This window comes from Stylophora pistillata, chromosome 9 (genome assembly GCF_964205215.1).
Source record: "Stylophora pistillata chromosome 9, jaStyPist1.2, whole genome shotgun sequence".
NCBI lineage: Eukaryota > Metazoa > Cnidaria > Anthozoa > Scleractinia > Pocilloporidae > Stylophora > Stylophora pistillata.
Window position 1 is genome coordinate 12691812 of NC_142527.1, and position 70154 is coordinate 12761965.

Consider the following 70154-nt stretch of genomic DNA (forward strand, 5'->3'; position numbering starts at 1 on the left):
TGAGAGCATACTAGTTGCTTAAACAGATGTCAATAATAGGTCTTGTAGACAACATAAGACCATTTCTGACTGGCTTTTATCGAAACTGGTGATAACTAAAATGCAAATTCTGTTGATTTTCTCAGTTGACACAAATCACGAGAGCAATGGTACTGCCAAACTCAATGGAGGATCAGATACAAAGAAAAAGAAGAAAAAACACAAGGAGCATCACCATCATCATCATAACCGTGAAGAGGAAAAGAATTTTAATGATCAAGATTATACCATTCGATTAAATCCCAAGGAAAAAACTCGTCTCTCACATCTGATTCACACAGAGGTTGATGCCAATGGAGGAGCATCAGTGCTGCATGTTTATACCGATGAAATTGCTGGGTTAAGAGAAGAAAAGCTTCAGAAGTTTGTCAAACTGTTTTTTCGTGAAGTCTTTGCTGAAAAAAGTGAAGGTGTGGCAAAAAATGTAATGGGCATTGTTCACAATGCTGCAGGATATCTACCTGAACTTGTGAAATACTTTGGAGTAAATCATCCAAATTTGACAGTCAAGGTTTCATCTTTATATAAAAAATCAGACCTTGAGACTTTGAAGATGGAGGAATTCATGCAAAGAGTTGAATCTTCCTATGATTGTGGGACTTACCGATCAGGCCCCCTTCTGCAGTTCAGCTTAGTTGGGACTGTTCAGGAGGAGAGTGGAGGGTATTTCCCACAGTTTTTGGACTTACTTGAACAATGTCTCTTTCTGAAGGAGACCATGCCATGGGGAAGTTTCTCTGCACTTACTTTACCTGAGCGAAACAAAAGCAATGATGGCCCTATTATGTGGGTCCGCCCAGGAGAGCAGGTTGTTCCCACAGCAGAATCAAGATCACCATACAAGAAACGGAGGTATGTTGTGCACATTTATTTACATTGTATGGATTATGTTGTAAATGCATATGGATGAAGCTAAGAAAAATACCAGGCATTCTAGAATTTGAGTCATTCTGCCACTCAAGAAGCTAGAGTTGCCCTCGGCTATCGCCTCGGGCAACTCTTACACTTCTTTCGTGCTCTCCAAACTTCCCGCGTGCTCCATAACTCGATAGTGCACGCTAAAGCATGAACCAATTGTTAAGTAGCAATGTTACTGTGCAATACTTTGCTCCATCATAAGAAACATGTAGGACTAGTAACTGCCTAGGGTTTTACAAACTGCTAGCTATTAACTCTTTCACTCTCAAAGTGCTATTGGCAGGTCCACTTACTGTTGGTATTGGATCAGTTAATAATCCCCTTATTGATATTTTTATTTATTTTCCTCACTTGTGTGCTTGATGTTATGTTATTATAAAGAGAAATTTTTTCTTGGTCCCCCGTGGGGTGAGAGGGTTAAGAAATGGTGATAATTTAACATGGTGGTCAACAAGTACTCAAATGAAGACTTTGTTTCACCTGCAATTACTTTGTTGTGCCATAGGTCTTAATTTATATCTTGTTGTTAGCTGGTATTGTGAAGTACTGGAATACTGGCCAGCGCACTTTTTCCTATAGAGGGGCCAACACATGGAATAACTTGCATAAAGAACTTAGGCAAAATGCCTCATTGGCATCTTTCAAGCACGCTCTGCAAGACACACTGTTGAGGCAGACATTTCCTTTATAAGCTCTAGAACTTGGTGGAATACTATCTTAAATTCTGACCATGAGTTTTATTGTTATTTATGTTTTTATGAGTTGTAAAAAGTTTGTAAATAGTTTCTGAAAAACCTCACAAGGATGTTACTATTAAAGATGATGATGATATTGCATCTTGGATATCTTCAAGATTAATGTTTTTAACATAATGTCATTCATGTTTTCCTATCATTACCACTTATTCTGTCATCATTTCTTAATCTACCTTACTTGTGTATACGTCGACCTTTTATGACCAAATGATCAGCCCAAAAGATCAGCCCAAAAGATCAGCCCAAAAGATCACCCTCAAGTTATACACAAGTCTTATTACACAACTCGGGCAGTCAGAGGGCCAATAACTAAAATCAACCAATCAAAATGCTCTATTGCCGGTCAATATTATCTCAGTATTGGACCCGGCACTGTCCCGAATGATACTGCACTTGTGTCCCTTTGAACTTAAGTCGTATAATAAATCTTTTATTAACCAAGCTTGCTCGGGACCGTACTGGAAGAATATCGGCCCTCGGTCGTTTTTGTACGGACCCTGCTGTGCTCGGTCTGTACTGTCAAGACCTCGGGTCAATATTCTCCCAGTACAGCCCTCGCACTTGGTTAATAAGATATATATATACAAAGACCTGACACGAGCAATACAATTAGCATTACAATTGCTTGAAGTCCATTAGGAAAACCAAGTTCACAAAAGTAGTTCAAATTATGTTCAAGTTTCATCAGTTTTCAGCACATTCTTCAATCAACAAAAAAAGTTTGAAATGATGAATTTCAAGTGACTTTAACACAAAACCACTGGAGCTGAATTCTATTGTGTCTTCTCATCTGTGGATCAGACATTTTTCTTACAGCTTCGCTGCTGTTTATAGGGCTGAACTTTTGTTTCAAATGATTACAGTAGCTTAGTGACTTGGCAAATGCTGTTGTCTTGTACGGTATTGTTTGTTACGCGTGTGGACCACGATGGCCGTGTTTCATCTAGCTATCCTTCAAAGCTCTTTGGTGTTCCTTTGGTCTACTAAATCTCCTCTCAAACTCAACGTTTAGATTAAGGGTCAGTTAAATGCAAGAAGATTTCATTTTCAATGCAATTTACAAAATATAGTAAAGTACTTCTCTAGTAAATGGCAGTGCTCATGTATGCTCAAATCGTGCTGATATAAACAAGTGCTAATAAACTCCACAGCACAGGCTTACATTTTGCTTTGCAGTCTTTAATTTGCTGTGTTTTCAATACATTCTCATTAACTTTTGGGAAAATTCTATTGGTGAATTTTACTTCTTTAATTAGAAATGGTTAAAAATCTGATTTTTGACCTTGGAAATGTGGGGTCAACTTATGTGTGAGTTTGACTTACACACGAGTAAATACAGTATTTGTCCCCCTGGCATAAGCCCCACGGTTTCTGGAGGCCCCCTTTCCATATTAAAATATTGTTTTTTGTTCATTTGGTGATATCAACCATCTTTCTGTTTATGAATGTCAAAAAAAAATTGCATTGTATTGTATTTTATTGTATAAATTATTGAATGACTTCAGCTGTGAAGTTGAAAGGTCAATAATTATTTTTTTGTCACGTGATAATAGCCAAACTTGGCAATTGATTGCCATATGATTATTTAGTACCCAGCAAAATCAACTTTTTAATCTTTTGTTTTCAAGAATTGGTGTAAATGAACTCCAAAACCTGCAGTACCTTCCCAGAGTTTCTGAACCCAGGGAGATTCTGGCTGAAGATAGAACACGCTGTCATGCTGATCATGTTGGACATGGCTTTGACAGGCAGACAACTGCGGCAGTTGGGGTCTTGAAAGCTGTCCATGTTGGAGAAATGTAAGAAACCAGTTCTGTGTATAAAATTGCCAATTCACTTTTCTTTAGAAAATGAACCCTATGCAAGTAGAGTTCTACATCACAAGGTTTTTAGCAGTTGTCCACCTTAATGACAACACTTTAGTGGATATCAGAATGGAAAAAAATATTAATTTTTGATGATGATGATGATGTGTTAAGAGCTTAATACAGGAGCCTCTCTGCTTTTACCCACTGTAAGTAAAAAAATAGAAATTTTGAAGTTGTCGTCTTTCAGAGTTGACTCCTATACTCATCCTTCAGGTGCAACATTACACATAAATGAATGAAAGCTTGGTGAATTATTCCCACATTTTAACACAACCTCTTAAAAAGTGTTGAGCTACCTTCCTAACAATTTCTTTTTTACTTGCTTTCCAGTCCAGCCTCTAACAGAGACTGCAAAGATGTGATCTGTTTTAGTGCTGAAAACTTTAATTTCCTGACACAGAAATTGCAGTTGGATCTTCATGAACCTCCAGTGCAACAAGTAAGAGTACACTGTTAGAAAGTAGTATTCCACTCTACTTGCACATGTATAACTCAATCTGTTAAATGGCTCCTGCTTTATTTGATCTACATCTACTTAAATTGCGTATCATAATATTTTAATAATGTTGTGATATAGTAAAGCCTAGGTAAGTAAGTCTAAGTTTATTTAAAGAGGATGTACACATAACAGCTTACACTGACAAACCAGTGGCCCTCAAAACTAAGGATTAGTAAGTAATACATGCAAATCTAGAATTCAAAATTGGAACTAGCCTAACAAAGTAACTAATAAAAAGAGATATAATAAAACATATTGCCTAAGTGTTACAGGCAACTAAGTTTTTGTCTTTGGCTGACAGTATTGAATAATTTTGCTTTGAATTCATGAAAAACTTAAAGAGCAGCGCAGCCTAGATTTTTTGAGACAAGATACCTCAAGAACTTTTTATTTCTCAAAAGTACACAACTTGAATTTATTAAATTGTTATGATGTTATCAGGGCTCAACACTAACTTTTCAACTTACTAGCCAAACTGGCTAGCAGAAATCAAAAATCGCAAGCCAAAACTGATTTCTACTTGTCTGTGGCTAGTTGGCGAACCGTTAAAGTCAAACCCTAATTATTATTCTTGTCATCGGGATCCAGATCATCCATCAACTAAGGACATCTAGTCTGAAATAATTATTTAAACCTAGAAAAACACAAAACTGCAGCACATACATATTATGTTTATTGTGATAAAGTTTACTGGATATGGACGAAAGCATTCATGTGGATATTCTTAAAAAACTATCCATTACCTAGTTTGAACTATCAACACTGGTCCCCAATTTCCACCTGAATTACCCAGAGCCTAAATAGAGATTTCTTGAATTACATGTATGGGTCATTCTTTGCATTTATTTCTTGTTTCATGGACTCTGATTGCTATCTTTGTGCTGTCTTCTTTTAGTGTGTTAGCTGGGTAGATGATGCAAAACTAAATCAACTGAGAAGAGATGGTGTAAAATATGCTGCATTCCGGCTGAGGGATAACGACATCTACTTCATTCCTCGCAACATCATTCATCAGTTCAGAACAGTTACTGCTTGTACGAGCATAGCCTGGCATCTGAGATACAAGAATTACTATCCAGAATTAAAGGAATCAGAAAAGCCAATGGAGTAGTAAAGAAAGAACATGGGCACAGGTGAACATGTTAAGGAATTTTTTTCTAGCACAAGCAGAAATCTGAACTTGTTGCTCCTTAATTCTGTTTGCTTGAACATGTAGATATATACAGTGCTGTACTGCAATATGTGATTCCCTTTTCAAAGCCTGTAAGACTTTTCGCAGACCTCGACATTCCACCATCACAATGGATTTTGAAAATATTTCACTATAAGGACATGAATACCTGTAGATTCCCCTACTGACATTCAGAGCTGGTCTCTGTGATGTCTACCTCATGAGAAGTTTACACGTCTTCAAAGTATGGTAGTATGCAGTTTAGAAATTGAAGTGCACTCATGTTTATGACAAGTGTTGTCTGACCCCTCACAGTTCCAGTTGTACAGAGTATGCACGCTGGTTTTCACCAATGACGGAGTCAGACTCAGAGTTGTAGTCAGAGGTGCAGAGTGATTATGTTATAGTGTAAGTAAGGTAAACTGACAGAGCTGGGTGCAAAATGCCAATGCTCCTAATGACATGGTTATTTAGGAGCTAGTGAAAACTAGATTGTTTGAGTCATAAGCACTTGGAGGGCCCAAGAACTGGCATGGTGATTATTTTATCAACCGAGTTGATAACTTTAATTGACTGCTGTAAAGGGTCTGTAAAGCCAGCATTGCATCCCCAAGTCCTTGTTTGTTCACTCTGATGAAGGTTTAACACTCCAAACATCAGCTTTACAAACTCTTTATGGAGGGTAATTTAAACAAACAACTCAGTTGATAAAATCAAATTATCCTGTAACACACACACCCCCCCTAAAAGAAAAACACACACACACACACACACACACACACACACACACACGCGCACACGCACACACACACACGCCTTCAAGCCATACAACTCGGAGTTGACCTGTCAGTTGTAGATATCAACATTCAGCTTTGTGAATGGTTACTTAAGTTAGGTCATCATAACAAGTGCTATACCATAGTTTCTCTACCTTAATTTTGATTTGGAAAATTTTTTAGAATATCCTTTATGGATTGAATGCTAGCTGATTAAGGCTTTTGACATACAATGATTGAACATTAAAAGAAAGTAGGTACTTATAGAGCTCCTTCAAAAATCATGATTCACTACATTTCATTCTTCAACTTAACTGATTAATTACATATATTTTAAAGACTCTTATAGGAAAATTAGAAGAGTTGCATGTGCTCAAACTAGAGTTTTTCTCTTCTGTTTTGTACAATGTGGTAAATGATAAATCCGTTGTAGGGGTGACCATACGTTTTTACAAAATGTGTTGATATGATTTCTTTCAAGTAAATTTAGAGCCTGTATAGTTCATTACAAGTAATTTTCCTACAATCTAGGGACAGTCAAACCAAGGCTGACTTTTTAAAGTGTTCATTGTAGTAAAGAATTCTGTTCTACACTTTTATTGACTTATCCAAAACTATTTGGTTGATTTTACTATGACAATCTATATTGTGCAGATGTTTAATCCATGTTTATGGTTTTTTTTTTTTCTTTGAATTATGTTGGACATGGTTCTAGCTTTGGAAATGTTATCATTATCACTTCCATGAGTGACCAAGACACAACTTATCCTTACAATGTCAATACAATATCAAGCAGACAAGTAGTGAGGGTGAAGACAAATGTGAACTAGGGGTTTAGTAGTTGGTCCAATACAAATTCGACAAACTCGCATTACAAGGATTGTATGAGAGACAGTAAGAAGAGTTACTTGGAAGATCTGGGAAGTAGAATTGTTAAGGATTGGAAAAATATTTTTCACTTCTATATGATTATTAAATAATTTATGGATAAACATTTTAAAAATCAAAATGTAAAATGAAATGTGATTTGCATGCATGCTCCCTATTGGTTCATTTTAAACAAGTATGCACACAGTATACTGCAGTGCTAATACTGTGAGAGCCTTTTCACAGGCTAAAATAATTATGCATACTGACTTTGAGAACTAAAAAAGAGTTTATGAATTAATTTTTTGCCATGCATGATTCATTATTATATTATATCAACCTTTAAATTCTCTTCTAGTGGTGAAAGCTGTAACAATTTTTGTAAGTTATAAAATGACTTTGGAATAAGTTATGCAATAAGTGAAAACTGTAGTTGCAACTGTTCAGGAAAAACTCCTTACGGGAGAGAAGAAATTATTTTGAAATCGGAGACTTTCTGCAAATGGGAACGTTTGTGTTTTACTAGGGGTTAAAATAGTTGGCATGTGTAAATGTTCCTATGCTTTAGTTCTCTTTGCACTATGTTTGGTTCCCTTGCAATGTCGTGAGAACCATTGCAAGGCACTAAACGAAATGGTACATGTTGTATTAATAGCTTTCTACAAATGAATAAAGGCTGATAGTTTCGAAAGAAACTGTTCGGGGCTGCGTCGGTGGGAGTAACGAAATAATTTGGATATATCAACAAAGTTGAAATGGTAAATTGGCCACCGTAACGATTACAAAAGCTGACGTTTCGAGCGTTAGCCCTTCGTCGGAGCGATTAGAGGAATTGTGGGTCGTGTGTGCTTGTAAAGGCAGAAAATAGAGCTACGTTATTGGTGGGAACATGGCAACGAGAAAAAGAGTTTTTCTCGTTGCCATGTTCCCATAAATAACGTAGCTCTATTTTCTGCCTTTAAAAGCACACAACCCACAATTCCTCTATTCGCTCCGACGAAGGGCTAACGCTCGAAACGTCAGCTTTTGTAATAGTTACGGTGGCCAATTTACCATTTCAACTTTGTTGGTATATCCAAATTATTTAATAGCTTTCTGTCTTGTTTGTAGAGAACATGAAGATGCATAATGTTTTGCATTAGGGGATATTTTAACACAAAAATTTCACAATCGATCCAAGGACGCGAGTAGTTTTCAAAGCATTTGCTTAATTCTGTAGTGTGTGCGGTTGCGAAATCTTGATTAATAATAATGCCCGATTACTGAGCTTACATAAAGATTATCCAAAGTGTTTGTAAATCATAACCGAAAAATTTATTGCTATAATATTTGAGAGATAAAATATTCTTAATTACCATGTATTTAATAATAATTATCAAGCAAGGAGAAGGTACGTTTGTCATAATTATGGTTAGTTTTGCTACCAAGGAGATTGATGGCGTGACATCTCCTTATACATGTTTGCAAAGTGAACAGCTACTAGATGTTTACCTCGCTCACTTCAAAACAAAACGATAGAACTGTGTCAAGAAGTCGACAAGTATTTATTGATAGGTTGAAAAAGTCGTTAACTTATTATCATTGTAAATAGTGTTTTTATCCTTATTAAAACTCATTCAATGCTAATAGAGCACCGTTTGTCTTTCTATATTATAAGTTACACTGGTCAGTTCTAGGTCATAGACGACGTCAAGATGTGATAATAACATCATTGGCACACTCGGCTGAACCTTGTGTGGCACTTTTTTATTTTTGTCACATTTTGACGCTATCTATGAACTTGTGAACAGAAGCAAGGCAATATGGAATCTACTCTTTGAGCGTCGGGCGGGGCGATAGGAGTGTTGTTTAGATACTTTGAAATTCGTCTCCGAGCAGCGTACCTCAAGTAAAGTTAAGGGTTGGGGATTTTTTTTTCCTCAATGCCTTATAACTGAGTGAATTGGTTTCTGTCGTATTTTAGAATGACTGAACTGAGCTTTTTTATAGATTGATTACGCAGACAATTTCCGAACTTTTGGCTCGGGAGGGTTTAACATATCAAGTCTGGTTTACATACAGAAAGGTGAAGCTTTATTAAACTGATTCGAGAAAGGTTGTCGGGAAAAAGCGTAAAAGAACACGCTACCGAAAGGCATTGTGGGTAGTTTTCAGGTAACAGTTTCTTGACCTCAGGAATTCAGGGAAATCTGAGAAAATGTTACTGTAGGGACGAGTCATGGCGGGTTTGGTGAGTTCATTTATTTATTTCACTCATTAAAATTCATTGATTTTCAGATACCCAGATTACCTTTCGAGACTGTCTCGTGTCCTTTTGCGCTTTTTTCCGTCAACCTCTCTCTCTAAATAGCTGAAAACAACACACAAACCAAAATTCCTCTTTTCGCTCTGACGAAGGGCTAACGCTCGAAACGTTAGCTTTAGAAACTCCTAACAGCGGCCAATTTACATAATGGACTTCATATATTCATTGTATAATGGACTTCATATATTCATTGGATAATCTCAGTTGATAAAAGCAATTATCTCGTTTCCATTTTAGCTGCAAGTTTCGTATGAATTCCGCCCACTCAAAGTATTGACCTTTTTCATTACTATTTATCACAACAACGACAACCATCAAAAACGTTGATATCCGCTTTTAATTTCTATCATTGTCTCAAATGAAAATATAGGAATTCGTTATGTTTACACTAAACCAACAGTTACAATTAAAAAACTCTTGCCATTTTTCTCTTAACTTCCAATTATAAATAAGCTGGTTAAAATCTAAAATTATCCAGTACGTGATACATCTCGCGTTCTCTTCTCGTCTGGGGAGAGAATTCAGAACGTTTTGTGCTTGGTCTGAAATGAAATGAGAAGGAAAGATATCAGACGGCGCTGTAAATAGTTTGTAAACTGAACAGATAAGCACTTTACAAGATGGTCAAAGAAGTGTTTCCATTTTATTTTACTTTAGTATGCGGAACAAGAGTCAAGTTCTTGTCTTTCAATGTCAGCTTCCGTTGTTGGAAAAAAATAAACAACAACAAAACAATTAGTAGAGGTTCATTTTTCAGGCGAGACCTGGACCTGAAAGAGGAGGAGGATACGTGTTGTGAATTAGAATCGTCTAAAGTTATCTAACCAAAGCGATTTTGGAGAGAATCCATGAGGAAGAGCTTCAGGCGGAAAATAGCCTGCGATATTAACGCTGGATGACGCCAGTTTCTTTGCCTGCTAGAAGATTCGAGACAAGTCGGAGAGATGTTTGCCGAGGGTCTGACAATAAAAATGTTTGCAGACCTCTCCCTGGCTCGCATTGCTCAACGCCTTCTTATTTTCCCGCGGGCAAAGGAACACTCGTCTCGAAGCGCTAATAATGAAGGCGTGCTCTTAGGCTGGGCGGAAGTAGTGTTTACCCCCAGGGAGTCGTTTACCCCTAGGGTAAACGAGGTGAAGGGGAAGGCTGTAGATTTAGGCCAAGTAACAATCCCTTGTAATTCATTGTTTAATTTAAGCTCACTTTATTTTGAGGTGCCCAAGGGGATCCTGAAAAAACCATTATCCTATGTCACGAGTTTTCTTACTTGTATTTTTATGTTTCCTTTCTCAATAATAGCATACAAATGATCGATACATCTAGCATTGATCCCAGGGAGACCGACTCCACTGAGTCTGATAAGTCCCTTATTGGGATTCAGTCTTACTCGGCCTGCTCCCAGGCTCTTATTTCGTTTGAATTGACAATTCAAATTTCCGTAAATGAACAATCTACCGGCAGAAAATCAAGGCAATTTACCGACACGTTGTGTGCCAATGTACTTCAAGCGCATACGCCAAAAACAGTCAAGTTTAAAATGTTCCTTTTCCTTTCACCTTTACTCTTGTCTATTTGCACCCATAAAGCTCGACTCGTAGACAAATCTGATTGTACCACTCATCTGGGACGATCCGTACATATCGACCACTTAACGGTGTTCGAAGGGCGTTGTACTGCACGGAGTTTGCGTCCCAATTTCCCCTCAAGATCTGTTGAAAAAGTCAATATATGATCATGAGGCCATAAAAATTAAAATGCCTGACAAAAGTCTTCGCACTTTTTAATTCTTTTAGAATTTTGCTTATAACTCTCGTTTATCTCACTCTCCTCCTTCCCCCCACCCACCCCACCCCTCCTCCATTTCGAAGTTACCTTGTTCTGGTGTTAGTGTAAAAAAATAGTAATCACTAATGGAGAGGAGCGGGTGGTGCAATTTCAGAAACTTATTAGACACGAATATCAATATTTCTGTTGATTATGTTGAGTGAATAGTTGTCGACCACCTTCCAAGGGGAGGCATGCCAACTACTTTTGGTACTCATTGTGGTGTTATATGACTGTAATGTCCTGCTTGAGAGGTTGAATACTGAATGTTTAGCTATCTATCCTGCTGCTAAGATGTAGCACGAACGGAAAAGCTTTTGGTAAAAAATCTCAAGTTCGATTTACGACTCGGCCTCATTTCAAAGTCTAATGGGTACAAAGTTTTTTAATTGAGTGCCACAAAATCTAAAATAACGTTATCAGAAGGACAAATCAAGGCGAAGAATATGACACAAGAGAACCAATCACAGACCTCAACATAGCAATACCAAACTAATCCTGGGTTTCTTTTCACATCAAAACGAAATCTCTATTTAGAATCCGAAGAGTTTCGCACACCTTCAAGAAATCGTGGCTTAAGGGGTGTTTGAGCAATCAAATTGGCAGTCAACAAGACCATAAGTGCTCAGTAAATAAACGTGTTTTGTTAAGAAGCATAGTCTATTTATATAATCAGTGTAATATTACTCAACTGACTCCTCAATCTTTCACATTTTATATGATGCACCGCTGACCTGTGCGCTTGAGACCCAGCGGCGGCCATCGTCACTACGTTGAACTCTGTACCCTTTTACCCAGGCTTTCGAGAAAAGACTTGTCATGCCTTGTGTTGCAACTGCTGTTATCTTGTGTCTTGAACCTAAGTCAATCTGTAAAGTGGATCAGTTCCAAAATATGGAGAACAGCAATTACTGCAATAACAATGTCAAATGACAAAAAGTTCGCCGCCTTTTCAAATCACAAAGCTCGCGAAGAAAACTCGTGAATATATCTTCCCGGGTCTTACATTGGGCAGCCACAGCAAAGAGAGAGATGTGGCTTTGCCATTAAGATTATTTTGAAAAGGCAGGTTGGAAAATTCAAGAGTTTTCGCATGGTGTACAGACATGAATCCCACACTGCTGGTAAGCACAACAAATTTGTAATCCGTGAATCTTACATTTTACACTGCAGTTCACAAGTAATGCAGTATTTAACACATTGACTGAGATCTAAGCCTTTCAAACGGGGGCCTCGATTTAAGTTGATGCACGTAAGTGAGACCAGTGCGCGTGAACGGCAATCCACGCGCGAAAAGGCCTTCCAGTGCGCCTGGTCTCTCTTGTGGAGTTGCCGGTACTCTCACCAACTGCTTACTAATGACGAGGGTTAAAAGAAGTTGTACCTCCCTGTTTTAGCTAAAAGTTTGACAGATTATCCAAAATGCATTGCACGAGCGCAATATCCCCAGATGATTTCTTCATGAAGGGGAGTAAGTGTCTTCCCAGATTATAGCTTTGTATTTTCTGATGTTCAGGTTCTTAGGTGCTACTTGCGAGCCGGGGGAGGGGGGATGTCAAAATGCTTTAAAGTTAGACTCCACAGGTGAAACATTTTGCTGTTAAACTGATGGAAGGTTTTAGTAGCATTATGATAAAACAATTTTTTTCCTCACATCTAAAACAGTACTTTATTCGCATTTATTCCGAAAAATTTAGAATTAAAAGACGATTTTTCCTAAATCACCAGCAGATGACAGCCTTTTTTCTTTTTGCTAAGCAGAATAAAGATGATGATAATTTACCTGTAAATATTCTCCACTTCTGCTTCGAGCAGCGCACCAGGCACCATTCCCCTTGAATCCCGCAGTCAGATGTAACCGCGCCTGGTGTGGCTCATGGTATCTCTTGTAGGAGCTTGCGCGCAATTGTGAGTCGCGTATTTGACCTTTCTCAATACCCACAGCGACAAAACAGCCTGAGAATAAAGCAATTTATTAGAAAACAGAGTGTTTTTTGGCTTATTTTTTTAACATAGGTTTGTCTTTTATCATGTGCCAACTACAAATCCTGATTTCTAATTAGTACTCGAGCGAGTAAAATAGGCTAGTCCCTGCAGCTACCCCTCCCCTCCCCCACAAAAAGAAAAAAATTGCTTGAAACCGGCTCGCACAGTTTACGAAGTCACAAATACAACAACAGGAAGTCTTGCACACCGTTAGAATAGAAACAGCCCAATTAACAAATGGTAAACACCACAGCGTACACTATTGAGTTATGGATGTGCGCGGGAGGTTGCTAAGCGCAAGAGAAGCTAAGAGTCGCGCGAGATGATAGCAGAGAGCGACTCTAGCTTCTTGAGTGCTTAGCAAACCTCCCAAGTGTATCCATAACTCAATAGTGTACACTGTGGTGTTTACCATTTGTTTTATAACATAACATTGATATATTGTAGCAAAAGAGTTCTTTTTTACAAAACAAGCGCGTGCGGAAATATTGTCTTTGCATTTGCTCACGTCAGCAGCGTACACCCGTGGGCAACCGGGGGACGCTAAATTGACCAATCAGAACGCGCGCCTCACTTTGATTATGTTATAAAATAGTTTCGTGAATTGATTTTGAACCAAACAGAAATCATTTGATTTGCTTCCGTTAGCTCAGTGAAGATTCCTTTCATCTAGCAAGCTTCTTTGGTAGAGATGAGAGGATCTTCACCTGTTTTTTCTTCTTTTTTCTTTTGTGACCAGTAATCAACCATCGTAACATCTCACTTGGTCAATAACATATATTTATTACAAGACTCGGGCAGTCAGAAGGCCAATAACTAAAATCAACCAATCAAAATGCTCTATTGCCGGTCAATATTCTCTAAATATTGGACCGGGCACTGTCCCGAATGGTCCCGAATGACACCGCTCTTGTGTCCCTTTGAACTTTAGTCGTATAATAAATCTCTTATTAACCAAGCTTGCTCGGGACCGCACTGGAAGAATATCAGCCCTCGGTCTTTTTTGTACGGACCTCGCTGCGCTCGGTCCATACTGTCAAGACCTCGGGCCGATATTCTCCCAGTACGGCCCTCGCGCTTGGTTAATAAGATATATATACATTTACTTATATATACATATATTTTTGAGAATATTTGGTTTCCTAGTATCTGTGCGAGTCCAGTATCTTTAATTTAGAACAAAAAGTTTTTGACGTTCTTAAGTTTCCTCCGATCATATTTCAACTTACTTAAAGCCTTTATGTTAAATTCCTAGAGGAGTAACGATTGCAAGCATATGAAGCATAGAAAACCCTACCCTTATTACTGCCACAGTTATACAGCTGATTAAGCTGTTGTTTATCCACAACTGATAGACCTCTCTGTTGACCCAAAACTACGTGGGCTCCAGCGCGCGACTCAATAGTGTTCTTCCCATTGCGGCTCCAGCTTCTCCGTGGTACGTGCATGACTGACGTGACGTCATATGGTGCTCCTAAGCGATCCGCTTGGCCATGGCTGTACTTTCTGAAGTTACGTTCGAAACCTGTTGCAAATTTTACTTTGGAATCAAAACCACAAAAACTCAACCTCATTCATTGATTGTTGAACGTTAGGCGTCTACCACGTGAAATAATAAATAGTAAGGTTTGTTCTCAAGACCAGAACAGTGGAATAACCAGGAAAATGTCGTTAAATACAATAATTTACTTCGAGCTCAAAGCAACAAGACCGAGATGGCCGCTACAGGACAAAAAGAGCACCGAAGCCCGTGGTCCTTAGCGGCAAAACTACAAAGGACGGGAAAACGAGTGGTATTTAAAAAAATCTTTCTTTAACAAGGTCGAACAGTGCTTTACAATAGCATTTCCATTTACTGGATTACAAACTAGTCCCACTGTTATCGGCTCATGCACTGCTTCGACCCATGGCAGCCAGATTACCCTGACAACTACCTGAATTCAATGTGTGGAGCGCTTTTCGATTAAATGTCATGAAACCAAAACCAAAGTAATCACTGCAGCAAATCAGAGCAAAGAAAAACATTACAACGAGCCAATGAGAACCTCGGGTGAAAACAAGTAAAAACAAGCAAATTGCCTGAAGCGCGGGAAAACACTTGTGACTAAGTCGTGATTGGTTTAATTCTTAAATCTGGTTGATTGAGTAAAAGGTCGTAGATTTTCTGGGCCAATCACGGAGCGAAGTAAAACAAAACCAAAGCAATTCCGGATTACTAGAGCTTGACCCAGTCTCGTTTCCAAGGTCTATCTTCTTTTCCACTCCATTGAGGAAAGAAGAGAGAGCCTGAGAACGAGTTGAAGCTTACCAGGTCTGATGTTCTTTGAATACACAATAACGTAAGCATCTCTGTCAGGTCTTGAGTTTGTATGAAAGAAGCCCACAGTATGCATCAACTCGTGTAGCACAATCCCTTCTTGCTCACAGCCAAATCCGATGGAAACTACCTGTCCCTTTGTATCCATTGTTCGACCGATGCAGGAATAGCAACTGTTAAGGAAACAACAAACAAACAAACCAGGGTCAAGCTGTAATGAACAATAAAAAAGAACTTTGATTACGTAGTCGCCTTCGTTCTAATTTAAAGTAGCTGGAGTTCTGTTTTGTTTCATTATCGAGTTTATCCCCGTATTTTTCGTATGATATCGTTCACAGTTTGAATCGCTTACGTAGCTAGTAGTTCCTGTTTGAGTTGGTTTACAATGATATCCTCGTTAAAGAACGCCCCCCCCCCCCCCTTAGTATTTCGCAGTTGGAATTAGAAGATCGAAGGAGTCACATCGGGGTGTTTTACCGAAGTTTTGTCTGTTCGAGTTACTCAACGTTGGAGTTTTTTTTCCCCCTTTAAGACAGGATCAGATGTAAGTTACAGTCCATTGTATTCCGTTTCGTTTTCCTTTCGATTTCGCTTCTTTTGTAATGAGTCTTAGCGCTTTTCTTTATCTTGTGCATTGTAATTTTCTCCTTTTAGTTTCCATCGCACGTGCCCAATATTCTAACGAGTCGATGATCAGATTAAATGCTGTTGAATCAACTTGAGTTGTCTATTTTTGCCCTGTAGTTGGCACTTCCCGAACTCCAGTGCACCACACCCCTCCCCCGCTGCACTGGGTACGCGACACAAGCCTTGTGTACAAACTTAGCTACTAGTCTTGTATGCCTTAACTGGCCTAAGTATTCTAATAGACGGCAAAGAAACAAGAAAGGGTAGTAAGACGTCAAAGACCAGAGGTCAGGTTGCTTGGTAAGATTCAAAATGGCAGTGTCAGTGGTCGAATGTGAAGACAATTTTAAAAGGTTAAATTATCTCTTAAAATCTCAAAACTCGGTAATTTACATAATTTTACGTGTACTCTTCTAAACAATTAGATTTGTTTCTTGGAACCTACTTCCTCTTACTTTCTCAGGAATATGTTTCTCTGTGAACTCACCCGGCTCCTCGTATAAACCTGACAAAGTAACGTTCGTTTGTCCTGAGTTTGAAACTGATACATGAAAGGCTTTCCATTTTCCTCATGGCCTTGCTTATGGCTAGCCTGGCCAAAGCAGCTATTAGAACAAAAAGGAAGAAATAAAAGTCTAAATTTATGTCTTGACATCGGAAACAATGTTATTGCTAAGGATAAAATGGGCCATTGTCGAAAGCGGTGATGTCCCACGGGTTGCACAAAGAAGACAAGAGATTGGATTTCTTAACACAAGCACGGATACGAACACCACCAGAGCTGTTGCACAAAAAATACCTTACACAAAGCGAGGTAGCCAAACTGCATTGACACGCGGTTTCATTCGAGTTCGATCCGTTTCCTGTCTTTCAACATTCCAAAACCTAAACGCGTGCCATGTGAGACTGAGTGACGTATTATTCACAAAGTTACGAGTTTCGAAATTGTGGTATATAGCTTTTGATATGGAAACATAGCGAGTTAAACAAGACAATCGTGCTAATTTTATCAAAGGTACCAAGGCGGAATAGCTAAAATCTAGCCTGGCTCGGTACTTTTACTGAAATGAACAATGAAAAAATTGAAAAATTTTCCAACTCCGAGCAGGGTCTCCTGGATGTCAATAGGGGTTTAGCCGGAAAGGGAGACTGACCCGACTTGGGCAATGTTTACAACGAAATGCTTGCAAAGATCTACTTAGCGTAATCACCACATGGCTACCCTTTGTAATAATTCAGCCCGAATATGAAGACATGCATTGTAGGAGAAGTGTACGTACTCAATCCTGAGTCCATTACATACGGGACAATCCCTCTGGGCCACAAGTAAATTTTCTTGTTGACGGAAGCGCGACTAGTACCTCCCTCCTGTATGATATCCCCCTCCAACAAGTCTGAAAGAATACCAATGAAAACTTAACCACAAAACGATTACTTCATCCCATCCTTTTAAGTCCCTGAAGAACATAACACCCGATACCCATGCTACAACCCCGGTCTTCTGGAGTGCAACGTTCGATCGAAGCGCTAAAAAAATAAACTTTTGATTGTCAGTATTATTAAATGTAATAATACTTCCTTGGGCACAGACGCAAGTCTTACAAATCGATTGCTTTGTTATTGTCGTTGTAGTTGTAGCCCGGAGCCAATAAAAACGTAGAAACTCACTTATTTAGACCATTTCCTGCCCGGAACTCTGGTAGAAACGATCAAAAAGGTACTGCAGCTATTAATATCACGCTCTCTTACAGACCACAACACTCTTTATTATATTTCTCAGTTAATACGTGCGCTTTGATTGGTCGATTTAGCGGGCCGTTTTTCACTGTCAGGCCCGCTAGATTCAACAGTTTGTTTGAATTAAAACGTTCCATCTCTGTTGGAACCCAGATTTGAAACAAATGTCTATAATAACTTCGTTTTCCTTGTTCAGACTTGGTTTTTTTTGTCCGCTCAGATTTATGGCCGTAAAACCGAGTGGAAAAAACTCGATCCGTAACTCACAGTTCGGACTGAGAAAACGAGGTTACTAAGAGATATTTACGCATGGAAGAATTTTGAAACGGGACCACCGTCAATTTTCCTCATTCGGCGGCTAAACTATACATTTTTTCTTTAAGTATTTTTATTTTTAAATTATATTTCAAGTCAACTGTGGACAAATAATGACAACTGTCGGGAAATATATTCTTCAGTGTGACGAACCGTTGTCAAATGGTCGATTCCCAACGCTTTGAAGGAGTTAAACTGCACATGTGCGAAAAATTTACATGAAACAAAAATATCAGCAGTTCAACACTGCACAGATAATGTGAATGAAACTGAAACTGAAGTACAGGCGACTCAGGATTGTTTCATATTGCTCCCATGTTAGAAATAAATCAAAAGAAGTTATTTTTGCAGAACTGTTTTATTTTTCGCCAATAGTTACTAAAGATATTCCTATTGAGAAAACAAAGCAAATGCGCTTGAAATGGAACTGTGATGTTCCAAATTGAAAGGGTTTCCTATAGCGTCTTTGGTTCGATTTGACTAAATGCGGTCTTCACGGACAATTAGAAGGTATTAACTAATGAAAAGCTATCCAGAATTACACCCTCTTTAGCTTTGATAATATTTATCAATGTTTTAATCATAATCAAGACCTATCTCAGTGGTAGAAGGTGTTGTCAGATGGTTTCAAATTCACACCTCTGAGTATTCTACACGTAAGGTATTTCATACCCGGTCTGGACGTCCACAGTGTGTTTGTTGCAGAATCATTCGAGGGTCTTGCTCTTGGGTCCGACATTGAGTTTGTCGAACATGGGATGGATAATGAAATAACCACTGCAAAGGAGGTCAGTGCCTTCAACGGAAGGTATTCACAAACCATGTTTGAAATCAATCGGACAATGTTTTCAACGTTTCAGCATTAACAAGCTTGTTTTGCCAGATATAAATGATACATCAACCGTAAACGGTTTTATACGGTTTCGTACTTCGTTAATTCCTGTCGGCGTTTATTTTGCTTTTAAAAAAAGTGTTGGTGTTTTGCCTCAGCTGATTAAACGACGCTCAGTGTCTTGGCACATTGGAAGGCGAAGTTGTCAAGACGATGTATAATCAGCTTTTCATGTGAGGAAAATCCAGAGCAGAGGAAAAAATCTACATATACAAGTAATCAATTAATCTTGGGGTCACAAGGAGAAAATACTGTAAAATATCGCTCATTCAGTTAAAACACAGAGAAACAACGGCGACGATATAAAAGTAATTTATTGAATTCAGAATTTTATCACCGATCATTTTTTAGGATTTTATTTCGTGTAAGGACTTTGATAGTCTTCAATATCAAATTGACAGAGTGACATTTTAATGATTTGAACAATTGACGGGTAGTAATTTAATCTGAGCTATCAAAGCAGGTTCCCTGCAAGAATAAAATCTGTGAACATACAGAAGTGATTATGTAAATATTCAGCTTGGCTGGATTAAGAAAAAAGGGCACGAAGAGGGCGAGGTGAATCACTGAGCCCCATCACTTTCCTCTTTGGCCATTGGTCGCCCGGGCTACTTTGTAAATCTCCTTTTATGCATTCTTGTGAGGTCATATTTAAGAATTGCGAGCTTCTCAATATTTCCTTGTGTAAATATTTCTTCTAACACTGTACCCCACTACTAACTATATTCTCCTTCTCAAGTCAAAAGCACAGGTAACTATTGAACACTATTCGACTAATTCTCAGATCCTCGCCCCCAGGCCTTCATGCATACCACGCTGCAAACCGAAGGCGGTTTTTCACACAGGCGCAGATGGGCCCTGTGCAGATCAAGAGGGACTGAAGGACGCGTCATCCTCCTTTCTCCGTAAAAGACCCGGTGTTGAATTTCTGTAGACTCCGTATCTCAGCTCTGGCCGGTTATTTTCTTCGTCATCCGAAGCATTTGAATCCCTTTCATTCTGCAAAATAATTACCAAAAATCATAACATTAATCATTTTAGCCTGCGTAATCTAAGTTTTCGACTGAGTGTCGTAAAACCAAAACCAAAAGAATTACAACAGCCAGAGAGAAGAAGAAAGGAAATATCTTTAAGAGCCAATGAGAGCTCAAAGTGAAAACAAGCAAACTGCCTAAAGCGCGGGAAAACGCAGGCGACCAAGTCGCGATTGGTTTTAGCTTTGTAACTGATTGGTCAAGAGAGAGCGGTGCGAGTTTTCTGGGCCAATCACAAAGCGAAGTAAAGTAAAAAAAATAATAATAATAATCCCGGATTACTTTCGACACTCAGTTTCTCTAAAAAAATTGCTTTATCTTCCGTGCACAACTGGTTTAACCATGTCATAAGACCGAATGAGTCTCAGCTTGGGCTGGAGAACATACTAAAACATTAGCTTCAACTTATCGACGATATTCATCAGTTCCGATGAGCGAACTGCTTTGCTTTTGTTCATGTTGTAGTCTGATACTTTGCTATCTTTGACTTGTCAGTATTCATCGAAAAAAGTGCAAAACTGTTGTAATGATACAGTTTTTGTCTGCGTTAAAAAGTTTTAGAATGAAGAGAAAGAAATAAACATCAAATAAAACCCAAAATATTCCAGGCTACTCCAAGAATTTGAGACAAAATTACCTGGAATAAAAAGAATCGCTTTTTTTTTTCAAATTTCCGGTTAAGGAAATTGTAAAATCAACACATACGTTTTGTTCTATTGTATGTTTCGTCCATTTCGCAGAAAAGGGAACCCCTTTAAACCTTGCAAGAGGGAGATTTCGTGGTCGTTGTAGTTGTTGTGAAAAAGTGTTGCCTTATACAAGCAAAACTAAACGTAACATTTAATGATACTCGCTCTTCCTCTGTTTTTCCACCAGTTGTAAACAACAACAGTTACACCCACAACGCTTGCTACAATCAAACCACTAAGTGCAACTGAAATTAAAATGCTTGAGTTGAACCCGTCGCAAAGCAAAGAACGAATGCCTTTGTACAGTGATGGCAAAGATCAATAAAATCTAATATTGATTGAGATATTTTCAACGACGTTAAAAGAATAAGTTGCCTTCGACTTCGTCTCACATGTACTTCTACCTAATGTTTTCCCTTGATTCGTTTTTTACGTAATCATTACGTGTAATACCGCCTCCCGGTTAGCTCCCGGCGAGCTTACCGCCTCCCGGTTACCTCAATAGGATAGAACGCTGGACTGTTCTGGGGGAGGTCGCGGGCTCGAGCCCCGGCCGGACCAACACTCAGGGGCTTAAAATAATTGAGAAGAATTTGCTACCTTTCTATAAAATCAAGAAATGGTTAGATATTCTAGTCTTCTCGGATAGGGACGAATAAATGGAGGTCCCGTCTCCTGCAGTGTTAGGGGCAGGAGACGTTAATTTCCCACGCACGAGATTACTGTGTGATGGATGTCCTCCCCTGGGGTGGGATGGGTGGGTTTGTAGGAGCTTAAACCTCGTAGGGGACCCATGTCCTATTGTTTCTGCTCCAGTACTTGGTACAAATCCTTAAATAAAATAAAAAAATTAAAAATAATACTCTACTATGAAGTAACAGAGTTTGAGATAGATCCTTGGTCATTACTGCCAACGCTCTTCATACGTTGTTCGGAGAAGATTAAGTCGAAACGGCGGGAAAATGAGAGCGCAGGCTTGTAAGCCGCGATAAATTTGTGCAAAGGAATGGGAACGGACAATATTTCCATAGTAACACTATCGAGGAAAAATAGCGGCATCTTTAAAATTCCCATTGCTCGTTTTCATATCGCGGGAATAAGTCCAAAGCAAACCATACAAGGTGCCGTTTTCAGGAAAGTTTCTGTCCAACCTCCTCCGTCACACATCTCATTCAACAAAACAAGTATTTTGGCAACTGTTGTCGCTTCAGCGCTTCTTGTCGTTGCCTCCTCAGTGGGCAAACCCCCTAGAGAATGAGTTTATTGTCTCGGTGCAAAAACTCGCGTCAGCTTATGTTTGTTGAAGAAGAATCGAGGCCCAGAGCGCTCAAATGGTCCCCTGTTCTCAGGTCGCAAATACGGTCTGATCAGTTTGCCTATAAGGACGGACACAACACGATCATGGCCCACCAGCACTTTTAGTCAAAGTGGCTGGACAAGGACGCTGCATTCGTTACGGTGTTCTCCTTCAATTCAAGGAAAGCCTCGACTCAGTTTCACATGAGATAGTATGTAACAAGCTGAAGTCGCATGCTATTAATCCGCATAACAATGACTGGATGATAAGCTTTCTCGGTGACCGAAAGCAAAGAGTTGTTGCAGATGGATTATCAACTAATCTTGTTGATATCAATAAATGGTGCCACAGGGACTGTCCTGGGACCAGTCTTGTTCTCTATTTTGGTTAACGATATTACAGCCGCGTATCCAACCAAATCCTTCTTTTAAAGTAGTATGCTGATGACATTGAGCCAAGTGTTCCTACTAGATCCATTGGTTTTGATTCATCCTAAGGCAAAGTCCAAAACACCCAAAGTTGGTCTGCTGAAAATCGAATGACCGTAAACCTTAAAATGATATGGGAAATGGTGGTTCGTGATAAGACCATCAAACCACTCCCTGAACCAATCTGTAGGATTGACGAAAGGAAGGAAGAACTCACATCACCATTGGGTGTTACTTTCAGCGAGCATCTGTGTAACGTACGCACCGGTAACATCACTCAATGGCTATCCCAACCATATACGTTTATTTCTCGACCAGTGGTTTCTATAACAAAATCAAATTACACTAAGTCTAACTACGGAAAATAAACGGCATAAACAAAATAATAAACGATATAAACGCGGCGAAATGAAAACATAAAACACACCTGACGGTTTGGATCATGAAATAACGCGAGACGCAGCTTAAAGACAAACAACACCAAACTACGTAACATAAAGAAGCTTTACGCGCGAACACTACAATATATATGTTGACAGGAGGGGACTGAACCCCACCACGTAAACGGACCGCTGGCCCCAAATTCTTTGTAACAATATGTGTAATTGGAACACACATCTCGAATACATGATTAGTAAGGCAAGCTCCAGATTAGGATCCAAGAACAAATGAGATGACAGGGTGAAGAACAGAAACCGAAACAGCACAGATCACATCTATGATATCTCAGTAAAAGTTGAAGATTTTTAATGACAAAAAAAAAACACTACTCCATAAATCACAGAGACCTGAAAAGCGAAGGATCCTTTGAAATCCTTTGACAGTAGCACGTGATTTTCAGTTTTTTGCTTAATTTCGTCGATGTGCCTGTCATTGAGCATCGTCCAAGAAAGGAAATACAAAGTTACTCCTGGTAGCTGGCAATGCGGGATTGAGTTGGTTTTGCTTTACTCCGCTCTGTGATTGGTCCAAAAAAAACTCACGCCTCTCACTCGACCAATCAGATGCAAAATGAAAACCGATCACGATGTGGTCATCCGCGTTTTCCCGCGCTTTGGGCAGTGTGCTTGTTTTACTTTGGGTTCCTATTTGTTCTTAAGGGTGTTATCCTTTCTTCTGATTGGACATAACTTTGATTGACACTCAATCGAAAAGTGCTCTATCATAACGTTTTCTTTTACCTTTTTTACCTGGTTTTATCTTTTGGTTGAAAACGAGAAAGATTGGTTCTTGTTTTCTTGCTTAAAATAGATTAATGAATAAATGAATGAATACAAATTTCAGCCATAAGAATGATAATATTTATACGGGGATCTCCATGGAGCCTTTATTATGGTCATGGCTTGCTAACGGTTAATGTTTTTGCCATTTTACGGCTTATGTTTAATTTATTTCTGTTTCTGTTAATAGAAAGCTTGAAAACTAATTTCAGTCATTCACTAGCTCGCTTTTGCCTCAAGAGCCAAGAAACAAAGGTAATAGACCACTTTCATAAATTGCTGCCAGATTAATATTCTTTTGTTTAAATTTAAATTAGCCCTTCTGGCCTCGTTCTCCAGTGCAAAATTCAAAAGAATACATTATCTCAAGCGAGGCCAGAAGGGCTAATTTAAATTTAAACAAAAATATATTAATCCAGCAGCCATTTATGAAAGTCGTCTATTCTAGCTGCTTTTGGTTCGACAAAGAGTAATTTTGTGTTTTCGTGCATTGGCCACAAGACACTTTTTTAAGTCTAATAAGATACTTAAAGTATTTGAAAGTTTCTAAGTTACGCATTATAGAAAGCAGAAAGTTTAAACCTTTTTTTTATTCAACAACTCTCGATTAAAATCTGTCACTTTTTACGGCCAACGGCTAATCCCATAGAGACGCTCTTGCACGGCTTTCTATACCTATTTAGTATCCATATACGAAGCATAATGGTCTAACTTGAGTTAAGGGTTATCTGATGGGAACTACGTACGAATGCGCAGTAATCGTCATCTTTGTCAGGAAATGAATAATTAACTGGGAACGCAGTGGCATTTCGGGAATCTGTGAACTGGCGTCCAAAGTTTAAGAGTCGTGTGTATTTGTAGCACTTAAATTTGGTTTCATTTACATTATTACCACTAAATAACAAAAAAGCAATGAGCAATAGACAAACAAAAAAAACAAAAAAAAGGGATTTGTAATTATACGTGGTATATAATTGCATTTCCTTTCATATTCGCTTTTTAGCGATTCGGTACACGTAATTCATCGCGCATTCATAACTCTTGACGGTTATCACGACTTCTAAAAAATAGAGGAGAGATTCACTTAATTGAGTCACGTTTGTCGAAACACTATTGAAAAAACTATTCACAAATCTACAAGTGTACTGGGAAGGATTTAAAGGGAAAACCGTGTGGGAAGTTATAAGATGATCAGTTTTATTCAGTTTTCTCTATCGCACTCACCTAGTTTGCTTTGATTTCATAATTCTACGATTTAGGATCATCATGCGGCTCTTCAGTGACACTCTTTTTTATTACGCTGCACCGTCATTAAACCAGTCATTAAAGATAACTGTTTTGAAATGTCCAAGCTTTCGAACCGGTTAATGATTAACTGGCATCGGCATCGTTCTCATCTTTCATGGTCTCCAAAGTTTTCTTGAGACTTCTAACAAACTTAACAATAATAATTGGTGATCAAGAAAAGGAAAACAAACAAGAACAAAACAATGAGAAGGAAAGAGGACAAAGGAACAATGAATGGCGTGTAGCGCTTATCCAATTCATCGATAGCCTAAGTTTTTAATTTTCTTCGACTGCTCATTTTAACGAGGAATTTTAATGACGCTACCACTCTTTCTTTAATACATTTGGCCAAAGTTGTTACATATGAATTTTTCACCGGTTGGTTAGCTCTCTGAACAGGATTCCGTGTTTAACCACACGTTACGCAGATTTGCCACAAATGCGTAATGTATTTGACACAAGTCACAAAGCGGGTTATATTTTGCGACAATACCACGTTTATTGACCAAATCCGCTGCTGAAAACAGCTGCGATCAAAATTTGTCTAGAACCATTTGCAACCTCTCTGCTTCCTTAATCGAAGAAGTAGTCGCGAAGTGAAGACACTTGCCTGTCCTTTGAGATAGTGTTTATGAACACAAAGTTACTCTATGTATTTCACGCCCTAAGGATTTTAAACTAAACCAAAAAATCAACACCTGTACCAGTGTAACGAATTCGAGGGACAGGACTGAGGGAAACACGACCCACTGAAGATCAAGCACTGAAATTTTTAAACAGTTGCTTTTTCAGCTTGATTCCTTTACTACCAAACCAGTTTTTACCTGAAATAAGAATTTTTAATATTTTTCTCGACGTCGTTTCAAATTGGGTTTTTACAGGTGGGTGGATGGAAACGTAGAAGAAAGGAGGGTCACGTATAGTAAGAAGATTTCACGAAACAACAAGGAACCGGTAGCTATCATAGGGGCAATTCACAGTTATGACGGAAATTGAAATAGTTGTTCAAGTATATTCTACTTGAAAACCATTAAATGTCCATTTCGTCTACGTGTTTGTTAATATCGATCCGTGTACTCGTGTATTTACCTCAAATTTATGTGCATGACACTTATCCGCCCGTAATGACGCCCTTCTCGTCTTTTAAATCACCATGACAACCAAAACAATCAGAGCCCATAAGCTTGACGCATGAGAAACCCATTAAATAACAACCCCATATATCATTGTTCTGTCACATGACCGATATAAACGTAAATGATACCCTTCATAATAGAGCTTGTTTTGGTCGAACTTTCCGTAAATGAACGACGCCCAGTTCTTCGCGTGATCCGCAAGCCTAAAAACTCGCCGGCATTGTGCAAGCTTTGCGCATTCATCAAGCATATCCTAGCAATCAATTTTGCCTTTCAACGGTTTCAACAGAGCATTAGCAGAGTGTGCCATGAAAATCATAGAAGCGAGACTGGTATTGTTAAGTGCTTGTCCACCCATATCAGACAAGCTCGTTGAATCATGAAGCTTCTCTGCCAAATGCTTCGTCATAAGAAGGAAAAAAAGCAACTCGACTCAAACTTCCGCTGTTTATGCACAATCAATAAAAACATTGCGATATTCACTTTTTTTTCTTTTCTTTTGTTTCTCTGCTTCTCGATAAAGGCTTGGTTCATCTTTGTCGTAAAGACAAAGTTCTCGGTTACGAGGGTTAGCAGTTAGCAGTTGACGCTACGAGGTTGGGTAGCAAAGCGTGAATCCTTACTACAAATAAATCCTTCAGCGAGCTTAATTCGCTTCATGTTTGTTTATATAAGGGTCTATATACCGGGTAATTTGTACAATTTAAGGCGCAGTGAAGGATCACAACCGCCTCACGCATCCGTCAAGGGCCGCGGTCTTAAAAGTAACCAGTTAACTGCAAAACTCTTGAATTTAACAAAGTTTATCAAGTCCAACATTTTAAATTTTAAGTCTCGACCCCTTTCAGAACCAGACAAACAATACAACATTTTGGATAAGCGTTAGACATAGCTCTCCACTTTCAAAAGGTGGTCTTCATCGAGGCTTTAAAGGAAGTTTGTTTATGGCGACTAGAAATTAAACTCTAGAATTTAAGCTAGTTCAATATACTTTCATAAACAACTTAAACGATGTTTTTTACAAGGATCAGTATCTAAGGTCTTGTGCGCTCCGAGTTACTGTTGAAGGGTAAAATTCACTCACTCGAATCGCCTACTCATAAGTCTACCTTTGTGCCGACTTGCATTTCAGCAGATTACAACAAGTTCTATCGGCGTGCACTTGACAATAAATGGTTTTCCTTATCCTTTTGAAGCAAAACAAGAAATGCATTTTATTAGCAAATCATTTGGAAGGAAATTACCTAAATTTATCACTGAGCAACACTTCAAACTCATCGTCAATCAATGTACCTAGTGTAGCCATATTGCTGAGGTTTTCAGAGAGCTGTTAAGGAATTTTGGGAAAAAAAAAAAACAATCTATTCAAACTATAGGAAACCATCAAAGCTCTTTTATTCTTACAAACAAGAAGGACTGCACGTTGCCAAAATAAAAATTATCCATCACATTAATAGCTGAAGCAATTAAAATGCTATCGGCTGGCATTTACCTCACGCTGACAATAGCTGGGGCGAGCTTAACATGTACTAAGAGGAAATTAATGTGTAACAAACAAACTACCCTCGAGTAGTGAATTTGCGGAATGTACCCAGAAGCAGATATAATCGAAAACAACGCGCTCATTCCTACACTCATACGGAACGCGTCGGCTTTTTGTTAATTCTTTGCAGATCGATCGACCAATGAGAAGCCTGTTAGTCAATTGAAAAGCCATTTCGACTTGGTGGTAATATTGAGGCATCTCGTAGTTTGATTCAGCGTTGGAAATCAGGCGTAAACATGCTTTAAAGAAGTGAACAATGTGCTGCATTTCGGTATTTATTTTAAGCTTAGCAAAATCAATCTGCAGATGCTAGTAAGCCTGAAACACCTTGCGTTTATTGTGAAGGAAAGAGAAAACACTCAGTGAATGCTAAAAGCAAGGAATGCTCACCATCGGCGAGATGTTTCGTCTTTTGTTCCGGAAAACAACAGTGGTCACAACTACGTCAATAGCATAGAGAAAACGTTATTCAACTTTCATAAAAATAGATTGCAAAAGTCATTCGACGCATGCACGTAACCTCCTCGAACTTAACTAAACTTGAAAATCTCAACTTGTCTTTTAAAGAATTCACTAATAAAAAATAACGAGCTGGTAATTCTAGTGACTGATACTGCCCGTCAGAATTGACCTTAGCAGAAGTTGCCGTGGTCGAAGCCCATGCATTTGACGCCGAATCGCTCGAGGCTAAAAAACATTAGTATAGTATATTACGAACTGGTTAATCAGCCATCTAATATACATAACAAAGGACGGCCACTCTAGGGCTCCTATTTATTGGCAAACCCTTTACAAACTTCTTATATCTTTGTCAAGAATATTATTTGCGGGAGCCAACCGACTCGAGCACATTCGCTTAGAAGGTAAAGTACCCTGCTATTTTTTCTGCCCTTTTTAATATAGCTTGCTATGTTCGCTTTCTCTCAGCGTACTTAAACAATTAGAGAGATATGTTAAGATTTTTTATCGGTGTGATGCCTGATTTGTTTCTTTATACGCTGTGAAGGAATTTTGTGCTTTCGACATGCTTAGTTTCGAAAACTTTTCAGTTATAGGAGAGAAATTAGCGCTGACTGCGTTCTTTTCAACGATTTGTCTCGCATGTCTTGCTGCTATGTCAAGCTTGACTATAGTTGTGATAAGTCTCTCGCAAACAAACAATTTCGTCCACAAATCTTTTCTGACGCCTGGCCACGAGCGCTTGTTTATTGCGTAAATATTGAGGAAGACAGCTTTGGAATAAAGCTTTCGCGTCTGATGCGACAAAGATACACACACACACAGCCGAACCGTCGTTCCGTATCGAGAAGCGATATTCGATGAACTGAAATACCACTTGGTGAGTTGTGGTAAAACGGAGTCAGTCGATTTTGTTGTACATTTCTGGTTCATTGGTTTAACACGGATTCATTCGAGTGAGGTGTGAAGTTGGGATAGGGATAAGCCAGTGAGCTGTGATGAACGAATAAATACATCGTAATTCGATTATTGCAACAAAAAACAAGGAACGTTAAAGAAAATGGGGGAGCCCAAAGCTGGTTAGGTCGATGAAACTTAGACAGCCACGAGTATTTTTTTGATGTACCGCTCCAAGAAACCCAGTCATCAGAATCTCAAGGGAAGAGATTAGATAACTAGAAATGGAGCTAAACCTCACGGAATTTTTCGTGCGGGCGACTTTGCTCTTTCTGTCTATGAAAGTTGGTCTAAGATTCAACTTAAACAGTTGATTGCAGGTAACGGCAAGCGTTATCTTCTCGCGAATAAGTAGGAAACAAACCGAGTTGATTTTTCACAGAGAAAACGCCTTTACACTATTTGATTTTTATTGCCACACATCACTGCTCTGGGAAATTGAAGCATGCAACAGCCATGTCACCTCTCACTGCTGATTTCGATGCGTAAAATGAGCACAGTCGCGCGCGATAGGTACCCGTAAAAGATCGTAAAGATGAACCGCAAGTCAGTCAAGTTGAAAATACAAACTAAGGAAGTGTGTTACAAACGAACCGCCAGTCTGATCTTTCAGTGGAATGTGGTGAAGTTGAACTACAATGAGGAAACTAAACCCTGAACAGACCTAAAACTGCCGCTCCTCGCCTTTCCTCGCCTTTCTAAAGACTAAGAACGCGATAGAAAATTTAATCAAGAAGAACTTGAAATAACTAATTTATTCTAGAGCTTTCCGAGGGAGTTGCTTGGTGATGCAATCACTCTGTCTTGAATGAACCACAATTAAACTTTGATTGTTAAAGAGCAGTTGCAGGATTACGAGTCGAAATTGATTTCAATATGGGTGTCTTTCCGTTACCTGAAGTATGGGGAAGATGAAGAGATAATTCCAGAGGAGAGATATAGAACGTGAGAAACATTTGAACATGTCTTCATTCACATCATGGCGGAGATTATCCGCAAATCTGTTCTATATCGCGCAACTTGACCAAACGCCTATTGTTTTTCCTCCTGTTTTTTTTCCCCTTTTTTAAACTTCTAACAAGTTTTGTATGTCACTTCCTTTAATATTCGCATCATCAGAGCAACAGAGTTTGCTTCAAAACCTGATAAAGGAGTAATTTCATAAAACAATCGAAAAAAAATTCAAATGAACTGAATGATTTTGTTTCAGTTGGGGACATTTTGTTCAGAAGGATTTCACGATACTTCAAATTTGTGTTTTATCTCTAAACATCTCGCAAATAGATCGTTATAAGAAGCAATGCTCTCTTGATTTCGTGTTCTCCGCCGATCATTCTTGCGTGCAAAAGCCACTTGCGCGGTTTCCGTTCCAATGAAGGACCTCTTTAAACTCGCTTTCCATTTCAAAGGTCAAACCCCTTTCCGCTAAAGATCAATGAATCACAAATTTCCCTTACTTAGAAGCATTTTTTATCAAGATTTTACTCCACTGCAGCTGGAAGATTTCTTAATCTGTGAAACCATTTGAATCTGGCCTTAGGGCTTAATCACTTACTAACGATTGGTTTTAAAATTCCAATACTTTATGCAAATTGTGAAAAAGTGGCAAAGTCACGTCTTTGAAATTTCAACCAAATTGGTAAGAAACTATTAAAATCTTTGAGGAAGAATTAAGTAAAGCCAATCCGATTGTACGTTAGAGAAAACAGGTGTAGAATATGAATATTTTGGAGTCTGATGTTTAATATTACTATGTTAGCGGTCAAAATCAACAGCCCATTAAATCTCACATTCAGTTACATAAGGATTAATGGAAACTATCGTATTCCACAGTCTAGACATGTGTTCATCTGGGGGCGAGCAGCCATGTTATCGTGTTCGCCATAATAAAACTTCAATAGCAAAACTATAAAATACAGGGCATTGATCCTTCGCTTCTGCAAGCAAAAGGGAAAATGCCAATGTGATGACGTCATACATTCAACGAAAATTCGCGCCATGCTGTTTGAAGGAAATCGAACTAAACAACTGTGTAATCGTGATTCGATATTTATGTCGCATCGACAATACATAACTCGGCCACTTGTGGAGTGAAATGCCTGTAAATAGTCTAGAACGTGTTAATATCTGCGTTGTAATCGCACTTAATTATTATGCACAACACTCATCGAAAAAAAAGAGATCGTCGCCTGAAGCCATTATTTCGTTTCTCAAAAATATCTCTCTAACGAAGTCATTACTAAAGGCCAACCGCTTCCTTCCGCATGGTTCTCGAAGAGGCTACATTCCGTCTGTGATGAACCAGGAGGCTCTAAAGATATCAAGTGACATTTGTTGCCTTGTTAACAACTTAACAGCTCCTTAAAAATTCACCTCACGCCCCATCTCGTTATAAATATTCATAGCTGCATCATATGCACATTTTAAAATTAGAAGTCAAAAGGTCTTATTACGCTTTGGTTACTGGGCCAAGATGAAAAACAATTCAATAAAAGTGCCTATATCACACCGTGATATGCCAGAAGTATCCTGTACAGTCAGCATTGCAAATGAAAACAACTCTGCGTTGTAACGTGAGGTGGGATGAAATTTTGCATCGTCCACTGACTTTAATCTGGCAATGAATCGGCAAAAGTGGACAAATTATTTATTACGCGAAAAGCAAATAAGCGAAACGCAACAATCGGTGTTAAGTAGCTTCTAGAGCCCGTCAGTCGCCTAAGACATTTTCCGCCGGTAAATAACAAAAGATTTTTCGTCAAAGAGATGCAAATGCATTGCCCAGCTTCAATGTAAAAAAAAAAATTGAAATAAGAAGCTTTGTGGGACGTTATTAAAACATCTAATACACAAAGAGATGATTTCAATAGAGCTCTAGAGAATAAGAATTCCACAACTGTTGTTTTCAGTTTGTTTAGTATTAAGTTTCGTTCGGTATTAACTTTGCTTCCGTTTTTAGCTTTATCTGTTGTAGTTAAGGCAGTACTCTGATACGGTAGAGTGAATTTTAGGTTTATAGCTAAAAAATCAGTCACACTTTGCTGCATTTAACACCCCTCGTCTTTCTCCTCGAATGTGGATTCCTTCACAGCAAGAAAAGGCGCTATTGTAAAAAATCAGTGACAACCGCGCAACCTAATTATGCTAGCGTATTACGAACAATCTCGACGCACCAACAAACAGGAAATACGCATGCTATTTCGTTCGTAGCAAACGATCAGCTTGAAATAACACCGCACTATTTAAGGCTAGAACTAGTCCCGCAATCTGTGCGGAAAAAAACCCAACTTTAGTCGTAGACCACTGCGACTCAACCTTGAAATCCCCCGGGATGTAGTTGGCTGGGAAGAGGTAATGTATTTTATTGAGCTTTTGATGAGTGACAGAATTGTCGTTATGTAATTGTATTGTGGTAACCTAAATTGGGTTAACAGAACAATACCTTTCTCAACGGACCAATCAAAAATTTCGCTGGGAGAAATCTGTCAATCAGTTTCGAGTCGGGTTCGTTGCAATATTCTGTACCTAAGGAATTGATAGGTGCGTTCTATTTGTAAGTTTCACGTCCGAAAGCACGAGGGCGGTAGGTACAAGGCGATGCGGGATTGAACCTTTGTGCTGTCTGGTTTACGCTTTGCCCGAAACGCTCCAGTGATCTGCAGCAGAAATCTGATAGTATTTGTGCTCTTTATTTGATTTTCACAGGTTTTCGCTTACGCGGCCGGTGACAGTGTTTAGTAACGCCTGAGTGAGCTCGAAGCGCCTGAGTGATTTTTGGAAAGGAAAAATACACACGGATCGACGGGTCGCCCGGAATGGCTCACACCACGAAGCAAGGTAGTTAATAAGTGTTGTAGTCAGTAGCAAAGCAAACCCGAACATACAACCTGAGCGCATTTTTACTGCTTCGTAGGACACGGAGGGGTTAACCAACTCGGAGGGTTGTTCGTTAATGGAAGGCCACTACCTGATGTTGTTCGACAGAGAATTGTTGAGTTGGCTCAGAGCGGAGTGCGGCCATGTGACATATCGCGGCAGTTGAGGGTTTCTCACGGTTGTGTGAGCAAGATTTTGTGCAGATTCTACGAGACTGGTTCGATTCGGCCGGGTGTTATCGGTGGAAGCAAGCCCAAGGTAGCAACAGGTCCCGTCGTTAATAAGATCGCAGACTACAAGCGAGCAAATCCAACTATGTTCGCTTGGGAGATTCGGGATCGACTACTGAGTGAAGGTGTATGCTCAACTGACAATGTTCCCAGTGTCAGCTCTATAAACAGAATTGTAAGAAATCGTATCAACAGTGGCGATAAAATGAGCCCAACAAAAGACGAAGTCTCTAACGGTGGAGATGTGAAAGTTGAAAGCGGTGTTCATATGCCGCGGACTTCGTATTCTATTAGCGGAATTCTCGGAATGGGGCCTCATCAAGCGAATTCTGTTCCATCCAGCAAGAGGAAGCACTCGGTCGAGAGTACAGAAAGCACAGGTATGTTTTGTCTTTAATTCGTAGTTTGAAGTTGTGTGATGGAATCTTGAGTTATCGAGAGGAAACCCTATACCCTTACGTTGACCTTCTGCACATGCGTTTCATCCTTTGCAATTTACACTCTTGGCGCGCGCGCGAAAATTTGTTTACACAACCTTTCGACTGTCAAAATTTATCTTCGTTTGGACAGAAATTGTTTTCCTCATTCAGCTGATAAACTAGAGAGAAATTGGGAGTATGTGAGGCTTTGTTGAGAATTGTAGCCGTCATAGGAAGACCTTCAAACCTCGGTAGTAAACCTTCGATGGGTAAAATATTGCTTTTAAAGTTAACAACCACAGTTTGTAAAATATTTAAACAGCGATGTTTGAATCTCACAGCAAAACTTATCAAATTTGGAGCCTTGAATAAAACAATAATTAATCCTTTGTTCTTATTTCTCCGTATCGTATCTGTTTAAACGCCAAAAATAATTTAGTTCATTAAGATCAAATTTGCAGTCTGTAAATAATCTATGTCAATCAGATAGGTCACCTGTTTCATGTAAGTGATTGAAATAAAAAGCTACACTGCCAAAAAAGATTTTTTTTCAGCAGTCCACCAAACATTTCTTTCATAATAGATGTCTATTGAGAAATCAGGCTGAACAGTTTTTTAAGTGAAGGGATTTTTGTAATTTATTTATTTAATTTTTGGGACTGCTTGATTTTTATGATAATTCTCCCAAAAAGTGAAATGATATCAGTATCATGAATTAGTATAGGTAATAACATAATAACTAGTGCAGTTTGGTGTCAATGAGTACAAGTAAATTTTTCATTTTTGTTTGTTTGTTATTTTTTTTTTTTTCAAATTTACAAGTGTTTATTTACTACAAATTACATGAGAAATCATGTTCTTACTTTTTATTAATTTACATGAAAAAAGCATGACAGGAAGTCAAGAGAGATGAAATTTTGACTGCACATGCACATGCTGTTTGTAATTTGCACCTGTGTTACAACTTTGCACTCAAGTTACATGAAAAATTAATTCATTTTCAGCCAGTCAGAAGCACATTATCATAATAAGAAGTCCAACTGAATATTTGTGTTACCAATCACTTTATCTCTTTTACTCACAAGATCTCATCAGTGATTCTCCTTACTGTGTACTTTGCAATCCCTATGATGCTAGTTTAGAGAATTTGGTATTGGATCAACAAATAATCCCTTAATTGACAATTTTCTTTATTCTCATTACTTGTCTGCTGGATACTATGTTCTAAGAGAAATTCTGTCTTAGTCATTCATGGGAAGGGGGGGGGGGAGTAAAGGGTTGAAAGCTGTTAAGTTTGTACTTAAACCAGTGTTTACAGATCTTGTGAGACCATTGCTTTACAAAAATTTTTGTCGTTATGTCTGGTTGCAAGATGTTCTGCTGTTAATGCCTTGTGAAAAATTGTGCTGTATTTCTTCAACATAAGAAGTTTCCTATATAATTTTATTTCACTACATTTGTCTTGACAGGGAGTCATTCTGAAGAGGAAGTACAGGCAGAAGGGGACGCAACTTCACCGACAGATATTCATGGTCGTAAGATAATACGCCGCCAGCGCACTACCTTCTCTGGGGAACAGATTGAACAACTGGAAAAGACATTTGAGAAAACACACTATCCAGATGTGTTTACTCGTGAAAAGCTTGCGCAGGATGTTGATCTTTCTGAGGCAAGGATTCAGGTACTAAAGTCATTGCTGTTAATGCTGGAAAAGGGTCTTAAAATGATGCAGTACTATAATTTCCCCAATTTCTAAACAACTGGGATTTTGTCTGTTTTTGTGGAGAGTATGTCCTTGGTATGACTTGTAAAACAAATTTTAAGGCCGACAAATTTATTTAAAATTTGTGTCTCGTTTGTCAACAATAGAAATCAGTATGGAGAAGTTTTGATAAGAGCTGTTGATCTAAATATTTTACAACACAACAGTATCAGTTATTTGTGATGTTTTTTAAGTCTTAAAAAAAAAAAAAAGAGAGAAATCTATTTGGCTTCGTTGTAATCTTTCAATTTAGCAGGCGGTATCTCATGTTACAGCTCACAGAACTAAAAGGTTTTTTTAACTTGAAATCTTTCCCTTCTATTTGAACCCGGAGATATAAAAAATATCTTACTTTCCTTATTTTCTTGGTCCATAACCTACAATATGGACCTCTGCATCTGTAACTCCCTTTTTCTTTAATTTCACCTTCATTTAACCTCAGCATAATGTTGACTTTCCAGCTTAGCAGTGATGGATTTAACCTGTTCTAATTTCTCTTATATGTCTATGCAAGTTACTTTTTTTTTGTTGTATAGTCTTGTATGAGAAATGTTTAACCAGTAACACTGATTTTAGTCATTATAGTTTTACAGCTTTGTGCAAAATATGCTTTTCTGGAGGCTGATAATTTCCCTTTGGATTATGATATATAGTTTGTTGCTATAAAATTAATCCATTTTTTCTACCTTACCAAAAATTTTGATCTCAAATCAACACTTTTATTTATTTTCTGTAGAGCCTCTTTATAAATTGCAAATCTGGTTAAACTAAGTCAGTGGTCTCTACTCTACTGTTCCCTTGTGTCTTTTCTTGTCATCAGTTTTCTGTCCTCTTCAGTTGCTGTGCCCCAGATTTTTATTCCCTCTTCTTATCTGTAGGTTTGGTTCTCCAATCGACGAGCCAAGTGGAGGAAGCAAGAAAAACTGCCTCCTCTTGGTAGTCCTACGGCAGCAAGCCCTGCCCAGACTGTGCCGACAACCTATATTAACACAGCCAATGGATACCCTACCACTGTTATCAGTCCTCCCTTGAACCTACCAACCCCAGTTCAAGATGACAACATTCACTCACATCAGTACAGTCAAGTACATGACGTAAGTTGTCACAACTTTGTATGTGATGGAGAAATTGTGGGCTCAAAGAGAGGAGAAAAAGTGGACGTTTATTTGTGAAAAAGTAAAAGCCCAAAACTTAAAATTCCAGTAAGAATACACTAGAAACAATCAGTGGTATTATTAGGTGGTCAAATGTGGCAGAAAAAATTAAGGCTTAGAGCAAACCAGTGTTAAAGTTGACAAGAGCTACAAGACCCAAAACCCTAATTCACCACCCCAGGGAAATGATTCATGGAAATTACAGTTGTGTACTTAGTTGCCAAGCCTTTGATTTGGGGTGAGGCTGAAGGTGACCTTGTCATGATAGAGACCTGTATCTAGTTAATATGAGGTCACCCTCAGCCTCACTCCCATTCACATGCTTGGCAACCAAGCACACAACTGTAAAATGGACTATTGTATAAAAATGGATGGTGCTGTTTCATTTCTCTCTTTGCAGTGTTTTTCCTTTCTTGTCATTATTTGCAGAAAACAGTACCCCTACTTTTTTTTTCTTCATAAATTGAACCACTTTGTTCAGCCAATTGTTTTAATTGCATTGATTAAGAGGCATTCAGTCTCCAGTCAGTGTAAACTTTAAGACTTGCTTAAGTATTCAACAACTGCTTTTCGTCCCTTTTCTTTGGTAGTTAAATGTTTTGCTTGTCTCTAGTGGATGTAGGCTAATTGTTGCTTATTTGTTGTGGACAGGATGCTCCAGTAAAAGCAGAATTGACTGAACTGAAACCAGTGTCAGATCCTAGCCTGACAACCATGCATACCACCATGGGCATCCCAAACCTGGCTGCACCACCTCAACAGCAATCTTATGACATGATGCGATCCTCAGGAGTGCCAACACACAGTCCAACATTCATTGCCGTGCCAAGTGGCAACCTAGTGCAAGCCTCTCATCCCATGTCCAATGGGCAGGGGTACACCATGCGTCTTAGTGACCACACCCAGTCACAGCCAATAAGTAGTAACAGTTCGTCAGTTGGATATTCTACTGTTGGCCAAAGTGTTATGACAACTTCACCCTCTTATGCAGCACGTAAGCTTTTTCTTTTTAATACCTACTACTAAGTGTTCTACGTGTTTGCTAGTGCCTGATGCACTAATCTCCATGCCTTTTTTGTTAAAAAAAAAGAAAAAAACTCACACATACACTTACTCACCCACAACTATCAAGAAAAAGGATAATATTCTTTCAGAGTCAGAGTGCTAAAGGCAACTTACTTTTGTCTTCAGGCAACTTGTAAAACACTGTGCTTGTGAAAGCTCTTACAGTAGCCCTGACCCCCTAAAATCAGGTCACTGATGAAGCTGGGTTCTAATAAAGATGCGCACTGGAATGCTACTGAGTGGCCTTTCAACTCAACACTCAGCCAAGTTATACTCAATTAAAAACATTAGTTTATTTGTCAATTTCTTAATTAAGTACTCTTTTCATAACTCGATCCAAACTTGCGATTGGTAGAAATTGACTCTGCATGCTGATTACGACACTGAATCATTCTAAACTGGTGTACATTTTATGACACATTTCCTGCCCAAATGATTGCAAAACATTTCTTGGGATCTTAGAGTAAAATGTTTTGTTGATGCTATGTTCATTTTTGTCATCTTTAGGTAGCCAAATACAGTATCAGCGTGTCATTACAAGTGGTGGTGGTAAGAACATATTCATATTTTTGCATTCTCAATGTAGTTAAAGTGTTTATCTGAACAAATGGTCATGGTAATCAATACGAGTTCAAAGACGTGAGAATTTTGTGAAATGGTTGTGTAAGAGGAAAAGAAATGTTGTTTTACTGATACACATGATTGTCAGACTACCAAGTTGAATGCATAAATTCATTTCTGTAAATAGTGTTGATCAATATCAGTGGCCCTGAAAATAGGTCATTGATGTTCATATTTATATCTAATTTTGGGTCCTTTCTCTGTTTCTCTGTGCAGGTGATGTTGGTCAGGCTACTTCACCCCCAGCTGGTAACACAGCCCCTGGTTATGTACTTCCTCCCGTGAGTACTCTCACTAAAGGTCAGATCCCAGGAGATATGACAGGCCAGTTCCCCCCAGCAAGTTACGCTCAAGTACAAGCCCCATACCCTGATCAGTGGATACCATATGCTCCCCAGGGGTTTATTGGGAGGCCAACAGTGTTCCTTCCAGCTAACTGGTGAGAAAGTAAATTTTTTTCTGAATCATAAAATGAAGAACTTGCTTGGTAGTTGATCAACACCTAAATACAAAGATATGGTGCTGTTTAATACAAGATCAACAAGTTGATGATGATGAACTTTATTCATGTGTCAATGTATTTAGCTGATGCTTATTGGGGACGCAATGTACCTGAATAACCTAATTGATGATAAGAAATAAGCTATGGATTATATAACCTAAGAGGTACAAATTACACACGTGGAGCAACGTAGATGAATAGCCTAATTAATGATAAGAATAAGCTATAGATTATATAACCTAAGAGGTACAAATTAAGCACGCAGAGCAATTGTTACCATTTATAAGTTCAGTAAGATCCTGATGTCTAATATGGAACTTAAACCTAGAAAGGTTACTAATTTCAGTGATGTTTTTTTTTTATTTCATTTGTTCCATAGAAATGGTCCAAGATATCTAAGAGAGTGTTTACCATACAATACAGAATTAAACCTTGGAATTTAAAAATTTTGATTTCTAAAATTATATTTACAAGACTTAGGACTAAAATTGTCACAAATGAAATCAGGAACTAGCCTATATTTAACCATATACATAAGTATGACTATATCTTGTAATCCTAATCTTGTAATCCTACTCTCCTATTAAGAAGGGTAGGTAGTTTAGCACGATCTAATAAGTTCATGTACATTTCTGAATGTGAATTATAAACTATCCTCAGTGCTTGCTCTTGAATTCTTTCAACTTTCTTTGTATCCGACGCCCTATAGAAATGCCATATGAGATGACAATAGGTGAGATATGGCATAATAGCAGTTTTATATAGTAATTAGTCTCCGTAGTAACCGAGTTTCTCAACCTGGTGAGAATGCCCACCCTTTGTTAACAATTTTGTAGACTAGTGAAACTGTCTTTGTGCAGAAATGCTTTGACAAAGTGGCAAAATTCTTCTCTTGTGGTGCAAGGTTCCAAAGTCAATTCCCTTAATTACTTTTGAGTTATGAATTACTCCAACCAAATTTGTGTTGTGCTGTAGTTTCAAATTCTCAAGAGTACTTTGGGTAAATCTTGATAAGTGTGAGGATGAGTGATAATGATGGTACTTCAAAATGGTTTTGCTGGCATGAGAAAGTTGATTCATTTGACAAACTGACAGACAAACTCCTTTGTTTGTTGGTCAAAACAAATTCCTTTAACTTAGTAATTTGGATATATCAACAAAGTTGAAATGGTAAATTGGCCACCGTAATGATTACAAAAGCTGACGTTTTGAGCATTAGCCCTTCGTTGGAGCAAGTTGATATATCCAAATTATTTCGTTACCCCCATCGATGCAGCCCCAAACAGTTTCTTTCGAAACTATCAGCCTTTATAAATTCCTTTAACTTAGTATACTACAATTGTGTTGTTTAAGGTCTAAACTATCTTTGTATTTACCTTTGTTTCAGGACTCCTCCAGCTCCTGCAAGAATGTCAAGCACAAAACTAAGCACCACAGCATGAAGATAAATTTAAATTGGCACTCCACAAGTTTGCATCATGGTTGTCATCACCAATGTGTTGTCAAGTACAGTGAACCAAGCATGAAGGCTTTCAATTCATATAACTTTTTTTGTGCTAAATGCAGGAATTGTCTTTGAAAGCAAAACCTGCAAATATATCAATGGTTGATGTAATCAATCTGTGTGTATACTATTAATTTCTTATTTGGGAAGTGTTCCAAAGATATCCTCTGTGTGGTGGATTTCATGAAATATGACAATAACTACATTAATCGTTAGCAACTTTAAGAAATTTGTAGAGTAAACTATGATTTTTTTTTACTTTGGTTTATACTGTAATCTATTTTTGTATACAAACATATCACACTTCTAAGAAGGTTGTACATGTAGGTCAATTTTTGGTTCCAAACCACAAGGAAATTGTTCTTATAAACAGACATGCATCTTTTGTTAGTAAGGTAACTTTGCAGCTAAAGATCATAGTGAAATTAAAGTACCCCAACTCAAAGAAATGTCTGATAAATTGTGATACTCACTTTTCAACAGCTCCCTCATGTATGGGAAAGTGAGTTGTAACCTTATCCAGCTGGGTACCTGCAGATTTAATGAAAGGTTGACCAAAGCGTTGATTTGTTTATATATTTATAGATATAGATAAAATTGAATCCAATTGTCAGTGAATCCTCATCAGTCACACACTTCCATGCAGTTATTGTGTGTGGTATAGGCTTAGTTATCTTGATTGCATTCTGTTACAAGGGGAAATTGGCATATGTGTATGTAGGCATACTTCAAAAACATGATTTTTATTTTAATTATTTGCTCTGTTGGTTTGAGGATGTTATATCACAATAACAGCAATACTTGTTTATCCTTCTAGGGTTTTTGAAATTATTACATTCACATAAAGATTACGAAAAAAGCTCTTGGGCAAAATTTCATTCAACTGCAATGGCAAACACTGATTCTTGCAAAACTGAAAAAATTATCAATGCACAAAATTCCTCTGCTACATGATAGCTATTGTCACAAATGATCATGTGGTGAGAAGACTTGGAGATTCTGGCCAAGGAAAATTTTTTCTTGGACATTTTTTGTATTAATATAGTCCTTTTAAAGTTATGCATCTAAACATCTTTACTGCCACCTGAGATTAAGCAGACGTGACAAATATAAACATCTTATAACTCATTATGTATTGCAACTTATTTAGATTTAACCATGAGAAGTATCATGAATAGAGACTGGAATTAAGTTTACATGCCCTCCATAATTTGTGGATACATACTTAATAGAATCTTAATGTAAAACAGGGCTGCTAATATTCATGTATGTTTATTTGTAAATATTTGCATCTGTTAGATTACCACAAGGTTATGGACTGCTGTAGAATGAATGAATGAAGAATTTCATTGTACCCTTTTGAGTATTCCTATTTTGAATGATGCTTGGGGAATGCAGTGAGGGAATCAGTTATCAGAAGTCAGTCACTGGTGCTGTGTTAATAGTAATGGCATTAATTCAATTTCAGGAATAGATGGTACCGAGTCTTTCAAAGCAATTTGAACAGACTAGGATAAATATATACATTTACAATTATCCAAGATTGTTTGAAGAAATTATCTTTTATACATTTTTGAAATACAAATTTTGTAGTGTAACTTTTTACATAATGTATAGTTTTTTTTCCAGTTTTTGATGTAACTGAGAGGACATTTTTTCTACCTTTGGTGAAATACTCCAAGTAATATTTTTGTAGGTGCAGAAGAAATATTTTTCCAGGTCAAGTTATGGTACTCTCTTGTTCGTGTATGCACTATTTAATAAGCACTGCGGTATGTATTTAAAGGGTACATTTAGTTGGTTTGTTAATAAAGTCTGTACTTTTTAAAAACATAAATTGCAAAGTTTGATTGTTTAGCCGAGGGCTGATGTGGGGAGACAATCAACCCTTACACTCGTAGGAGGGACCATGAAGAAGGGGTTGGGAGGGAGGTTACTTAGGTCACTTTAGGTGTATGCCTCTGGCCTTTCTGAACCCCTATTGCACTATTTTTACAGGATTTGCATGGGTAAATTGATGACATTTTCATGGTCTCAGGGCCATGAAAAAGGCAAAAATCCCATGAAAAACTGTTAACATTTTAATATTCATGACCCATGAAATATTGTGCAAGGTGACCAAGAGGGCATTAAATATCCATGAAAATGGCATTTCATGGCCTTTTCAAAGGTACTGAAAACCCATAAATTTCATGTCAAGAAAGAATCATGGTATTAAAATTCACTAGTTTTTAATGGTTGCAGCAAATTATCATGAAAATCCTGTGAATATGTTAAAAATTGACCATCAACATTTTCCCTGAATTTTCATTGCCTCTCCATGATGGTATTTTCATGGGAAACGAAAGGTAATTGCCAGTTAGTTTTCATGGGATTGTTAAGAATCAGCAAGCACCGTGAAAATTTCTTGGAAACCCCATGAATTTGGAATGAAAAAGTCTTCACTTCTTTTGTACTAAAAAGACTACTACAGTGAAGAGCTTTATTTATATATATGGTTGCAAGCTTCCTTTGGGGAGAAGCACTGTAATCTCTATCCTGAGTTAAATTTTTACATGGACATAAATGAAAGTTATGGTATTTAATGCTATGGTCCTTAAATGAATTTTAGTTGCTTGAGGTGACCCCCCTCAGTTCCCTTAACTGTTTGAGTGGCTTAAACATTCAACATATCAACTTATATTTTTATCTTGTTTCCTTCTCGTCCTTATACCTTTTCTCTACTTTTAGTAACATTCCTAAATTTTTTTCCAATATTGCTTAACGAACTTATCATTTGTGCACTTCAGTTGTAAACTAGACGCATAGCTACGTTAACTTGGGCTTTCAATATTGCACATCTGGAGTTATCTTTAAGGGGCTGCCAGATTGCCATTGTCACGCAATTTTGTCATTACCAGTCATGAATAAGTCTACTGTTTATTTTTGTCTGTTTGAGTGTAATCAATGTTGTCATGCTACTAGACAACAATCAAAATACTATATTACCATATAGGAGTAGGTTCCTACAGATCACAAAGGCTGAAATTCAAGGACTTTTTCAATGACTTTGAAGGCCAAGTTTTAGAAAATTGAAGAACCACTTTTGGAAAGGTTTGCAAAGGCAATTTTAAAATTATTTCTTAGCTTTTCCAAGAAAGTACTGTAATTTTCAACTTGAAAAAGTATTCCAAAAATCAAGCTCTAGTCCTCAAATTCAAGTACTTTCAAGGCCTTAAATTTTTTATTTTTAAATGCAAGCATCTTCAAGGACCTTCAAGGTTTTATGAACCCTGTGTAGGTAATGTACTTGCCTTTGACTGCAAGGAGAAGGGAATTTTTTATCCATTATTGGTACCGAGTCACAGTTTGTTGCCAAATGTTCACTCAAGGAGAGTTGTCAGAAATCAGTAGATTGAAGCAATATTACTGTTCAATATTTCATATTGTTTTTAGTAGAAAAATCTCTGAATATTGCTGATGGCCACAAGAGAAGCAGTGCTATTTACAGTTTTAGTATATTCAATTAGAGGAATTTGATTTTCATTTAATACCAAGAGGGAATATACATATTTTGACCTTTTCGTGGGTTTAAAAATACATCATACAAAAACTGAAAACCACATCAAAAACCCTGCGCATTCACTATTATTTCTTATAAGATTTTCAAGAATTGATTTTCTGTCAAGTGAATCAGACAATATTCCTTCACTGTAATCACTTTTAGGATATAAACTTACTTCAGTTCCACAAACATCAACAGTTTTATGGCAAATCATCTGATGGTAAATACTTGTTTAAAGATGAATTTTCATATAATCTTTTGCCATACTGAATAACATTAGACTAGGTGTTTGAATTCCAATAACTACACGATTTTATCATGGAGTAGCAGAGTGAATAGACAGCCACAGCACAACTCACATTTAACTTTCTGGTTTCACAGGCATGACTCTGAAAAGGGGAACTATTTTGAACATTATTAATTTTAACCCCTTTCAACTTAAATATAACATTGTTATGCATACTCTGAAAATAATGTACTAAGCTATTCAGTGATGTTACTTCAAGCAGCATAAATGTACCTTGAGGATGGCTTCTACAATAAATGTCCCTTGCATGAGAATCGAATATTTTCAAGCCCACATTACCTTTACAATAGATAGCAACTGCAGTACATCCTATTGTTAAGACAAAATTATTGAAATTTTCCGATATGTGATTGAAAAGCCCTATCTAGGAAGGTACAGTACTGATATCCTTCTATTGTAGCGTCTTGATGAACAGTACCAGTGTAGTTCTCAATGTATCAAAGTTCAGTCGGTCTCGAACACATTTCAAAGTGTGGGTAATTCTGTCTGCATTAAAAATGATTGTCTGGTTAACTGAGACAAACTTGAATTCAATTGATTTCCAATATTCATTATTGACACGAGATCATTAACAGAATTGATTCCTTGTTTGTTATTGCAAATCAAAGAGCATAAACTCCTTGCAACACATTGTTGTCTTGAATTTTGTCCAAATACCAACTCATTAGCTTGGCTATATGGTGCTTTATTGTTTTGCTAGGGTCAATGTACATTGGTGTAGGACCAGGGTTTTTGTCTATAACTGAACTCAGTTGAAATTTACAATAGTTTGATGCATGTGTCTGACTCTTATAAAGATACATGGGTCTATTACAAGAAAACATTGATAAATACCAACTCGCTCTATTCTTCAAATTAATTATCCTTTGATATACCCTCACAGAACAATTCAACAAATACTTCTTCTCATGGTGTGTAACTTTATTTAACCTTACCGTCTTCGTATTAAGCTTACAAACATTCGTTGTAACTCTTCTAACCTTCACATAACGACGTAGCCAAGAGGAGTTTGGTATGCTTGGACAAATACCCTCATAACCAAATTCCTTCAGTTTTCTGCCCTTTCTTCTGAGACGTTTCAGAGTAGCTTCTGGTATTCTATTGGGTTCTCGATCACGTCTAAATACACGGTTGTGTTTACATGTAAACATAATATGGGATAGCTCGTTTGATATAGCAGGTTTCACTTGATATTTAACAAGTATTCGCCAAAGGCGAGGTGAATATCATCGAATAATCCCTGAGACGAAGTCGACAATATTCACAGAGCCTGAGGCGAATAATTGTTTTAGTATAATTTCTGAGCTGAACAAGAGAAATTTCATAAATCATAACATTTTAGTAACATTTATTAACATTTTATTTTAACATTTTATATAACTCGCGTGGAGCGGTTTATATAGCGTCATATAGGGAACCGCTCGACCAATCAGATTGCTGGAAACTCTTTGCTCAGCTCTGAAATTCTCGATAGAAGGTTCACTTACAAAGTATCGCTCGTAAATTGATCTCTCGTAAAGTTCGCGGACCGACCCGTTCCCAATACGCTCCACAAGTTTTAGTATGGGTCTACCGCGAACAGTGTGTGACTTTTTATCTGTACTGAACGTAACAGCCATCGAATTTCTTTCGCGTACATCAAGCAAGGAAATGTCCACGAAACATTGCTTCGAAGGAACGCTTTTCATTCAACTAATTTATTCTTGTTTTTCTCGTTGCCATGTTCCCACCAATAACGTAGCTCCATCTTCTGCCTTTAAAAGCACACACAACCCATAATTCCTCTTTTCGCTCCGACGAAGGGCTAACACTCGAAACGTCAGCCTTTGTAATCGTTACGGTGGCCAATTTACCATTTCAACTTTGTCGATATATTCAAATTATTTCGTTACTCCCACCGACGCAGCCCCAAACCGTTTCTTTCGAAACTACCAGCTTTTGTTGCTTCGAACCATCTGCGCTCTGGGGTTCATTCTACGCATGCGCCTACACTTCACACATGCGCTGTAGTGAAACTCAGTGAAACTGCGTTCTGTGACGGAACACAAAAAAAAAAAAAAAACAAGCCGAATTTATGCCTCGGGCGTTTCCTTCGGAAAGTCCGAGTAATAATTTTAAGACTTACGTGTGATATCTTCGTTCTCGTGCAACTTAAGCGGCCGGATGGGAGTAATCCCGAGGAGGACGCAACGGACATTTCGACAACCTTGGCGGAAGTCACCTGACTCTAACAACGACTTCCGCTAATGTCGTTCAGTCACAACAACTACCGGCGGAAACTGTTCTTTTCAGTACGACTCTCACCCGGACGATCATACCACACGATAAAATCTACGCGAGTCATGTCATGTAAAAAACAATTGATTGATTGTATTAATTTTGTGACTTGACAGAGACAGGTCGTATAAGATACACATTGTCTTACAATCATATTCCGAGAAACTAGGGACCTTAAGCATCGACGACGTTGGAAGTCACGGACGTTCGCCGGAAGTGAATTATCAGCTGTCGTTAGCTGTTGCTATGGATACACCGTCCGTCCTTGATGAAAGGTCACGTCGACATCGCAGGATCTCTTAGTTTGACGTCCTGGAGAAAACGCAGAATACAGGTGGATTTGAGATTAAAACTGCCGTACTTCGAAGATGATTTGATGTCATTCACTCCGATAACCACATTACATTTTCTCGGCTGTTGTACTTGTAGTCATGTCAAGCTTGCAAGTTCCCTGCGAAGGAGGAAATTACGCTGGTCCAAGCAGATCCTCGAGGTTAGTTGTCATGCAGCTTAATTTTTTTTTGGACGAAAGTCTCTGAGGTCTTACAAGTAACTTAGCATAATGCATACTTTGAGAAAACAAATTCTTAGCCTTAGGCCAAAGTTAACTTCGCCACAACAAGTAAATGTGAAAATTCGTCCGTTAGTTTTATGCAACAAACAGTCGGCAGTTCCTATTTTGTTTATCTTTTTTGTCCAGCCCGGCTCAAAAAGCGACATCTAGCTATACGAATGTACACCCTTTTTTCTATAGTAGTCTTTGTTAAACGAATATCTGAGGTTTGTAGAAGAATATAGGTAGCCGTGATACCGCCCAAACTGGTTCGAATTTAAAATGTGTTGCATCTAATAAACTTAATCTTACTCGTAAAGCATATTATTTAAGCTTAAGTAATAGAGCACTTTTTTCCGTGTTTACATAGCCTCATCTAAACACGAGGTTGGTTGGGAGAATTCAAGACAGTTAGCAACTGCAGCGGTTATATACAGGCCATGCCATTTGTTGGCTGACTAGTAGAATACATATTACTTTACTGACGTACTACTATCCTCTGTATAGAGCATTTAAATTAGCCTAAACTCGCGTGGAAAGGAAGGATTTTCAGCTTGGGAATGAAAATTTTAAATTTTACCAAAATTAGAGAGCACGCTCGAAAACTGCAAGTAATGTTTAATTGGGGGACTTAATTTACATATCCTACAGAGAAGTTTAACACTGCATTTTTTAATCACATCAGATCAACTGGGCATGATGTTCATGTAAGCTAACGGGATACTTGTATAAGTTGTCTTTTAAAGGCTGAAATGTCATGCATTGTTTTAAAACAGTGGTAAAATGGAATGGAGTGAAGAGAAAGACATTGTCCTGTGCCACGAAGTCTTGCAGGCTGAGCCATACAGGGCTAAAGAGAAGACTGTGAGCAGGGCACAGGCATGGGAGAAAATTGCCAACATTCTCAACAAAAGAGCAGAGTTTAAAGTTAATAAGAGGTCTGTAAGAGATCATTATATGGTCTTGGTGGAAAAATTTAAAAAAAGACTTCACAAGAATTAAAAGCCAGTGACATCAGTCCTGAGCCAACCAAGCTAGACAGGCTACTTGAAGAAATCATAGAGAGAGCTGAGGCCTGTGATCAGTCAAGAGATGAGGAGGATGACAAAGCAAGAGAGAAAACACAGAAAGAGCAAGCTAAGGATATCAGGCTCAAAGCCATGGAGTCATTGAGCGAAACGATCACTTTCAGATGGGGATGGTGAAAATCAAAACAAGGCCAAAAAGAGGCGATCCAATGGAACTGAAATGGTGGCCTATTTGAGGGAGCGGGCAACTGTAGAGAATAGACTAAAAGAAAGAGATATAGAAATAAGATCTGTGCAGTTGGAGAAAGAGGCTAAGAGGCAACAATTGCTTGACAAGCAGCATAACAGCCTGATGCAACTGCTGTTACAACAGCAGCAGCAACAACAACAACAACAACAGTTCCAGCAACAACAACAGCAGCAGTTGCTACAAATGTAAACCTACATGGCTCGACAGCAACAACAGCAGTACAAGATGCTTATGGCAATATTAGAGAAGAAAAATTGAAATAAGCACCCTGCCCCCTTCCCTGGCCCAGAAAAGAACATTAATACTTGCTTTCAATTAAGCTTGTGAAAATATTTATAGTGAACTCAGAAGGGTCCCTCTTGAATAAGCACCCTACTGTTTTAACCCAACATTGGAATAAGTACCCTGGGCACCACTTATTTGAAGATTTACAATATTGTTGGATATCTTTCGAGCTACTCTTTTAAAACATTTTTTTTAACTATGATTGTATTGGCCCCAACTAAAGCAACAGGCCGGTACATATTAACTTCATTGATCAAAAAAATCACTATCTACTTCAGTTGGAGTCTGTTAGTGTGACTAAATTGACTGCTTACATATTTTTTATGCTTAACATATCTTTTATTGTTGTGATGTCTTCGTGCTTTTTGTATTACATTTCATATAATTTGTTGATGACACAATTTATTCATACCAGCATATACATTATAATTACTTATCCTCAAAAGGTATATTACTGCTGAGAAATTAATGCCATGTATAGAACTTTAGAATTTACATGACTTGCTATAATATCAAACTGGGTACATTACTTTGAAATAAAATTTTGATTAAAAACTCTATAAACTTTGCCATACCGTGAAAATGAGCATTTAAACACAGGCCCTTATTTTTATTTTGGTACAGAAGATTAAGTGATTAAACAACCACAGTCCCACAGTTATCATGTTATTTTTAAAACTTGTAAGTACATAAAAAGCAAATTGATATTAGTTTTTTATGTAACTGTCCTGTTATTGGCAATCTATTTTGTCAAAGCAGCTGTGGATCCACATGAGCTACTTTGACAATTTTATGATGAAATTCATGATCAATTACAGGATAGAGGCATTTAAAATTGAGGTCAATTTGCTAATTCACCCATTCTTTGGAGTAAGTGTGAACCCCCACACATGTAAGAACAATGATCTATACACACTCCCTTGATTCCGTTTTTACTCTTCAAAAGGGTGTCAAGCCCCTTCCAGAACAAAGTGAGGAAAAAGGCTTGGTACCCTTTTCGGGGAGAAAAGCAGACTCAAGGGTGTGTTACAGACCATTGTTCTTATATGTGTGTCATCAAACAATCTGGTTATAATTTCAGGCAAAATATTCTTCAAGAGAGGGTGGCTCAATGTCAAAGAATGTAGCAGTGGTGTTTCCATACATGCATGTTAATGCATTTTGTAATAATGCACTAACCACATAGTGTTTGCCAACAGCACTTAACCCGATTTTAAGATTTTTCTTGAAATCAAGGAATTTAAATGATGCCACAATGTCACCAAAAATCCACTCCACAGATGTTCGCACAGTGCTCGTGGACCTATTGAATTGCTCCATGGGAGTAGTGAGTGGAGCTTCTCTAAATGGTTGCTGTAGGTGGAGCCGCAGTGGATATGCTAGGTCGCCATAAATGCACATGGCCTCGCCAGTGACAGGACTGAATGCATTTCTCTCCAAATCGTCCAGTAGCCCAGAGTCTTTAAGCATTGCTGCATCATGTTTTTTACCTTCTGTATGAGTTTAAAACAACAAAATGGCTCAATCAGTCAATCAATCAATCAATCTATCTATCTTCTCCATCAATCAAAGATTTAACACATACATTTAATTTGAACCCCTGTTAAGGGGATACTTAATTACTGGCTGCTAGTAAAAGTTAATCAGACTAGTGTAATTCAAGCGTGCATAAGACTCCTAGTATTTACTGTACTACAATAGCCAGCAAGATCGCAAGCACTATTCGCAGTTTGGCATGCAGTCTTGTAGCAGTACGATAAAAATGATGATAATTTTTCACGTACCTACGGGTCCGTACAGGTGAGCAATGAGTCCATTTGGTAATGACACTGACTGGAATTTTAAAGCATGTACACGCTTGTGGCCATTGTAAACTATTTTTTGGTCTTGGCCTGGCCTACAAATAGGCCGCACTGTGCCATCGACAAATCCAAAGCAGTTGGACAGTGCTGCCCCTTTGTCAGCTATGGCATCAGTGTACACTCGCAGTTTGTCTCTGCTGAGGAGTTGGTCATTCCACTCTGTGATCTTGGCGTGATGATGGTCGAAAATCCACTTCTCAAAACGTGTCGTGATCATGCTTATCTCTGGCACTGCCCGTCCAAATCTGTGGATCATGTCACTCAAACGACATGGGTATGCTAATCGTTTTAGCAACATGCACAGTCCCTCTATGCGGTTGGCCTTAGTTCGTTGGTGGGAGCACAGACTCGCAAGCAATCCAAGGGCATCAGCAAGTCTGAGAGTGTCCATTTTTCTTACTCGAAACTCATGAAAGCACTCTGTTTCATCCATAGAGTCGAGATCAAAACGATCGTAGTCGGCGTGAGGAAATGATGGATTTTTGGAGAAACTAGCGTCATACAACAATAAAAATTCTTCTTCCGAAATAAAATGATGACTCCATACTAAAGAGAGCATTTCTCGAGCTTCCTTTAAACTAAACATGGTCAAGATCGAGACCACACAAAGGATGTGTTTACACTTTCACGGTCGACCGACTACGTCTGTGAGTTAGCGTAATTGTTTTGCTTCACGCAATCATGTCACGAACTCCGGTGGCGACAACGTCGTTCCCAGGTTCCCCCTCCTGCAAACAATCGAACGTCCGTGACACCCAAAGTCATCGATGCTTAAGGTCCCTATTACAGAGTTTGGGCACTACACACAGGTCCGATCAAACAGAACAGCCACTAGAGACCGATACCTTGGTCAAAGTAGTGATGCAATTGGTTTGTGATTATGAGGACTCTGAAAACTTTATCGATGCGTCCATTTAGTCACATTTTCAACCGAATTATTTTGATCCTGTGCATTCTCGATATTGGTAAGTTAAGTCAAGACCAGAACGTTTAACAATTAATCGTCTCCATTAAATGAATATCCTTCGATCATGGATTACATACTGCAACAGGAACAGGAAAGTAAAAGAAGAAAAACACAATCACTGTGCAGTGTAATTTAGCCTGCGGTCAACTTGCATGGCCTGACTCTCAGTTTCTGAAACGCCTTACTGTCATTTGAGCACTGAATCATGATTCTGGCTAACTATATTAAAAAATCTAGTCATGTTCTATATACTTTTTTTCCTAATGCCGTAAGTAGGTAGCCTGCGTCGCAGACAGTCTAAACCGCCGGTATACCGGGGATTGTGTGACACGTCCGCCTGCAACGCAGGTTGTAAGTAGGGCGCAGTGGTTCTTTTACAGCATATCTGCCCCGTTGAAAAGCGGATGGATGGATCAAATGCGTAGTGTCACACAAGTGTTGTCAAACAAGCGTTGGGTGACAAAACCAGAAAATTAAATGAAATGCAAAGCAGCCGTGTATGGGTTTTGAAGGTATTTTTAGTGATTGTAATCGTTTGCCCTTCTTTTCTTAGGGACTGTTTTCAGTAAAGAAATTTATGTCTCTCGCTGTCATGGTAACAGCCAGCCTTCTTGTGGTGGAACAATGAAGACAGCATGTAAATTGATTGCTCTTGGTATTGCACATGCGCAGTGGAACGACACTATTTCTATAGATGGCACTGAGACATCACGTGATCCATACCCATGCTTACCGACAACGTCACAGCCGGATGGAATTTACGTTAACAAAAGTTTATCCTTGAGACGATTCGGCAAAGCCAAGGTATTCATTAAATGTTCATCTTTGAGGCGAATTATTTTAGATGGCAGTAACACATCAGACACCGTAACTATTTACCTGGATGGACTCACATTTATTGATAGCTGTATTGCTGTTCGGATGAGCACGCTCAATGTCGTAAATTGCAATTTTATAGATGCTACATCTCTCTCAAACGCAGCAGCCGTTGTTGATTTTAAGACGTTCGATGGGAACCATTCTCTGCTAATAGCCAAATCTGTTTTTAGCAACAATTCTCTTCCTTGTATCAGTGTCGTTGGGAATAACCTCAAAATAGAAGTTTATGATACAGTGTTTACTGGAAATAACGCATCGGAAAGTAAAGTGAGAATGGTGGATGTGGCCGTGTTCATGATTTCGGTAATACGTATGATGAGGTATCCCTCGTCTATGACATTTAACAACGTCTCTTTCATAAGAAACTTTGCGCTCAACGGAGGATGTTTGCATGTCAAAAATGCCGATAATGTGAACGGAAGTGCGAGGTATTTCAACCGAAACAGAGCAAACTATAAGGACTTGGGCCATATTTTGCAAGCGCATCCTAAGGATCACAACTCTTTTCATTCAACGTTGGAATACATTTCCGTGTCTGTGAGTGAAGGAATGTTTCTTCATAATTTTGGGGGAGCAATCATTGTTGGCGGGAATTTAGGCCTCGTTGACATTTCTGTCGTAAATTGTGACTTTATCAATAATAGTTCTCCGCTAAGTGGAGGAGCCATGCTGGTTGAGAGTAGCCGTGAATTTCGCTTACAGATTAAAGACTGCAAATTTGTACAAAATAGCGCCAGAAATGAGGGCTCAGCGATATACATCCTAGCGGTTGATTTTAAAGTAGCTAAAGGTTTTCTCCTAGTCGAAAATGTTTCGTTTCAAAGAAACATACTTCGACAACCTAATTTTATCGAGGATGTTCCTTTGGGTGGTACTCTAACAATTTGCGTAGAGTCAGCTTACCTTCAAGTAAACTTAGTTAATGTTTCCTTTTGGCATAATAAGGTTGACATGGGAAGTTCAACGTTACACTTGGATGCTCGAAATTCAGATGTAACGATTGTCGATTGTAATTTCCATGGAAACTCACAGGATGAGCGTTTCCCGTGCGGCTGGACGACCATTTTAATTTTCTCCATTCAACTAAAGTTCACCCTGAACAGAACGAGCTTTTCCGAAAATATTGGAAGTCTTACAGCTGATAATAACACATTGGCAGGACAGCCGGTAAATTTCTTCGTGGGCGCAAGTTACGTAGCAAATATAACCATAAGTGGCTTGTTGTACAGAAACAATAGTGGAGGAGGAATGCTCTTTAAACTGGGCTCAAATGATGTAAGTAGCTCGACATTTTCCCTTGGGCAATCGATCTTTGAAAGCAACAAATTTTTCTCCATGGAGATTAGGGCGTCTACAGGTGCCCAACTGGTAATAAGACAAGTAAATTTCACGGCAAACAAGTTTGAAAGTTCTGTCCTCCAAAGCTTGGCATTGTTGTTCTTCTATATTCAAAATCAGGGAAGTAAGGTAAAGATTGAGGAGGCAACCTTTAAATACAATAGTATACAGGGTAGGATCTTACTGTTTCGATTACCACCCGACCAGAAAGATCCACTTTCATGTAAAATTCCAAGATGGATCTACAGAAACTACATCCAACTCTTTAACGCTACTTTTGACGGAAATAGCGCCGATACCTCGGTTGTGCGTTTAGAAAACGGCCACAATAACCTCAGCAACTATCAATTTGTAGACAATTTAGCCATATACACTCTTTTTGCTTCAGAAGGGTCCACCAGTCTTGAGTTGGTCGACACATCTTTTGATCAGACGAAGAATTGGCAAAATGGACTGGCAGTCCATATAGCAGTTATGGTTCCTTCCTTTACAGGATTCATTTACTGGGCAAGTTCAGGACCAATCCAACTAAGTAACACTACTCTCTCGGTTGAGTCCTCTCAGGACATCGATGCTTATTTTATGGTCACGGGAGCAAGTGAAGCAAAGATTGATGATACATCGGTCATTCAGTGTCCAGTTGGAACTTTGAGAAAAAAGGTAAATCTCGCTCATTCTCATTTTGTTTCAAACGAAGCTTGCCCGAATGGCTTATATAACACCATGTCAGAGTCCTTTATTTTAAGCTGCAAACAATGTTCTCCAGGTTTTTACAGTGTAGAGCCTTTTGCCACTAAGTGTCGACCGTGCCCATTCGGTGCAAACTGTACAACTGATATCGCTGCAAAACCCACCTTTTGGGGATTCCCTTTGTTGTCAGATCATGGCACTGTCGGCTTCCAGGGTTGTCCGACAGGTTACTGTTGTCCCTATCTAAATGTCAGCTGTCCCTATGACAACCAGGGTTATCTGCTATCAGGCTGTTCTGGAAACCGTACTGGGTTTCTCTGTGGACAATGTAAGACTGGTTACACAGAAACTCTTTTCTCTCCACAATGCACAACCAATGATGAGTGTGAAGACCACTGGTTCTGGTCTGTCGTCCTTTTCTACAGCTTAACATTTGCTTTCCTTCTTGTTTGGAAGTATCCGGTCATGTGTTTCATTCAACGGATCTTGCCATGGAAAATAACGACACACAAAAGAGACGCTTCACCTTCTTCTCCAAACGGTGGTGGATACATCAAGGTAGTCTTCTATTTTTACCAGGTGGCTAACTTAGTATTCATGTCGGAAGCCTTTGAGATTCATTTGGAGGACAACTATTTATTGACTCCTATACTTGGTTGGTTCGACTTTAAAGCTATCTCTTCGAGTAAAACACTGATCTGTCCAATTCGCGGACTTACAGTCGCTTCGAAGATTTTCTTGGAGGCCTCTCAAGTCCTCGCTGTGCTGGTCGGTGTCCTGGTCATTTTCCTTTTTCATGGAACAGTTAGGAAAATAAACAAACAATCTCCGATTTTTCCTCCCTCTGGTCAGTATCTAAGTGCCACAACAGAATGTCTTCTTCTTGGCTATTCAGCACTAGCAAAGGGAGCACTTAAAGCATTGAACTGCGTTGAAATACAGTCAACGATACGCTTTTTTTATGATGGAAATGTCCAGTGCTGGTGTTGGTGGCAGAAACTTTGCGGTGTGTTTTTGCTTGTTTTCATCATGCCATTCGTTTTCGTCTTGTACCTTGGATCTCGTTTGCTTAATAGTAAAATTATTTCCCCAGGGCAGTTTGTATGTGGTTGCACCTTTCCTTTGCCTTTCGCTGTTATGTGGGTTGTCAAATACAGGAGGATTTTCAAAGATTCAGGAGCCATAGTTAGTAGCAACGAAGAGACACCTTTGCGTCATTCAGACTCGTGTAACAGCGCTGAACAGTCTTCCCCTTTCGGCGAATCTCTCGACCAGAGTCAAGCACATTCGTGTAATTTGGTAGAAGATGTTGTTTATGGCCCTTTCAGAAAATCCCACGAAGACCGAGGTGCTGGAGCAGTGTACTGGGAAAGCGTTTTAATCGCTCGACGTTTGGTTATGATCTGCCTTCACACTTTCATTGTTTTTCCTTTCATTAGGATTTTTTGTTTAAGTGTCACTTGCGCTGCTATTCTTGCCTACCATCTTTGGAAAAAGCCATTCCAGGACTCACGAGTTAATCATGCTGAAACAGCATCATTGGCGGCTCTTCTTCTATTGGCGATCATAAACATGGCTGATGTAGCACTTGGTATCAATGACGAGGTTCTTTCGGCGCAGGAACAGATTTGTATGACTGTGCTACATATCGTTGAAATCATTATCTTGGGAACAGTTCCCCTGGCATTTGCTCTTCTTATTGTAGTCTCCGTCCTGTGGCGGCTGTTTGAATTTATCTTTAAGTCTTTGGCAGGATGCTGTAAATCAAGTGCAGATTATATCAGAAACAGAAATGCATAGTTCTTTTTCGTAAAAGGTGGTTTATAATTATCTGAGGAGTTTTCATAACCTCCTTATTTCTGAACAAGAGCTTGTTTGATTATTTCTAGAAGTTATCGTTGATACTGCAAACGCAATCTACTGTAGCAAGTACTTTTCAGCAAAGGGCACCATTTATAATTTGGCTTTGACTCAATCTGGAGAAATTCAGTCAAGGACCATTCGAACGTTGACTATCAGTCAAAATCCGCAAAATCATCATACGATTAGTATACAGTTCTTAACGAATTTAAGGTTAATCAAGCGACTATTTTAGTGAGGAACTGAGTTATCTTTTCCTCGCAGGGTGTGGCACTCTTGATAAATATGAGGGCATGGCGTGTTTTCACAGTTTGCATACCTTTCCATTTCTGGTCACGTCTTGTTTGATATTGGAGACTGGAGACCACGAAGCAGACTGCAGATGCAAACAAGGAACAACCTTTACTCAGAAACGCTCACTCTACAATCATAAATTGCACCGTTATTTTGAAAAATGTAAAAATGCAATCCCTTAGTTCAATTATTAAATAAAATAAAAAGTGAACGAAATAACCAAAGATGTCAAGAACGTTTAACAACGTCAAAATAGCAGCAAGTTTTATTGCTACTTACTGAGGATTGTCCTAATGGCTTGGATTTCCCACTGCAAGAAGACTGACTTTGTTCCCGTAAATCGTTTTGATAAAAAATTTACTAGCTCTTGGCTCTCTCTGTCCTTCAATTTCCCTTCAAACCTATTTTTTTTTATTCATCCCCTCTACCCATGTGCAAACTGAAGGCTCTGGCTTGGTGTACGGTCATTTTTGTTCTAATTAAAATCCAAGTAGATAAATCAGAACCCATATCACACCTACAAAGCCCGGAGATGTCTGGACCTTTTTTCCAATTTTAATTGGCATCAGAAGCGCATGGTTTAAAATAGCTTTACAGATGACAATGACGGCAAATCGGTTCGTGTTAAGTGATAGTCTTTTTTACTGTAATACTCTGGGTAACTTCTTTATTTAATCTTAAACGGGTTCTGCCTAGACAGTCGATCACAGAGGTAAAACTAGTTCTAGGTGTCTTCTGCACCTCTTACCAGAGAAAAAGAAAAGAGGATAACTCGTCCAGTAAGCTCTTGAATTTTTATGAAAATTGGATGAGTCGTGTTTGGAGAGTAAAATGCCTGATGCGTCATTGTGAAGACTCGACTAGCACCCACTGATTAATGATGTACTTCCAAATTTAACTTTCAATCAATTTCATAAGCTCTCCAGCCATAATTTTCAAGAAAATTTGATATACTACTCGTGCAATCTCGATTATTATCGTGAAGTTTTGTACCTGGGTGCCGTTTGAGTCATTTTCGGATGAAGTGAAAGGCTAGCAGGATCAAGGAAAGTACAGTTGAAAACCGCAGAAAATCCCAATTTCCTTTGCCTAAGTCAATTGTATCCAATTTTAAATTCATCGGGTTTCGTTGTTTGGATGATAAATTCTATTTATTGCTTGTCTCCGATCCGAAACGTTTTTAAAAAAACCTTATCGTAAGATTAACGGTCACTTTCCAAAAGAAATGTTGTAATGAGGCTTTGGAAAGGTTTGCAAAGCTTTGCTTAACTGTATGAAATTTATTACCAATGAACGGCTGCATATACTGGTGTTCTTCTCACGAGAAATGTGTTTTTGAATTGATGTTGAAAATGACGCCTATTAAGACCCGTTTCAATAGAGTTCTAGCACTCACTGATTAATAATGTACTTCCAAATTTAACTTTCAATCAATTTTATCAGCTCTCCAGCCATAATTTTCAAGAAAATTTGATATACTACTCGTGCAATCTCGATTATTATCGTGAAGTTTTGTACCTGAGTGCCGTTTGAGTCATTTGCGGATGAAGTGAAAGGCTAGCAGGATCAAGGAAAGTACAGTTGAAAACCGCAGAAAATCCCAATTTCCTTTGCCTAAGTCAATTGTATCCAATTTTAAATTTATCGGGTTTCGTTGTTTGAATGATAAATTCTATTTATTGAAAGCGCCTGTCTCCGATCCGAAACGTTTTTAAAAAAAACCTTATCGTAAGATTAACGGTCACTTTCCAAAAAAAATGTTGTAACGAGGCTTTGGAAAGGTGTGCAAAGCTTTGCTTAACTGTATGAAAATTATTACCAATGAACGGCTGCATATACTAATGTTCTTCTCACGAAAAATGTGTTTTTGAATTGATGTTGAAAATGACGCCTATTAAGACCCGTTTCAATAGAGTTCAATAAAGGCGTAAAGTGAAGCTTTTATGTTAGAACCTGCGAGATGGTTTGCATTTTCACACTTCAAAGAAAAAGTCTAATGGCCTCCTGGCCGTATGGAAACGACACGATATTCTGAGGTCTAAACTGGAAGTGTTTTTTTAGGTGTGTTTTTGTGATCTTTGTGAGAGATTCTTTGCTAAAGATTATTCTGAGCTGTTACCCAGAGAAGAAGTACAATAACGCAGCTACTGCCAGGGTATGAATGATCCTTCCTTCAAAAAGTTTAACCTTGGTCAACTAATGTGAGGATAACAGCAAACCTCCGGCAGCTGCCAGTTAGTTAGGCTTAAAAGTAATCGTCGTGCAGATCGCACTTTTCTTCTCTAACTTTCCCTTTGTGCTCAAACGTGAAAGAAGCTCATCAATTTAAAAAAGGTACAGAATGGTCGATGAAACCTTTGCATCGGAACCAAAACAGTTTGTTTTGATTTCGGCATAAACTTGGGGATTTATCGACTCTCTCAGGAGTTTGTGTTCGCTGTTCCTCATAAAGTTCCTTGATAATTTGCAACATTTTCAAAGACTGAGGGGTCTGCATCGTTACGTGGTCTTCTTCTTGTCTTTATAAGGAGCACATATATATATATATATTTCGTAAATTAATGTTTGGCAAAGGAATTTTGAGGAGAATTAAAAATGAAGTTCTGTTTATTCCAAAGGTTCTGTGATCACAACAAGGAAAATATCGCCGTAACGCAGCGAAGGAAAGGTAAACGACTTTTCTTTGCTTGTTTATTCAGTAATAAAAGGATTCACAATTGGTATGGATCACTTTGGCACTCATGTCCTCGTATCCCGATTGGGTGGTTAAACCTCAACCATCTGCTTAACTTACTTCAACACATCATTTGCACTAAATAGGTGCATTAACCCCCAATTGGGATAAGTCTGGTGGTAGACGGACTTGTTCATTAAGATCAAAATGTTTTCTTTCTTTCCTTTTTTTTTATTCTTTCTATAGCCTGAAATACATCTGAAACTTGATTTTTGTCAAAATTGTTGGAGAATCAAGATCTTTATTTCATTTTCCCTCGACTCTTGTCAGGTTAGGAAAAATGTATTTTTTCTCCAAATAGATACGATCAAGTATTGTCTGAAATCATAAATCATTTTCTTAAAAACGGACTACACTGAAGATAAGGAAAACCGGTGCCAGGATATTCGTGAAAAAAAAAAAAAAAATAACAAAGCACCTTAGATTTGCCCACCACAAGAAATTGGAATTGCTAAAATTTTGATTCTCGCCCTCTACCTTTAAAAATTATTGTTGTGACTGAATTGAATTATATTTGGTGGCTAGTGTTGATGAATAATCCACCTGCTACAAAATGGTTAGGCTATTCATGGTTGTTTTCACCGGGTTGTTGTTGGCAACAATTAAAAAAAAGACCGTTGTAGGAATGATGCTCTCTTCGACTCCGTTTGTAAAAAAAAACAAAAAAACAACAACAACAAAAAAACATTACGAAATAAAGAACAGAGCAAGGATTCACACTTAAATATAAAATTTTTGTGATCGTTCATTAAATCTTTCTTTGATTTCCTGGATCGCTTTCGAAAATTTTTTTTCCCGACACCTTTCCGAAAAAATCTAAAAACCGGAAGACGTTTCATTGTACGTCAAGAAAACCTAATTCTTCCATGAAAAAGACCCAGCGCCAATGAATAGAATGTAGCATTTCTTATTCATTATTTTAGAATATGACTTCAGAGGAGATATATTTGATCAATGTTCACGATCCATCCTGGTAATTTATTCACAATATGCACTTGAAATACGAGTTGACAAGAGACCTTATTAAAAAAGTTTCACGTTTTTAGGTTTTATCAGGAATGTGTTAAGAAAATATTTTTTCAGTTTTAATTCTTTATTAAAAATCATTACGAGTATTTTCACGAAAAAGATAACTGATATGAGGAGAAGAAATTGTCCATGATCACAAGGATTCCGTCCTTAGGCCGATGCCGGCCTTTCCTATGAACGGAAACAATTTATCATGAATGAAAACCGAAATAAAGGTACGAACCATTAGAATCAGAATGGAATAGGGTGTAAATTGACTCTTTGTTGTAAGATTTCTAAAGATAATCTTCCTTTTTTACGCGACTTGAAAAACTTCACCCTAATGATATTTTTTAAAGAAGTTCTTCACCCGAACTGCACGAAACTGGTAAGAGTGGTGTAATTTCCGTAAAGAATATTTACACGGTTTTTTTGTAGACGAAGTGTTGAAACTCTCGGTTCATATCAACAAAATGAAATCGCGGTGTGCGATGTCCTAGTTTAAAGAAAATTACGATAGGCAATTTACTGCAAGACGGTAAATAAAAGATATTAATTAACGTAAAAAAAATATCCCAACCTTCTATTACAAGTGCAAATTAAGATTTGTTTTAAAAATGCAAGTTGTCAGATTTTCAGTTGATATGACTTACGATATTCGATTGGTAGCAAAAATTGCATTTCCAAAATTTCCATTCAATATAGCATCCCCCAAAAGCAGTGATATCTTTTTTTTGTGTGGTAAATTTGAATGCTTAAAATAAAAGCTTTTGGATAAACTTACTACCAACCGCGATTTCAACTATTTAGAACCGTCCTATTAGAGAATTCTGAAAAGATTACATTGATTGGTAAAACTTGAATTTGAAGCCAAACAGAAACTTAAACTTTAAGCTTTTTTTTTTGTCGTATGGAATATTTCATCCCCACACTTTGTTTTCAATCTGACTGTGGCCTGTAAAATTGAGAGCCCCACATACCCTCGATAACAGATAATCTAGTTGATTGAAACCGAAATAAGTATTATAATTAGTAAAAATATCGCAGCCTTCCGGAGGAATAATGATAATAATTTTTTCTTTAACCTTGATGTAAATATCCTACAGAAATATGAACAAATTTAAATAGTTTTAAAAACACAATTCCACCTAGAAATTTGGGAGCAACGTGAGATGACATTTTCTTGGAGATTTCCTTGTGAGAAAAATCCATCAAATTATTGTTAATAAAAACCTTTTGGTAACACGTCAATAGCAGTTTGTAATTACATGCTAATGACGTCTCTTCTGTCTTACCGAGTTCATGAGGCATCAGACATAATTTATTCTAAACAATTCTTATAATGGATTAAAGGCAGTTCTGTTGTAGACATCTCAGTATTTGCGTTCAGCGCCTGAACCTCAAACACACCAATGCGCCATCTCGCACAAAAAAAATGAAGACAGCTCTGGCTATGGCAGTGAGGTAAGATTTGGCTATTCGACATTCTTCATATAATTTATCCAAAAAAGAAATGAATTCCACTTTTTGAAATCACGCTTTTTGCATTTTGCTATGTTTACTGTTGTGAAAGACAAATAACGTTCCATGTAGCCACGAAAATAAAATAACAAATGTAATTTTAAAGGATGTTCCATTTATGGCGCAATACGTCCAAACTGATAACTGATATCCGACCGAAAATCAGGACGTATGAGTCAACAAATGATCATATAAATAAAGTTGTCAAGTGTCGTGTTGATTTGAATGAAGACGAGGCCTTCAAATTTGTTTTAGAAACTGTAACCTTTTTTTCTTGTATATTACACATATCATTTTTTCTGCCATTTGACGTTCAAATGCTCTTCGATCCTGCCACTTCTAATTAAGCATAAAATGTTTTCATTTTTCGGGGCTTGTCATAGCTAGATTATTTCTACGATAATTCTGATAGCCTCCGTCTAACGATGTGTGAAGATACTTTTTTCCCTACCAAAAATTCAAAGTGGGTTTTGCCAAAAATTTCCATGTCGACAAAACGCTCCGGGCTATTCACTTCGACTACTAATTTTGAAGGGTCGATTGCAGTCCAATTGGCAAAAAAGAACCAATTCATCCATGGAAGGACGGAAAAAACTTCGCAGATGCATGATATAATAATTGTTCATTGCTTTCAAAGCGGAGAGCTTCATCGGAAGCTTTCAATCACGCGGTGATTAAAAACTCATATTTTCTGGGAAATAGTTTCTTTAAAAGGGTCTAAATGGGAGATTTTCGAGTGCTTTGAAAAGGTGAAATTTCAGCGTATGTTCTTATGGTAATTATTAACGATATTCATTCAATCTATCTTTAACAAATAAATAATGTTTGAAAAATCAACATTTCTGTCTGTTTTCAGTCATGAAAGTCAAAATAAACCTCGGGGGAACCGAACATCAGCGAGCTAAGGCAAAAACTTTGTCAGCGCTTCAGTTCAAATTCTTATCAGGAAATAGGATATTTGCAGTTTAATTAAATATTCGTTCAGACGTAGATCATTTCACAGATTTTTTTTCAACTGTTTAGCATTTTGTTTCTGAGAAAAACGAATCTTTGAATAACTTTTTGAAGAACGCAATGAGGATAAAATTTTAAGGCGACTCGATGTAAATGGAAAAAAGTGTTCAAATCTTGACAGCTAAAATGCTTAATTATCGGTAATATTTACAGCAGTGATACTTTGGAGGTAAGCCTCAAAAGCGATAACCGCCTTGCGGATTAAGAAAATCTTGTAGAATTCACGGAACATAGAATAATCAAAAAAAGCTCCGAATTAAAAGAAAAAAAAGAAATGTTTTCATTAGTAAGGTACAATAACAATAATTATACAATTTGCTTGATACGAACAAGGTTCTATGTCATGGAATGAGGACATTATTTGAACTTGTGGACATCTTAAAATTCTGTTTATTTTCATTATTCTTACGCTTTGTGTAACTGGCATGTTTCTGGAATTCAAATATTTATATATTCATGACGTCTGAAAAGGATAAATTATTGCTAAGTAATTTTAACAATGGAAGCCAAAGAAAGAAGTATATAGTTTTCTTTACTTTACTAAACTTGCTTTTATTTGTAAAGTTGTGCACAGAGAACTAAAGCCAGTGCTGATGTTATGATTTCAGATTTGCAATTACTGTTCAAATTAGAATCGGAATGAAGATTGGTTGAGTCCAGTCTACATTAAAAGGATCATCTAACGGTATCACTTTCCTCCTCTTGAGTCTCGTGTTACGTTTGGACAACAAGGATCTTCAGGTAAACATTGTGGTAGGTGAAAACGTTTTATCGATAGATATATCCACACTATGAAAATTACAGAACAATGAAGGAGAAAAGACTTGCTCTTTTCATGGGAAATTTTAAAATTCTAAGGCGCTTTCACACTTAAGAGGATTTTCGGATGTAAAATAGATTTCCTTTTGGGGAAGAACTGCCTTTAGTCAATTCTTGGATCAATAAAATACGCAAACTTGTAAAAGCTATTGGGTAGACGTATATTCCGGAATAAGAAATGCTAAAGGCGAGGATAAAAAATATCTTGCACCAAACCAAAGGAGAAGAAATAGTAGAATAAATCTTAAAGTAGTGTCCAAAGGAAACAACAAAAGCAGCAACGACAACAATTACAATGAAATAAAAAAAATACGTGAGTAACCAATAGCAGAAACCAATAGACCACTTTCATAAATGGCTGCCGGATTAATATTATTTTGTTTAAATTTAAATTAGCCCTACTGGCCTCTCTTGAGATGATGTATTCTTTTGAATTTTGTACTGGAGAACGAGGCCAGTAGGGCTAATTTAAATTTAAACAAAAGAATATTAATCCGGCAGCCATTTAAGAAAGTGGTCTATAACAGTATAATTTTTATCGCGACCTTAAACATTTTTAACCTAAAACACCCAAGTCGTAAGTCTTCTTGATAGTAAACACCTTTAACAATCCTGCGATTGATCGCCATGTTCATGACAACCCTGAAAAAATGGCGGCACAATGAATTGAAAATGTACGACTGCAATGCATGATAAACCACCTGGTTATCTCAGAACTATAGGTTTCTCTTAACCACTTGTACAATAACATCACTGTTCTACACTTGTCCTATTCATAAGATATGAGCAACGACTGAATAAGACTTTTTTTTTTTTATTTCAAATGATTTTCAGAACAATACTTTTTTAAAGTGCACCTAAACCCAAAAATTTTTTTTCGCTTAACGAAATAAGCTTATTTTTTGGAGTATTTCTGTACAAAAATTTTTTAATTTGCTCAAATCTTAAATTTTCTGTGCCTAGTCAAAATACGGAAAATCGGCCGCCATCTTGCCCCACGACCGAGTTTAAAGAGAAATGGCTCTAGCGGATAATGTGACGTCAAATCGAGAACACAAAAGTCTGCTTTTCACACATTTTCACTTGTTTGGGAAGGTTGTGGTCGATATTGTCCGAAATATGCCGACCAGGTGTGTTGTATGAGGAATGTATGAAGCGTGATACCCTCTTGCAAATTTCGCACGTTGCTACATCCTCCTACCACACACTTAGTCGGCATATTTTCGGATAAAATCGACTACAACCTTCCCAAACAAGCGAAAATGTGTGAAATGCAGACTTTCGTGTTCTCGATTTGACGTCACATTACCCGCTAGAGCCATTCCCCTTTAAACTCGGCCGTGGGGCAAGATGGCGGCCGATTTTCCGTATTTTGACTGGGCACAGACAATTGAGGATTTGAGCAAATAAAAAAATGTTTGCACAGAAATACTCCAAAAAATACGCTTATTTCGTTAAGCGAAAAAAAATTTTTAGGTTTAGGTGCACTTTAATCAAATAGAAGAGAGGCTCGCCTTGTTAAAAATATTGAATCAAGCGATGACTTGATTGTCTAAATTGTTTAGGAACAAAAAGATAACTAGTACTTTTCAGATATCGAATTTATTTTCAAATAAGAATTTAGAGAATGATTATAAAGAGTTCAAATATCTAACATTTGCCGTTTGCCCGTTTCCATGGAGAGAATTTTCATGAGATATTCTTGTTACAGTTTCATCATTTTTCTTGATATCCTGTTTTTTATTTATTATTATTATTGTACTGAACTCACCAAACAAACCTAGCTTTGCGAGTCTTACTTTTTTGTATGCAAAATTTCTCACTTATCGCCTCATGCAGAGCTCAGTTTATTTTCATGACTATCGAGGCAGAAATAGAAAATGAAAACAATGGAAATGATTAGATAGAAGGTGATTCTTTAAAGAAGACTAAAGTTTTGATCAGCAGGTGGTATTCCAAATACACAATAAAAAAATCCTAAAAGAGAATGGTTAATTCATTTGGACATTATCCCCTTGTGTTGACTTAGCATTTCACACCGTCTGACTGTTTTATCTCCAAATCAATAGAATGATTAATGAGAAAGCTTTTTTTTGGTAGCCGGTTGCAGTAAAATGCAAATCTTGATCTCTGTAGGTTCCAGCTACCATCAAATTCAAAAAAATTGGGAACACTTCTGCCGCAACAAGTTCCATATTCTATTCAGGTTGTGGAGAATATACTTCGCTCTGTAATTACGATAGAAAAAATTCGTACAACTCGTTTTAACCAATATGGCGCAGCTCGTAAACCAACAGAGGGCTTCTGCTAAAATAGGATTCATCAGTGAAAAATATATTTTATCATATGGAGTTATATGTGTGAACTTTCAGTTAGCACAAGTGCTACCAGCTTCCACCAATATGGCAAAACGATGGACGATAGATTTGTGGCTCTATGGTGTTTCCAGACACAATGTATTTACCTTGTATAGCTTCAGTTCGATCATATGCTAGAAGATGGTCATCTGCAAGATCTCGTTGCAAGCGAAACCGGAAGAATTTAAAATAGTACGAGCGCGGAAAGGTGTTTTAACAAGTTCGTCTTACAGTTGTGTTTGTGAAATCATTTGGATGAACATACACAGCGAATTGCGAAGGATTACAAAAGTTGAGGTGTACCTTGTCTCTTTTTTTTGAAAAAAGTCATTCCACCTTAGGCAGGATATCAAACTCTGAAGATCTGACATCTAAGATGGTTTAGATTTTCCCTTCTCCATAACCCAAGAATGTCTTTTTTAATTGCTTTGTCCCAGTCTCTTACCTCGGACAGGAGTCGTTACCATGGACGCGCGTAATCTAAAACTGCAAAAGTTCACAGAGAGCATTCTTTTCACAGAAGACCCCGGAACTCGTTATTAGAGCCCAAATTTAATGAATTTTCTTCCCTACAGCTCGTTAAAAGGGTTCAAAAATTCATTTACCCACAGTACTAGAGATCTTTTAGACATCGCTGAAGGATTGCGTAACAAGACTGTCAAAGCACATAAAATATTAAAAAGGTGGCGAAATTTCCGACCAAAAATCTCTCGTGATATGAAACCACACTTATTAGAGGTTTGGTAGCATAAACGAAATTCCTTCCTGGTTTGAAATTTTCTCAGATAACTCCTTTTTTTTTTAGTAGATCATTAAAATTGCGGCCAGACTGAAAAGAATTCATGAGCCGAAAAACTCGAAGTGCAATTAATTATATTGCAACAACTTTCTCATCCATAAAATCACAACGATTAAAATGTACAGTCAAAGGGAGACGCCCACACTTCCCAAGACTTCGCGACTCGATAAAGTTTCTGATAAGGGCACCCGTCTTTATTTATCCCTTATAGGGGGGGGGGGTGGGGTGGTGGATTTTGGTTTTGTCACGATGAAATTTACGTCATTCTCCCATAAGGCTCATAATAATTCTATTTTTGTTGTCAAAATAATTCTATGATCCCCTCCTCATCAGCAGTTAACTGGAAGCCAGTTTTATACAGCTCCTAATTTATACTCTGTTGGCGACGATTAATTACTCCTCATAAAAACCGTCTGATCCCCCAAAAAATCTTCCCGTCCCCCCTCCCTCAGGCAATAATAATATCAAGGGCCATAATCTGTTAGCTATCTCTTAATCTGAATTAAAAGGAAGATATTTCAAGAGTCCATTACACTTTGCTCAGATACTCCTAATGATACATCCTCGGCCTTGAGATTTGCTATTGACCTTTCAAAACTTCAGTGAATTATTGTGTTAAAGTAATACGACATTTTTTTTATCGTTCGCGCTTATACCTGATGATAGATAAGTGGTAATGGGTCAGATCTTAGGGGGTCTTTTCGTGATTTCAACCAGTTTTCATAACAATCACCGGAACACAGAGACTCTCAGCCAGTTCCAACAGTTGTCAGACGAAGGTATGAAACGTAGATGAAAGTAATCCTGTACAAACATTACCCTGGTAGAATCGAGTTCAGTGATATATGCAACCCGGCTCAACTCACGCGAAAAATATCCCTTACTTCTAGCTGGGATAAATTCAAGGCCGCTATTTGTAACTAACTTTGAAATGAAATCCAAGTTTGGTTTGATAAAGGTATGTTCGGTTACACTTCGACTGATATGAAACTTTCGTGATGGGTTTTGAACTCGACTTCGTAAAGTTTGTAACAATATGAAAGGACACACCACCCAAAGTTTCTCGTGATTGTCACCTTTCTATGGACTGCGAGGGCTACAAGACAACCAGGTAGCCGATAAAACTTATACATTCATAAAGGGTTGTTCTTATCATCTCTGTATGAAATTTAGTCCTCGTTAAAAAAAAAAAAACAAAACAAAGATTTATTCACAATCCATTTAAGGAATTAAAGCCGGAAAATTTTCGATTCTCGTTCGTGAGGCTTGAATAATTTGGAGCACCTTTTAAATGCATTTTACGAGGTCGTGTTAGTTATTTTTGTACAAATTAAAAACATTCTTTTTTCTCGTTTCTTCATATCTGTGTTTATCAGGTTTGCAAATGACCCAGTTTCCTTTTTGAATTTCTTTACGGGATGCCATCAAGTAGGTGATAATTGGAAATGGGTCTGTTTAAACACTTGTTGAGAGTATTTTAATTTGAGATCCAACGCAAAGAAATGCCACTAAAGCGAAATGATAAACGCTTACATTAATTGCTTCACAATCGGAGAACGCTGAAAATGACTAAGTAAGATACATAGATGAAGAACCTTAATAGATATGCCTTTACGGGAACTTGGTTGTCTCAAAAACTTGCAAATTGACTTGCTAATCGATGATTTGTATCTGTCTCCCGTTGTTTGAAAATATGACTCTACTTATTAACCTACATCTGACAACAGAAATAGTCAAAGTTATATTTCAAATCCATCGAAACATACTTTTCCCGTTTTTCCATATCTTTATTTGTCAGGTAAGTAATTGATGGAGGCAACACATCTGGCGCCCTTTTCGGAATGCACACGTTTTTCGTATTGCAATAAGCCTGCTGATTTTATGTTTTAAGGTTTAATTTATCTACGGACCGAAGTGTACTTCAGTGTGGGGAATCGGATGTAAAGATTTAAATATAACCTCTTAAAGTCTTCGATTTCGCTAGAAACAAAGGCCGCAGGCTTTTTTATATCTTTGTTGCCACCCATTTAGAGTTATGGGTCGATTTATCACGGTTACACATTTTCTGTTTACACTTACTACTGGGTACTCAGTTGCGGGTTATAAATACCATCATCTGAACCATATAAAGGAACATCTCATGATCTGAACAAAGTGGCAACGAAGTGTCCGTGTATGAGTAAGTTGATCAAAACTCGTTCAAGTCTGGTAATTAAGGTTTTCGTTTGACTAAGTTCTTATCCTTTTAAATCTATATCTTCTCTATGATATATCATGACAAGAGTGGCCATTGTTGACCAATGTGGGTACATGTGTCCAGTGAGGTCAAAATAACTTACCTGTAAATCAGCTCTGAATAAAAAAAAGAAAAGAAAAGAAAAATTCTTAGAATCATGAAATATGACAGGAATTCTTTAAAAACAAGGTAAGCTCCTTCGGTATCATTCTGTTGAATTAAAAAAGCAATACGTTATAAAGTTTGTCCACAAAGTTAGCTTATGTTTAAAAATGAGCTATTCACAAGGGGAAATGATATTTAAGAAATAAAAACCAAACGTCCTCGACACTAGGTCTTCATAACGTTTGTACTGAATATATTTATCGGTGCCTTTGATGCACCAGGGGATCCAAAAGATGACATGCATCATCGATCCAAACATCTGGATCATCCCAAACGAACAAAGCCGGCCGCTTCTCCGGCAGAATCAAGGATGTAACAAGGCATCCCAAATGCTTCCAGTCAAACTGATTCTATCTAAAATTGTGTAAACGAGGGTCCTCGATAATTAACTTTCTTCGAAACAAGCAAACGACTTTAAAACTTTATTGTAATGTATATATTTTTTTTCAATTTGAAAGGCAAGAATTTAGACATGGTATTGAAAGTAAAAGTAAAGCTTTTATGATTTTGGTAAAAATACAGTCCGTTTAAAATGATAACTGGAGTTCTAAACCATCAAATGTTTTTGATTGCCTGCGATTGGTCTAAACGCACCACGTGATCGAATATGCCTTAGCTAAAACTGGGGTAAAAATTCACCAAGTTTTAAAACTTATGTCTTCTACGATAAAAGCGTTCGTTTAAAATTTAAGATGAAAAGGTGTTCAGCTATTGTGACAGAAGTAGGAATAAGTTTGTTTGTTCAGAAAGTCGTACCAGAGAACGCTGAAAAGTAAACATCCCTCGCAGCGAAGAGTGCAGTGAGCTATACCAGAATGTTTGAAGGACAATAAACACAGTAGCCTCCATTTGGCGTGAAAATGCGCTTGTTTTTTTATATCCTTAAACAATATACGTTCTTCGAAGCTCACAGTTTTCCCCGAGCTTCACTCTCGGGAAACTGTACGCATCTCGGAACAGATAATGTCCGTGAATAAATATCCGTGCATATTTTCGTGGTAGAAGGTGGCTATTGTGAGGGTCTCAATGGGGTGCTGGCTTTTACGGTTATCGGCTAAAATTTTGGCTCTTTTATGGCTATCGGTTAATTTTTTACAGTTACGGTTAACAAAAAAGTTAAAAATTAATTTCTTTGGTACCAAAAGGTTAAATATTAATAAACCTGTGTGTTTTTAATCTTTAAAGCAAAACAAAGGTGTTATGGTCATCTCAGGCTTAAATAAGTTATTCTTTTGAAAAAAATTTAGTATTTGAGAAATCATACCACTTCTAATATTATTTTACG

At 37.9% G+C, this 70154-nt stretch overlaps 6 protein-coding genes and 3 long non-coding RNA genes across 29 annotated transcripts in view; 5 read left to right on the top strand and 4 right to left on the bottom strand.

The window, feature by feature from the left end:
- The window catches only part of LOC111344081 (lysine-specific demethylase 9), an 11302-nt gene extending 2783 nt beyond the window's left edge, over positions 1 to 8519 (top strand). Inside the window, exons 3-8 of one of the 4 annotated variants that reach the window (XR_015991332.1) lie at positions 126 to 891; positions 3341 to 3511; positions 3911 to 4019; positions 4975 to 5212; positions 5566 to 5658; positions 6742 to 8519. Coding sequence is in view for 2 of the 4 variants with exons in the window: in XM_022951291.2 (XP_022807026.2) it covers positions 126 to 891; positions 3341 to 3511; positions 3911 to 4019; positions 4975 to 5190 (1262 nt within the window). In the remaining 2 variants the exon portion in view is untranslated. Of the gene's footprint in view, positions 1 to 125; positions 892 to 3340; positions 3512 to 3910; positions 4020 to 4974 lie in introns of all 4 variants that reach the window. The other 3 variants (XR_015991331.1, XM_022951291.2, XM_022951288.2) reach the window with 3 other exon arrangements.
- Positions 8520 to 9517: 998 nt separating this feature from the next.
- On the bottom strand, positions 9518 to 18972 carry LOC111344199 (zinc metalloproteinase nas-4). Of its 2 annotated transcripts, none has more exons than XM_022951414.2 (9): positions 18677 to 18972; positions 17233 to 17346; positions 16440 to 16557; positions 15317 to 15498; positions 14306 to 14533; positions 12806 to 12978; positions 11757 to 11891; positions 10755 to 10907; positions 9518 to 9740 (listed from the first exon to the last, which is right to left on the bottom strand). In XM_022951414.2, exons 1-8 carry the CDS (start codon positions 18825 to 18827, stop codon positions 10767 to 10769), a joined length of 1242 nt encoding a protein of 413 aa, XP_022807149.2. In that variant the 5' UTR covers positions 18828 to 18972; the 3' UTR covers positions 9518 to 9740; positions 10755 to 10766. The 2 variants fall into 2 exon arrangements, with proteins under 2 accessions (XP_022807149.2, XP_088588187.1); XM_088732061.1 differs by having other exon boundaries at positions 9518 to 10427.
- A 220-nt stretch (positions 18973 to 19192) lies between these two features.
- On the bottom strand, positions 19193 to 28209 carry LOC111343178 (uncharacterized). 10 transcript variants are annotated; one of them, XR_015991341.1, is made up of 4 exons: positions 27281 to 28196; positions 27072 to 27174; positions 21738 to 22668; positions 19193 to 19895 (listed from the first exon to the last, which is right to left on the bottom strand). It is a non-coding gene; the product is annotated as an uncharacterized LOC111343178 (long non-coding RNA). The 10 variants fall into 10 exon arrangements; XR_015991339.1 differs by having other exon boundaries at positions 21488 to 22668; positions 27281 to 28195; XR_002696033.2 differs by having other exon boundaries at positions 22562 to 22668; positions 27097 to 27174; positions 27281 to 28188.
- Positions 28210 to 28253: 44 nt separating this feature from the next.
- Positions 28254 to 41919, top strand: LOC111343163 (paired box protein Pax-6). Of its 4 annotated transcripts, none has more exons than XM_022950319.2 (9): positions 28254 to 28396; positions 32655 to 32786; positions 32863 to 33435; positions 34944 to 35155; positions 36115 to 36330; positions 37042 to 37384; positions 37963 to 38004; positions 38293 to 38515; positions 39966 to 41919. In XM_022950319.2, the coding sequence occupies exons 2-9, from the start codon at positions 32765 to 32767 to the stop codon at positions 40018 to 40020; spliced, it is 1686 nt and encodes a 561-aa protein (XP_022806054.1). In that variant the 5' UTR covers positions 28254 to 28396; positions 32655 to 32764; the 3' UTR covers positions 40021 to 41919. The 4 variants fall into 4 exon arrangements, with proteins under 4 accessions (XP_022806054.1, XP_022806060.1, XP_088588185.1 ...); XM_022950325.2 differs by having other exon boundaries at positions 34944 to 35143; XM_088732059.1 differs by lacking the exon at positions 28254 to 28396 and adding an exon at positions 32158 to 32300.
- Positions 37475 to 40090, bottom strand: LOC148723373 (uncharacterized). The gene is made up of 2 exons (XR_015991342.1): positions 39955 to 40090; positions 37475 to 39281 (listed from the first exon to the last, which is right to left on the bottom strand). It is a non-coding gene; the product is annotated as an uncharacterized LOC148723373 (long non-coding RNA).
- Positions 41920 to 46301: 4382 nt separating the features above from the next.
- LOC148723374 (uncharacterized) lies at positions 46302 to 48983 on the top strand. Of its 2 annotated transcripts, XR_015991334.1 has the most exons (3): positions 46302 to 46544; positions 46640 to 46703; positions 47540 to 48983. It is a non-coding gene; the product is annotated as an uncharacterized LOC148723374 (long non-coding RNA). The 2 variants fall into 2 exon arrangements; XR_015991333.1 differs by having other exon boundaries at positions 46302 to 46703.
- On the bottom strand, positions 48644 to 50852 carry LOC148723375 (uncharacterized). Its single transcript, XM_088732065.1, has 2 exons — positions 50111 to 50852; positions 48644 to 49819 (listed from the first exon to the last, which is right to left on the bottom strand). The coding sequence occupies exons 1-2, from the start codon at positions 50772 to 50774 to the stop codon at positions 49404 to 49406; spliced, it is 1080 nt and encodes a 359-aa protein (XP_088588191.1). The 5' UTR covers positions 50775 to 50852; the 3' UTR covers positions 48644 to 49403.
- Positions 50853 to 50938: 86 nt separating this feature from the next.
- On the top strand, positions 50939 to 56440 carry LOC148723376 (uncharacterized). Of its 2 annotated transcripts, XM_088732058.1 has the most exons (3): positions 50939 to 51153; positions 51709 to 54032; positions 54519 to 56440. In XM_088732058.1, the coding sequence occupies exons 1-3, from the start codon at positions 51069 to 51071 to the stop codon at positions 55860 to 55862; spliced, it is 3753 nt and encodes a 1250-aa protein (XP_088588184.1). In that variant the 5' UTR covers positions 50939 to 51068; the 3' UTR covers positions 55863 to 56440. The 2 variants fall into 2 exon arrangements, with proteins under 2 accessions (XP_088588184.1, XP_022806639.2); XM_022950904.2 differs by having other exon boundaries at positions 51709 to 56440.
- Positions 56441 to 58837: 2397 nt separating this feature from the next.
- The window catches only part of LOC111343718 (histamine H2 receptor), a 16784-nt gene continuing 5467 nt past the window's right edge, over positions 58838 to 70154 (top strand). Inside the window, exons 1-2 of one of the 3 annotated variants that reach the window (XM_088732062.1) lie at positions 58838 to 58884; positions 63102 to 63246. The gene's annotated coding sequence lies outside the window, so the exon portion shown is untranslated. Of the gene's footprint in view, positions 58885 to 61246; positions 61423 to 63101; positions 63247 to 67207; positions 67248 to 70154 lie in introns of those variants that run through there. The other 2 variants (XM_088732063.1, XM_088732064.1) reach the window with 2 other exon arrangements.

What these genes read in the sequence shown, in the direction of transcription:
- LOC111344199 (XM_022951414.2), bottom strand. Translation starts at nt 18,827, where the DNA reads ATGGTTTGTGAATACCTTCCGTTGAAGGCACTGACCTCCTTTGCAGTG. An exon ending in ACTGTGGACGTCCAGACCGG is followed by an intron (nt 17,347 to 18,676) that starts GTATGAAATACC and finishes GTATTCTTTCAG; the next exon opens with ACTTGTTGGAGGGGGATATC. An exon ending in GCTGGGTCTCAAGCGCACAG is followed by an intron (nt 10,908 to 11,756) that starts GTCAGCGGTGCA and finishes CTTTTTCAACAG; the next exon opens with ATCTTGAGGGGAAATTGGGA.
- LOC111343163 (XM_022950319.2), top strand. Translation starts at nt 32,765, where the DNA reads ATGGCTCACACCACGAAGCAAG. An exon ending in AGTACAGTCAAGTACATGAC is followed by an intron (nt 36,331 to 37,041) that starts GTAAGTTGTCAC and finishes TGTTGTGGACAG; the next exon opens with GATGCTCCAGTAAAAGCAGA. An exon ending in GTGTTCCTTCCAGCTAACTG is followed by an intron (nt 38,516 to 39,965) that starts GTGAGAAAGTAA and finishes CCTTTGTTTCAG; the next exon opens with GACTCCTCCAGCTCCTGCAA.
- LOC148723375 (XM_088732065.1), bottom strand. Translation starts at nt 50,774, where the DNA reads ATGTTTAGTTTAAAGGAAGCTCGAGAAATGCTCTCTTTAGTATGGAGT. An exon ending in TCACCTGTACGGACCCGTAG is followed by an intron (nt 49,820 to 50,110) that starts GTACGTGAAAAA and finishes AAACTCATACAG; the next exon opens with AAGGTAAAAAACATGATGCA.
- LOC148723376 (XM_022950904.2), top strand. Translation starts at nt 51,069, where the DNA reads ATGAGGACTCTGAAAACTTTATCGATGCGTCCATTTAGTCACATTTTC. An exon ending in CCTGTGCATTCTCGATATTG is followed by an intron (nt 51,154 to 51,708) that starts GTAAGTTAAGTC and finishes TTCTTTTCTTAG; the next exon opens with GGACTGTTTTCAGTAAAGAA.